Here is a 72,089-nt window from a genome sequence, read left to right as displayed (position 1 = left end):
ATATCTTGTCGGCTCTTTTGAAAAGGGAATCTGTGCGCCCTTTGAATTTCTGTCTCCCATCTCCATTGTTTTAGTTCAGGAAAGGCTTCTGTAAAAAGATCAATCATGTATTGTCTGGGATTAGATCCTTCATTTCCTTCGGGTACACCAAGAACTCGAAGATTGTTCCGGCGTGATCTATTTTCCATATCAACCATTTTCCAATTTATATCTTCTTTTAGCCCCTCCATAGCCTTTATTTTTGAATTTTGCTGAACCATAGAATCCTCTATTTGCGATATCCTGGCCTCTGTCTCGGTGACCCTTGCCACTGTGCCATTAGATATCTTCATTACTTTCCTCAGATTATTTTACAGTTTTTTTACTGCCCCTTGAGTACGGAGGTTCTCTGTTCTTGTCTCCTCCCTATGATGTAGCATGACCTGATACAAAATCTCCAATGTTATTTCAGGTGTTTCATGTCCTTCCTTACTTATGCTGGCTGCGTTAGGTACGTTGTCGTCCTGTCTTAGTCTGTTAGGAGATTCTTCCGGATCTGATTCCGCTGAATCAGATAAATCATTATGTTCCGGATCAGAGAAAGATTTTTCAAAATCTTGCAGAGATTGGCCCCTTCTTTCCAACTCCTGTTCCTCAGTACTTTCTGAGTCTAGGGCTTGAGACAAGTCTGTCATGGAATAAAATTTTCCTGCAGAGTCTATAGATTCCAAATCCTCCCCTAGAATCGATGGCCCAGAGCCCATTTGTTCTGACACCACTTCAAGTTGACTCATTTCTTCATTCGCCAGAGTATTTATATTATTACTGACTAACCCAGTAATGGGTACTTTACCAGGAATTGTATTCAAAGCATCAGGACTTTTTGAAAGGTTAGTTGAGCTACCGATTTTTTTCACAAACATTCCTGGTATTTTTTTTGGAATCGCTCCTTGCCTACAACTCCCAGAATCCACCTTATTCAAGTTTTGTACATCCGTTAATGTTTGTACTTCTGGTATACTTTCACCGCGAGAGGGATCTATTACAGTCATATTTTGAGAGACTCTCTCATATGAGGCTCCAGCAGAAACTGTGCTAGTTGTACTCACTGCGCCAGTTGCTGATAACGCTGTCGATATTGCCTCTCCATTAATCTCCTGTGTTGCCGCTGTAGCCGCCCTTGTCTTTGGCTTCTGCTGCCTTTGAACCACTGTATTGGGGTTTTTTGGCGCCATTATCTTTGTCCGCCCACCGGGGTAACGCTTTTTCCCCTGTAATTGTGGCCGCTGTAGCTGCTGCTGGCGTTCTCTGCTCTTCGGTGCTGTTTGGTAATCGCTCTGAATTCTCACCCGAGAACCTTTAAAATGGGGAAATATTACAGGTGGGAAAGTGGGGTTACTTGTGGATGGAGAAAAAGGCTTTAGCAGCAGAACATTCTGGGACTCAAAATTTGCTCTGTGTGTACACAAGGGTGTGGCATTGATTCTACGGTCACTTTTGAATGGCAGAGGCACAGCTGTCAACTGCATTTATTTATCTAAATTCCACTTTGAACGTTTGTTTTTATCATTTTCCATAAAATAAAAAAACAATTTTTGAGGGTTATAAAGAAGTATGGCAAGGTGGGGTCCAAAGATTAAGGCAAGATAGAAAAGAGTATGACTGGGGTAGAGGTAGTACTTAATTTGAGACGGTGGTTACAGGTGGGGACATTTTGGGGACCAGTACTTATTTTTCCTCAACAGACTTTGATCCAAACAAGGGAAAGAAAAACACAAAAGGAGTAAAACAAAAAGGAGGGAGAGAAACATGGAAAACCATTGACAAAGAGAGTAAGCAAGGAGGGAAAAAAATGTACAGGATTGAGATAAAAAGGCAGGAAGTGTCACATGGTGCATTTAAAAAGCATACGGTGGATTCAAGACTTCACAGCTTGGTGTTCTGCACCCCAACCATCAATAGTACCAAAGACAGGCTTTTGAGCAAAACTTTGGGCCACATCACATCCTCTTTTATACATTTAGTACTGGGTCGAGGACAGGAGTGCAAGTTAGAGCAGGACTTAATATGTTGGTAAGGGGTCAAACTGGTAGAAGAATGAGAGCTTGTGTGATATGTTTGAAGCAGAAAAGGTGGTGAAAAAGTGAGTGCTAGAGATCTAAGGCAAACTTAGAAAATGAATTGACAAATGTGAGAGATACAAAGGGTAAGTAACAAAGTCAATTGGTGCATTGTGAATTGACTTTTCATGAGGAGAAAGGCAGCATTATTGCTAATTGTCATCTTTGATAGGCTCATATCGCTAAGTTTGTACCCTGGTATCTTTTCATATCACCACGATTTTTCACTTTTGGGGCATCCATACTGCCACTGTGTAAATTAATAACACCAAAAACAGAATTCATAAGATGTCTCCCTGAATGCAGAAAATGTGGACCTCCTTGAAAGTCAATTGTGCTGCTGAAAGTCCAGCTGATATGGTGTGGGTAGTGTGCAAGGGTGAGGTGCATGAAAATGGTAGGAGGTGTGGAGATTTTATGTGGGGGGGGGCACAGTGCAAATGCAAAAACACAAAAAACATGCGCTCAACTCTGTGCTGGCCCAGCGCAGCCCTTCATGATATGGCGCCTGGCCATTTCTCCAAGTGGTGAGGGATCCACTTTAGGGAGATGAAGCTGTCATCTAGATGCCCCAGGAGTGGCAGGATGAAAATCGTTTATCGCGCTGAAAGGTTGTTTCTATTTATTGCTTCAAGTAGATGACTGGAATAGTACCATGTTCGTGCCAAAGCTAATGCTAACTTTTAGGAACTGAAAGACGTTCCTTTTTGCCCCTCAACTACACTCAGCAGCACAGACTGAAATTTTTTTCATAGCTAACGCCCCATTAAATCTAAGCTTTCACAGGGCTTTTTTTTCATTTCAAGAAATCTTTATTTCGATCACAGATCATAAAAGATGCATTGCATTTATACAAAATTTAAAAGTATTAAACAACAGTGGTGATCGCATAATTAGAAAATTAAAAAAGTGATAGAATAGGTGCCGAGATTTCAATCTATCTTAAAACGACAAATCTTTTATACAAGCCTTTTTACCCATCGGCTTCGAGTGAACCACATGAAAGTCAGAAATTTAGACAGGGCAAAAACCACAGTAGAGGATAGGTCTGTTTTTAAAACTCTGTAGGCAGTTTGGAAGGATCTAAATCCCAAATTTCTGAGTAAGGGGACTAGCCAGTATTTCCTGCTCCTCTCATAGCCCTTGCAGAAGGAAACTACATGAACATCATTGTCCTTTGGATGTGCACATACCGGACAAGTTTCTGTTGAGGAGCGGCAAGACCAGGACGCGGTGAATGATGCTAAGGGAAGAATTCCATATCTCCATTGGAGAAATCATTTCCTCGTTAAAACGGGAGACATGGCATCTAAAGCACTTTCAAGAAGATATGAGTCTTTAGCTTTTGTGAACAGATGGGTCAAAGATCCCTCTCGTGTACCATCCATGGCTCTGGTGAGCTTCAGATCTTGATAGGCTCTCACAAGTTCCTTTTTTGGAATCTTTGGGCAGGTGTTTATAGGGTCCGACCATAGTTCCGGAATACCAATATCCTCCAGCATTCCCTTAATATAAATCAACCACGGAATTCTCCCGGCATTGTGTAACTGCAGGAATTCCTGTAGCTCAGTTCTATAGTTTATAAGATCTGGGCTACTCCATAAACGCCTCCAGAATGTCAAGGGTTTGAGACCCAACTCCTCCGTTATTGGTCGGATTCCCAAGTCCAATCTAAGGGGAAGAAGTGGAGTGCTCTGTGGGAGGGCTAGAATCTGTCTCAGAAATGTATTTTCAGTTGATTGTAATTTAGAGAATTGAGTGTGTCCCCACAGCTCGCCCCCGTATATGACGCCTGCCCAAGCTTGAGTTTTGTAAATGTGAATAATTGGGGTAAGTGGCCGGTAGGGAGATTTGTTCGCCAGTCGCATAGTGCCACCCGCCAACTGAGCCAGTTTGATGGTCACTTTTGTCTGGTGAGACGCCCACGTTAGATGTTCGTTGAGAGTGATCCCCAAGTATTCAATAGTATGTACTCGTTCTAATTGAACTGTGCCTAGCCTAGGTGGGGCTCGATTATGGGGGTTAGGATTTAGAATCATATATTTGGTTTTTTGTGGGTTAATTTCAAGTCCTCGCTCTGAGCAGAACTGTAAGAATCCGTCCAGGACACGTTGAATGCCCATCGGGGATTTGGACAGCAGCAGGGTGTCGTCTGCAAACATAATTGCAGGCACCCTGCTGCCTGTCAATTTTGGGGCATCGGTGTTGGCAATCCTGTTCAGGTGGGCAACAACCCCATTCACAAAGAGGCAGAACAGGGTCGGTGCAAGCACACAACCCTGTCTTACCCCTCTGCGAACGGGGAACCTTTCGGTTAATTTGCCACCTCTGCCACACCTCACGCGGGCATAGTTGTTATGATGTAATCTCATCAGGATTGCCAAGATGTCTCCAGGAACGTTCAACTCTTCCATGACTCTCCACAACCTCGCTCTGGGTACCAAATCAAAGGCGGCACGTAAGTCTATAAAAACAGTATATAAAGTGCCACCATCAAGTACGGCTGTTCTCCAGTAAAGGAGATTCAACCTAAAAATTTGATCCACTGTCGATACACCCTGTCTAAAACCGGCCTGGTAGGGGGATAAGATGCCCATCTCATCTATCCAGGCCTGTAGCCTATTCAAAATCAGTCTCCCAAAAAGCTTTTGGGATATGTCGATTAGACTGATTGGACGATAGTTGGCTGGGAGCAGAGGGGACCCCTTTTTATAAATTGGGACCACCTCTGCTCCCAGCCAAGTATCCGGAACCTCCATTCCCTCCAGGATGGCGTTAAATATCAATGTGAGATATGGAGCCCATATCCCTGGTTCCTGCTTAAACAGATCCCCGGGCACCCCATCGAGGCCAGGGGCTTTCCCTGCGGCTAGGCCGGTGATGGCCACCCTCACCTCTTTTTCGGTAAAAGGAGCCCCAGTTTGATCAGAAGCCTTTATGCTGCCGGATATGTTGGGAACCCCTTCTTCTTCAGAATACAGCGCCTCGAAATGGCGCTGCCAAATCGTAGGAGCTATGTTAGGTTCAATTGCTGAAGATAATTCCTCAGTACCATTAGAGACTATACGCCAAAATTTGAGCGAGTCTCTATTGGTGAGTGATCTAACAAGGTTTTCCCAATAATCTTGGTCCCATTCCGCCCTCGCGTTCTCTAGGAGCTTTTTATAGGATCTTCTCCTGGCTTGTATTTCTTCCTTACTATGTCTTCCTTTTATAGCAAGTAGCAATTGGGCCTTGGATTCCCTACAGGTGGCATTATACCAATTCATCTTAGCCGGGAGGCCTTTCTTTTTCCCTGTCGATGAGAACAGGTCCAGCTCTAAGGTACTACTTATATCTGCGTGTACCTGTGCAAGCTTTCCTCTGTTGTCAACATCTTGCACCTCCTTCCCTATCTGGAAGGCCCTCTCCAAAAACGGGATAATCCTTGCATATAGCTGTGGTATTCTATCTACACTATTGACCAGCTTCTCCCACTTCACTTTCCTCCGATTGTTTTCGAGTAGTAGCCCCGACTTGTCTTTATCCGTTCCATAGGATGTGGCCTCCCGCCCCGGTATGGAGTAAGTCAATTCCAAGGCGTTATGGTCACTATCCCTTCTTTCAGTGACTTTAAAATCGACTATTTGTGGCCACATAAACAATTTGACCAGGATATAGTCCAGTCGTGATTCACTACCTATTTTATTGTAGGTGTGAGTGCTGGGAATATCCGATTTGCAGCTGCCATTACAGGCCCTTAGGCCTTGGTTTAAGGTAAGGGCAGTTATCTGCAAGGCCAGAGGATTCCATGCCCTGAGAGGGGGAGACACCGTCTCTGGGACAAGCCAACATGAATCTTCCTCAAAAGAGGGGCCATCTCGTAGGCCGGGTAGTGGTTCATACTGTGAATTTAAGTCACCACCCACCAAGCATGCGAGTTCCCATGGAATGCCTTCTAGGAACACAGATAGTTCATCTATGGTACTTGATTCTTTTAACATGGATACCGGCCTTGAATATATATTGATAACTAACAACTTCGAGGAGTTTGGCCACTCTAATAGGACAGCCAATATATCATCTGAGGCGGTCTCTATGCAGGTAGCGTGGCAGCCTAGATCCGTTGCTACCCAGGTCGTAAGTCCTCCCGATGGCCTACCCCTTCCCCCCCACTTAGCGGGCTTAGAAAAGGCTGCATAGCCCTGGAATGTTAATTCCTCGCGTGCCCAAGTCTCCTGGAAAAGTAATATGTTTTTGGAGCTGATGTAAGAGCCCCACTCCGTGGAGTCAATTTTGTTAGCTAGACCTGCCACATTCCATGAGATCATGGTTATAGGGTACAGTTTGGTAGTGGCTGGTCCTATAATTCCGGAGTTGTTAGCATTATGCTCCATGGGCGCCAATTGACTTGTAGGGGAATGGCTCGTGTCGGATGTTATATTAACGGGGATCACAATAGGGTCCTCCATACTTGCTTCAAGAGCCGAATTAAGTTCCACTATATTATTATTATTTACCCTTATCTGTATACTTGGTGATGGAAGTACATTAGTCTCAATCCTAGGAGATAATTGGAGACCGCCCCCAACTTCGTCCTGTTGTCAATCTACCATCTCCAGACTACTGTATCTGTTATGAATAGGTAGATAGGCTGGATAATGTGTTCTGTGGGGCCCTGGAATTTCTCTCCTATATCCCCCACCACCCCCCTCCTCCTTGTGACCGTTTCCCAGCCAGCCTCCTCCCCGTACGGCAAACAATGGTCTATTGATCGCCCCCTATGATGTTGGAAAGCATTTCTCTCCCTATGACAAATTTCCCAATCCTCCAGCAGTTCTTGGTGGTGCCCCCATCTCTGGTCCTCCAAATTATAGAGGCTTGAAGGGTAGAAAAATGATAGGGGAAGTGATAGAATATTGCTGTCAGAATCATCAGAAACCCAGGAGCAAATATATGCAGCTGTGTTCTGCTCTCTAAAGGTGACCAGGATGCAGTCTCCCCTAATAGATTTTCTGGTATAACCCACCCACGTGACCCGCCTGGCCATGGAGATGTCGCTGGATATTCCTCTCGGGAGTGGTCTATTTATAGAGAGCCAGCTAATGACTTTATTCCTAAGTGAAGTTGTTGATTCAAATGTTTGGGGTTTTAATTCCGGAACACCCGCCAGAACTAGAGTGTAAGGGGCTGCTTCTGGGGGAAGGTTAACAGGTTTTTGTTTACGGGTGGGATTTGGCTTCTCTCCAGTGAGTGGTGGATCACCCTTAAAATCATTCAAAGGCAGGGGAGTATCTTTGGGAGGGGGAATTGTTTTAGGTGTGGCCGTTACATTGTGCTTAATTAGAGTTTGGGCATTTTTGGCGTTCGGAGGTTGCAGTATTTTATTTGGAATGGCTTGTAGGGTTTTAAGGATTGTGGGTGGTGGCTTGCTATTTGCAACTATGGGTGGTCCATTACCCTTAATGGGCTTTGGTTCCGAACTTCCTTTTACAGCTTTAGCTCCACTGTTATCGAGCTTCCTTGAATCTGCAAGTTGGACAGTGGATTTCTCGATGATGACTAATCTAGCTTCTATCTTAATCAGTCTAGCTTCGACGGGGCTCAATAAAGACCTAAGGAGTGTGCCTATGTCCTCCAATGTAATATCATCGGAGGAATTATCCACTAGAGCGATGTTAACAGGCGGTGGTAATTGCATTGTGTTGTTTATTCTAGGGGAGGTTGTTATTACCGAATTCTCTAGTCTGGTGGCAGTGATAGCTCCTTTCCCCCCTTTACCTCTCGACTGTTTAGGTTTAGGCGAGTTTGTCCTTTTATCTACTTTATTTTGGGCCCCCCTGTTCTTTTTCTGTATTGCCCCTTCTCTCACACCCCTATCTCTATCTGGGCTTGGCTCTTTATCGTTAGCTACCTCTATATTGTTTACTGATATTGTTTGGGGGATTTGAGTGTTAGGTAGGGCCATTAGACTCAAGTCCTCAAATTCACTCGGGACTTCGATGGTAAGCTCGGGATCAGTTGCTGTGGTACCTGGGAGTGTACACGGTGCTGGATCAGTCCTTTCGCTGGTTTGTGAACTGGGTCTACCTTCTGGAGTTCTGGCTTGGGCCAATGGGCCCATTGAGGATCTCCTTACCCAGTCTATTTCCTGTGAGATTCTTCTCTCGAGCACCTCGATTTCCTCAATCAAAAGGGAACCAGCTTTGGCAAAGTAAGTGTCAATGGGGCCCTTTACTGCTCCAGCCGCCGCTAGGGAGGAAGTTTTGCTTCTAGTTTCCCTAGTACTCATTTCTCTGGTAGTTAGGAATCCTGATTATAACAAAGAAAGGGGTGGGGGCCCGGGCCGGACTCTGCCGTACTCGAACGGCCTCAAATGGCCCGCTCTTTGCCCGGTCTTCGCCCGCGCCTCCGTCCGCGCGCGTTCCGTGTACGCGTCAGGAGGCTGGGCTAAATAGGAGGAGGGGGGCGGGAAGAGGCACCAGGTGCACGGAATGATCTTGCTGCAAGCGCTCCTGGTCCTCGCAGTCCCGCTCCCAGTCGCTGGTCGTAGTTTCCTGGGTCCGAGGGGTGACTGAGCACACGGGCTCCCAAGTCAGATGTAAGGCAAAGTATCAGCAAGCCTCACGGGCAGCAAACAAAGGGATCCTCAAGAGTCCGACTGCGAGCGGCTCCCGAGAAGCGGGGGCCGCGAGTCGTTTTGAGCTCACAGGAGGAGGGGGCGGGAAGAGGCACCAGGTGCGCGGAATGATCTTGCTGCAAACGCTCCTGGTCCTCGCAGTCCCGCTCCCAGTCACTGGTCGTAGTTTCCTGGGTCCGAGGGGTGACTGAGCACACGGGCTCCCAAGTCAGATGTAAGGCAAAGTATCAGCAAGCCTCACGGGCAGCAAACAAAGGGATCCTCAAGAGTCCGACTGCGAGCGGCTCCCGCGAAGCGGGGGCCGCGAGTCGTTTTGAGCTCACAGGAGGAGGGGGCGGGAAGAGGCACCAGGTGCGCGGAATGATCTTGCTGCAAGCGCTCCTGGTCCTCGCAGTCCCGCTCCCAGTCGCTGGTCGTAGTTTTCTGGGTCCGAGGGGTGACTGAGCACACGGTCTCCCAAGTCAGATGTAAGGCAAAGTATCAGCAAGCCTCACGGGCAGCAAACATAGGGATCCTCAAGAGTCCGACTGCGAGCGGCACCCCAGGGCTTTTAAGTGGGCTTAAAAATTTGGGGGTACTCTCTAAAAGGGGCGTGGCCTAAGAAGCATACCTAAGAATCTTTCCAGGAGGTGTTGCCTATTCAATTAAGGGTGTGGTTTGAAACATGCAAAACAAAATGCTGTACTTCCCCTAGACTGCTACCCATTCAGTATGTTGGAACCTCTACATGAACATTCTGCTATTGCATCCAAAAGTATTACACAGTAATAGACATTCCTATCCTTGTTCGCTCAAGGTCTGGGTGAAATTAATATTGCGCCAGCATGAACAGGATGGGGGGTGAGAATTTCATGTTCTGCTTGTTACGTAAAATTACACCATTATGCCATGTTGTGTAATTACATGTCATTTGTGATAAACATTTACAGTTAGTGGTGCAATTTGCTGTAATTCACAGTAAAAATATACTGCAAACGCACATGAACAAAATAACGCATGCGACTGATGTTCGCGTTGCTCCTGTTGAGCTGCATCCTCATGCCAAATAATGACTCAATGATGCCTTGTGTGCCAAAATATAGCGCAAAATGACTGATTTGCATTTTACGTAATTTCACATAATTTTGCAGTCATTTCACGTAATTATGCAAAAGTATATTATGCACATTTATCACAAAAAAAATAACATACACTGTGGTTTCGTTATTTGTCAGGTGCAATAAATAACACCTAGACTCGTAATCAGACCCTCAGACATTTACATTCCAAACATACATGTCCCCTAATGTTTACCAACTGACCACACTCAGAAGGAAATGTCATCTGTGAACTCGAGTTTCGAGGCGTGAGTGCACAAAGGGTAGCGAACAGAAGTGCACAACTCTATCGCGCCATGGAGACATCATGTTTGCCTGTATCCCAGCACTCAAGAGTTCATTATAAACCACACTCGTGTTAATACTTAAGGAAAAGAAGGACAACTATTTACCCCTAAACCATAGACCCATAGCACTAATAAATATAGATTGCAAAATGTATCTAACAGACTTAACCACTTCCTCCCGAAATTGAAATATCCCTTGCAAAAACGGTTTATGAAGTATCAGTTGTCTAGTGATAATACTCGCCTCGCCTGTCCTCTCCTATCTTAGAGAAAGCCAAACTCTTGAATACATTACTACAGCCCTAGCCTTGGACCTAAAGAAGGCCTTTGACAAAGTTGCCTAGATGTTTTTTAACAGCAAATAAATTTGGCTATGGAGGAAGGTGTATCAAAATGTTATATGCAAATGCGACTGCAAAAGTTAAAACGGGATCACTGAAACAATATCGATGGCAAAAATATAGAACTACAAAAATATCGAGTAAAAAATATAGAATGCCAAAATATCGACTTCCTATCTCCAAACAGGTAAGTATAAAAATATCGAATCAAAAATATCGTTGCCAAAAATATAGATAGTCAAAATATCAAACTTTTTAAATAGTTAAAAGGAATTTAAAATTAATGAAATAATAAATATAACTAACTTAAACATACTTAAAATACTTAAATAATATTAAAATTAATAAATAATTAATATAAATATATATATATATATATTAATACATATACATATATATATATATACATATGTATATATAAATATATGTATATATATATATATATATATATATATATATATATATATATATATATATATATATATATATATATATATATATATATATATATAAGCATAGTATTAATAAAAAATATACAATATATATACCATAGGATAGCGAGAGGGTTAAATTTACTATTACCACTCCAGTGAGTGCAACAGTAGAAAAAACATTGGATAGCATAGCAGTAAAAATTACTATTCCCACTCCAGTGAGTGCAACAGTAGGGAAAGTGTTGGATAGCGGGAGGGTAAAAATTACTATTCCCACTCCAGAAAGTGCAACAGTAGGGAAAGCGTTGGATAGCGTAGGGGTAAAAATTACTATTCCCACTCCAGTGAGTGCAACAGTAAGGAAAGCGTTGGATAGCGTAGCGGTAAAAATTACTATTCCCACTCCAGAGAGTGCAACAGTAGGGAAAGCGTTGGATAGCGTAGGGATAAAAATTACTATTCCCACTCCAAAGAGTGCAACAGTAGAGAAAGCGTTGGATAGCGTAGGGTTAAAAATTACTATTCCCACTCCAGTGAGTGCAACAGTAAGGAAAGCGTTGGATAGCGGGAGGGTAACAATTACTATTCCCACTCCAGAAAGTGCAACAGTAGGGAAAGTGTTGGATAGCGTAGGGGTAAAAATCACTATTCCAACTCCAGTAAGTGCAACAGTAGGGAAAACGTTGGATAGCTTAGGCATAAAAATTACTATTCCCACTCCAGTGAGTGCAACAGTAGGGAAAGCATTGGATACCGGGAAGGTAAAAATTACTATTCCCACTCCAAAGAGTGCAACAGTAGGGAAAGCGTTGTATAGCTTAGAGGTAAAAATTACTATTCCAACTCCAGAGAGTGCAACAGTAGGGAAAGCGTTGGATAGCGTAGGGGTATAAATTACTATTCCCACTCCAGAGAATGCAACAGTAGGGTAAGCGTTGGATAGCGTAGGGGTCGAAATTACTATTCCTACTCCAGAGAGTGCAACAGTAGGGAAAACGTTGGATAGCATAGGAGTAAAAATTACTATTCCCACTCCAGAGAGTGCAACAGTAGGGAAAGCGTTGGATAGCGTAGGGGTAAAAATTACTATTCCCACTCCAGTGAGTGCAACAGTAGGGAAAGCGTTGGATAGCGTAGGGGTAAAAATTACTATTCCCACTCCAGAGAGTGCAACAGTAAGGTAAGCGTTGGATAGCGTAGAGGTAAAAATTACTATTCCCACACCAGTGAGTGCAACAGTAGGGAAAGCTATGGATAGCGTAGGGGTAAAAATTACTATTCCCACTCCAGAGAGTGCAACAGTAGGGAAAGCGTTAGATAGCGTATGAGTAAAAATTACTATTCCCACTCCAGAGAGTGCAACAGTAGGGTATGCGTTGGATAGCGTAGGGGAAAAAATTACTATTCCCACTCCAGTGAGTGCAACAGTAGGGAAATCGTTGGATAGCAGGAAGGTAAAAATTACTATTCCCACTCCAAATAGAAAGTAAATACTTCATATATAATTAAAAATAAATTAAATATTGATACCAATTACAAATTCATTAAAATTAATTCCCAATTTAAGATATTATAATAATTATTCAATTAAAAATAATAAAATGTATTTAATTACTAAAAAATAATTACCTATTAATACAAAATATTTACCAATAACAATAAATTATTAAAAATAATTAACAATTAATTCAAAATAAATACCAATTTATATATTACATTTTTTAATTAATTACTATTAAATGACTTCCCACCCTATTCCCCTATAAACCCACAATTACCAATTATATATGAATTAATTACCAATTAAAAAATTAAATAACAATTAATTGTAAATAAGTAGCAATATTTAACATATTTAATTAATTATAATTAAATTACTTCCCACCCTATTCCCCTATAAACCCACAACCCGCTCCGGAAAATAAATGAATAAAATTAACATAATTATCAATTAATCAATTAATAAAATGTAATTACCAATTATAATTTAATTAATTACCAATTAAAAATTAATTAACAATTATTTTAAATAAATACCAATTTAAAAAAATAACATATTTAATTAATTATAATTAAATTACTTCCCACCCTATTCCCCTATAAACCCACAACCCGTTCCAGAAAATAAATGAATAAAATTAACATAATTATCAATTAATAAAAATTAATTGCCATAATATTTTAATGAATTGCCAATTAAGAATTAATTAACAATTAATTGTAAATAAATACCAATACATTAAAATATTTAATTAATTATAATTAAATTACTTCCAACCCTATTCCCCTATAAACCCACAACCCGCTACAGAATTATATTACGCAAAAATTAAATACCATAAATTTACTTACTTACTTACCTAAAATTCGATATTTTTGTTGTCTATATTCTATCCATCTATATTTTTGTTGTCTATATTCTGTCCCTCGATATTTTTGTAGTCTATATTCTGTCTTATCTATATTCTGTCTACTCGATATTTTAAAATCGATATTTATCTACCTCGATATTTTTGTTGTCGACATTATGTCTGTATACCGTTAAAATGGTGTGTGTCATCCCTGTTTCCTATAGTGCACAGCAAAAATACAAGACAGAGTTGTCTGCTATGCTCTTCCCACTTGTAGTTGCTTACAGGTCATATAAAGTGGCTGCATATTCATATTTACAGAAATGGATGAAACCTCAATCTCTGCACTTACAGAAACAATCAATAATTGTTCATCTGCCTCAGGATACATATTAAACAAGAATAAGTAAGATTAATGTATTCAGGCGCGGACAGTACGGGTAAGAGCAGAGGGGCAGTGGGGCGGGGGCGGCAGGGAGAGGAGGAAGTCGACAGAGGATGGGATAGGAAAAATAAAATAAATAAAACCACTTACCTTGCGCTCACCGCATCGCCGACTCAGAGCAGTGCCTCTACTGGGCTAAATAAGGTGGTTAGGCTCTAAAACGGGAGTGTGGGCCATGAAATCTCCACAAGAGGCATGGCCTATACAGCGGTGGCTCCTCCATAGTGGCGTTTGGGCATCGCCCCACTGCTTTCTCGCAGTGAGAGAAGCAGAAACATAAAATGGTAAAAACGACCATTTTATGTTTCTGCTTCTCCCACTGCGAGAAAGCAGAAGTGCCTGGTTGGGGTTGGGAGGGTGGGCGGTCGTGCTTGAAGGCAGGGGAGGAGTGGCTTACCCACTGTTGTGTGTACTGACTGTTTGGTTGGCCCCTGGAGCCGACCAACCAGTCAGTACCCACAACAGTGGGTAAGCCACTCCCCCCCTGCCCTCGAGCATGACCGGTCTCACTTTCCCTTTTTCTATATGTAGGAAAAAATTGCACGGCTGAGGTGCTCTCCCCTGCACCTCCCCAATCAAAACACTGCCATTGCAGTGCAGTGATTGGCAAAGGGGAGGGAGGGAGGCTGCCTTTCCTGATGATGAGGTGAGCTGCAGGAATTGGCACATGACGGCGGGAGTCGGACCTCGGACGGACCCATCCAGAAGCTGAGTACGTTTTATTTTATATTTTTGTTTAATTCAACCCATCCACCCTACCCTCCATCCTCCGGAGCCTTGCAATGACCCCATTTCCATCCCCCCTCCTACCCGCCCGTAATGCCGGCCGCAACTGCCTGGGGATATTTTCTTCAAATAAAACCCAAATCATGAGCTACTTGGATAATGAGGCCTAATAAAACCAACACCCCCTTTCTGGGACCTCCCTTTTAGTTCTTAAAGCCTTCCACTTCCACCCCATCGAACCTTTAGATTGTGTGGATATGAAACACTGTCCTTGAAAGTGTTCTTTTTGGTGGCTATAACCTCAGCTCGTAGACTTGGTGAATTGAAGTCATTATCTATCAAGCCTTCCTATTTACGACTTTTTCCAGAAAGACTGGTTCTTTTAAATTGGGTCTTGGTTTTGTCCATAAAGTTTTCTTCTCTCTCCATCAGAAGCAAAAAATAACATTACCCTCTTTCTTTCCAGCACCCTCCACTCCTGAGGAAAAGGCTTTACAAACACTAGATGTGATTGAAGGCAGTAAGAATCTATTTGTCCAGGTAACATTTATTTCTCAATTTTAGATTTTTTTGTCATTGGTAAATAGCTTCTACTCCAAATCTGAGTAGATGGATTAAGTCACTGATTTCCATGGCGTATTCTTCTCAGCATGTACAGTTGTTGGGTGGAGTTCAGGAAAGATCCACTCGGGGAATGGCACTTTCCTGAGTGGAGGTTCTCTTTTGGATATTTGTTAGGCAGCCATTTGGGCCACACCATATACCCGTGCTTCTCATTATAGGCTGCATGTGGGAAGTGCAGAATCATTAGAGTTTCGGTTTTTAGCTACTGCTAATTCTTTAATGTTGTAGCTCTTGGGTTTATGCAATAAACATTGTTTGCATCAATCCAGAGTTTTTTCGGTTCTTATTGAGGATTCAGGTTGTTATTCATAGCTCTGGTACATTCTCATAGGGTGAGTAGTAGTATTAGAAAAGGTGTTGAGGAGGTAAAGGTGAAATTACGTACAGGTAATCTTCATTACTCCGAAAACCCTTTTTCTCATACCAATATTAACAACCCTCCTTCTCAGTACCCAGTTCACAATCTGAATCTCTTTTTAGCTTGGGGAGGTCTACAAGATGTGTTATGGGCTCTGGCCCTCTTTATTATCAGTATGATGGGAGGTGTTTAGGAGGGGGGTGGAGGAAATGTTTTTTATTTTACGCCTTTTGATTGGCTAGGTCGTGTGGGGCCTGGGTAGGAGTTAGACACCTAGAAGAATTATTGGTATGAGAAAAAGGGCTTGCGGAGTAATGTAGATTACTGGTAAGAAATTAAATCATTCATCAACGGGTGAGTGTTTTCAGTAGTTGCGGCCTCTAGGCCGATCAAGACTACGGGGAACCACAAACTCAGAAATATGTAACAGCAGAATCAGTTTCTCAAGCACACAGCAGGATGCCAATTACACAATGATGCTTGGCAATGCAACGTCTTAGCACAATTCTCAGCAAGAACTTTTACGGGAGACTGTTGAAGACCCCTTCACATATAGGTTGCTTCTGTCTTTGCTCTCTCTCTCTCAGGCGTCTATTTCTTCTGTTTAATCCTCACACCAGGAACACGCTGGGCTTCTCCTGGGCAGTCTCTCCTCCTGCAGGGGCAGTCGTCATACTGCTTCCCTTCCTCAGCAGGCAGGCAGGTTTCTGTGCTCTAGGAAGAACTCTCAGCACCTCCATCAGAAAGTGCATACTTAGGGTGATGCCACCTCAGCTATGGGAGACTGCCTGTCGTCAACAAAAAGGTCCCGCAGGGCTCTTGCCTGAGTCCAACACTATTCAAGGTCTATATAGCACCTTTAGCTCAGACTGTGAGAGCATGCGGTGTGGAGATTGTGTCATATGCAGATGACACACAACTTCTCATTTCCTTTGGTCCTGACCCTAACAAAGTGAAAGCCCAATTAGTGTATTGTATGTAAGATATTGCCAACTGGATGGCTAACAATTGCTTCCATCTCATTAGTGCTACTTGGCAAAGCTCAAGAAGTATGGTCAGAAGACTGGTGATCCTCCGACCTTGGCCCAGCCCCTTCCCCATAGCCAGTGGTGGAAAATCTGGGAGTAAAGATTGATCATACACTGTCCATGAGAGATCAAGTTCAATCAATCAAGCATTTATACATAGCGCACTACTCACCCGGAGGGTCTCAAGGCGCTGGGGAGGGGGGGTCCGCTACTGCTCGAACAGCCAGGTCTTGAGCTGCTTCCTGAAGGCGAGGTGGTCTTGGGTCAGGCGGAGGTGGGTTGGGAGGGAGTTCCAAGTCTTGGCGGCCAGGTAGGAGAAGGACCTTCCTCCTGGTGTGGCTCTTCGGATGCGGGGGACGGCGGCGAGGGCATGGCTGGTCGATCGAAGCTGGCGGGTGGGAGTGTAGAAGTTGAGGCGGCTGTTGAGGTATCTTGGTCCTTGGTTGTGTAGGGCTTTGTGAGCGTGGGTGAGGAGACAGAAGGTGATTCTCTTGTTGACCGGGAGCCAGTGCAGGTCTCTCAGGTGTCCGGAGATGTGGCTGTGCCGGGGGATGTCGAGGATGAGTCTTGCTGAGGCGTTCTGGATCCGCTGGAGTCTCCTCTGGAGCTTGGCGGTGGTTCCGGCGTAGAGGGCGTTGCCGTAGTCCAGACGGCTGGTGACGAGGGCCTGGGTGACCGTCTTCCTGGTCTCGGTGGGGATCCACCGGAAGATCTTGCGTAGCATGCGCAGGATATTGAAGCAAGACGAGGAGACGGCGTTGACTTGTCTGGTCATGGAGAGGGAGGAGTCCAAGATGAAGCCCAGGTTGCGTGCGTGGTCTGTCGGTTTGGGTGCGCTGCCCAGGGCGGGGGGCCACCAGGAGTCGTCCCAGGCGGAGGGAGAGGAGCCCAGGATGAGAACTTCCGTCTTGTCTGTGTTCAGTTTCAGGCGGCTGGTCATCATCCACTCGCTACGTCTTTCATCCCTTCGTGTAGGTTGGCTCTGGCGGTGGCGGGGTCGTTGGTGAGGGAGAGGATCAGCTGAGTGTCGTCGGCATAGGAGATGATGTTGAGGTTGTGTTGGCGTGCGATGGCCGCAAGGGGGCTCATGTAGACATTCAAGAGGGTGTGGCTGAGCGAGGAGCCCTGAGGGACGCCGCAGATGCCTTCGGTGGCTTCTGATCTGAACGGGGGAAGGCAGACTCTCTGTGTCCTTCCGGCGAGGAAGGAGATGATCCACTCCAGTGCCTTCTCCTGGATTCCGACGTTGCTGAGGCGCTGCACTAGGGTGCGGTGGCAGACGGTGTCGAATGCCGCGGAGAGGTCCAAGAGGATGAGAGCCGCTGTTTCTCTGTTGTCGAGCAGGGCTCGGATGTCATCGGTGGCAGCTATGAGGGTGGTCTTGGTGCTGTGGTTGGCCCGGAAGCCAGACTGCGAGAGGTCGAGGGATCCATTCGTCTTGAGGAAGGCGGCCAGCTGCTTGTTGACGTTCTTCCCGATGACTTTGGCCGGAAACGGAAGGAGCGAGATGGGGCGGTAGTTTTTGAGTTCAGGGGGGTCCGCTGACGGTTTCTTAAGTAGAGCGCTGAGTTCGGCGTGCTTCCAGCTCTCAGGGAAGGTAGCGGTGTCGAAGGAGGTGTTGATGATGTCCCGCAGGTGGGGTGCGATGACAGTGTCGGCCTTGTTGAAGACGTGGTGGGGGCAGGGGTCGGTTGGAGATCCAGAGTGGATGGTGTTCATCGTGCGGATGGTGTCTTCGGTGCTGATCGGGGTCCAGGCGCGTAGGTGTCAGGTGTCAGCAGCGCCACGAATAATTAGCCACTAACCTTAAGTACGGCCAGCAGGAACGATGCCGTGAAGAGTAGTTCCCAACATCCCCTAAACACTAAACTCTCCACAATGTAACTACGCACTGTGGGTAGTAAAGTATTCAAGGGAAAAGGGGAATGGGACAAAATAACAAAAGAATCCTGTTCTGTCACAGGAATAGGTGACCGTCTTCTCTACACCCTCTGGGACCTCTGCATATATGGAAAAAAAACAAGAACAGAATGAGAAGTACAGCGCACTCACACTCACACCAGTACTCAGAAGAAGAAGACCCCTTTCCTACTTACAGGAATGTAGTCCCTGGTCTTCCTCCAGAGGACAATGATAGAAGATAATCTCCGAATATCACTGGGCACGTAAATCCCTGCAGTGAGGAAGGGTCCGGGAGAAGCACCGTTATGAAGACTCTAGCTTGCTGTGAGAGGAGAGCGCCTTGATGCGCAGTCCCCGACTCTCACGTAGTTCACCTCACTCCAGAGGCGACTCGCAACTGGAAAAGGTACCGTGTTCAGATCCCCTTCACTATCCAGAAGACAAAGTAAAGCGCAAAACAAGGAAAGAGTTTGATTCGGTTTCTGCACCGAAACAGAAAGCACAATGGGCGTAGAGATGCGTTGCAGGAATTTCAGAGTTCCGACTGCAGGGAGGAATTCTGACACGCTCCCCAGCCGCGCTCAAATGTTAGCCTCTCCTGTTCAGCTCCTGTGAACAGAAACGCAGGCTCAACTGTTAGCGTCTCCTGTTCAGCTCCTGTGAACACAGACGCAGGCTCAAATGTTAGCGTCTCCTGTTCAGCTCCTGTGAACAGAGACGCAAGCTCAAAAAAGGTTCCTCGGTAAATACCGCAAATTAAATGTGAAGTGCCAAAGGGTTCAGGACATCCGGTCGTGCTTCACACAAAAGCGTTCCAATCCCGGCAGAAATGTAATCTTTGGCCAGACTCAGGACAACGAAGAAACGGCAACCAAGTCCATAGCTCGCAGGCAGTTTGTCAAGCCCCGTTTTCACTGGAGGCGGGGCTTAAGTAGGAGTATGCTCCTTCCTGTCATACTGCGAGAGGCCCCTAAGCCTTGTGGGATATGTAGTCCCTAATGCAAGCATACGTGACAGGCGAAACTGGGAAAGGTGAGGGCTAAGGGCGTTATGCATACTTGTAATCATCACAGTAGGGTGGTGGTGGGGAGCGTAGGTGCGGTCGTGGGGAGCGTTGGTTGAGTGCTGAAGCTGTTGTGAATGTCGGCGATCTTGTTGTGGAAGTAGGAGGCGAGGGAGTTGCAGAGGGCTTGAGATGGGGTGATGTTGTTGTTTCCGGCGTTGGGGTTGGAGAGCTCTTTCACGATGTTGAAGAGTTCCTTGCTGTTGTGTGCGTTGTTGTCCAGTCGTTCCTTGAATGCAGTTTTCTTGGTGGCGTGGATCAGTTGGTGGTGTTTTCGGGTGGCGAGCTTGAGGGTGGTCATGTTGTCTGGTGTAGGGTCTTTGCGCCAGGTTCTCTCGAGGGCTCGGCAGTGCTTCTTGGAGCTCTTGAGTTCGTCGGTGAACCAGGGTGCTTTCTTGCTGCTGGGTCTGCTAGGTGGGGTCCTCAGTGGGGCGAGGTAGTCTGCGCAGCTGCTGTTCCACTTCGTGAGGTTGTCGGCGGCCTGGCTGGGGTTCGCTGAGCTGGTGGGGGGGTGCTGGCTCAGGGATGCGGCGAGCTGGTCGGCTGTGATCTTGTTCCAGCTTCTGCGTGCACCCTGTTGCTAGTGGTGGTGGACCATTGTTCTTTTGAAGCTGAAGTGGATGCAGCTGTGGTCCGTCCAGTGGAGTCCGTTGGCGTGGCTGAAGACGATGTCCTTGCTGGATGAGAAGACGGGGTCGAGTGTGTGTCCGGCGTAGTGGGTGGGGGTGGTCACCAGCTGCTTGAGACCGAGGTTGGCGAGGTTGTCCAGCAGGGTGGTGGTGTTGCGGTCGTTGTTGTTCTCCAGGTGGAAGTTGAGGTCCCCGAGTATTTGCAAATGACTTCTTGCTGGCCAAAGTGCAAGTTGTGAAGAATACAGCTGCATGGTTAAGTTGCAACCTCCCTGCAGGGACTCCCTCTGCCCTCCACTGAAGAAATTGCATTGGCTGCCTATCAGAAAACCGATAGTCTTCAAGCTGTGCTTCTTGATGCACAAGACCCTTTACAAATCCCTACATGTCCTTTATTCAAGACTCAGACATTACTAGTCTCAAAGACAGTGAAGGTCTTCCAATAAAGCTTTTTGGCAGATCCCTCGCATTCTCTTTGCCAAATTCGGTGGCAGGTCTTTTTCATTCTTGGGCCCTTATCATTGGAACAAATTGCCCCTTGGCCTTGATATTCGGACCTGCACAGATTTCTAGAACTTTAAGAAGATGCTAAAAGCATGGATTTTCTAAATGCAACTACCCTTGCCTGTAACGCAAGCACCAAGATACTCCTTTGGGAGTGAGTTGTACGCTATACCAAAAACAATCAAATACAAATGAAAAAGAAGCAGACATCAGCTATGCTCCTCAGACACAGCCTTTGTGCAAAGTGATGGCTCTCACAGCAAGTAATAATGGCACTTGCTTGATGTAGGAGTATTCACAACAAGGGCTCAATAAAGTGTGGCTCTTATCAGCCTTTCTGAAGTAGTAATCATGGACAGGCAAAAGGTCGGCCTATGCCTAGAAACATCCTCGCCTTCAATAGAAACTGCAGTCACACCCCTCAGCTCTTCACATTGAGCAACAGACTTGCTGTCCCACCCCTTATCCCTACTACCTACCAACTGGCTGTGCTCAGTAAGAACTAAATCAGCAGGCCTTTGCTAACACTGCCTTAATTGAATTACTGAGGGAAGTCCTGTCTCCATCTTCCCTCACATCAGTGTCTGGGTCTTCCCACGTCAGTCACAGGAACGCAGTTAGTACACTTCCATTGTCTTGGCAAGCAGTACCCACCCTCCATCTTGTGCCATACTACACAAGAGTAACAACATACAAAAATGTCCCTATAGGAATTGTTCAATCAAAATTCAATAAATTAAATAATTTGCCACCGAAGTGATCAGTTATTAAGGAAAAGCAAGGATAAACAGATATAAACTGTTTTTTATAATTCTCCCAACTATTCTTTTGCACGCACAAATGTAGAATATGGCAACAAGAATACTACTACGTTGACAGAGATGATTCTGAGTAGTATGGCAACTTTTGCTATACACATGGAAAAATGAATACCATGTACAGGAAAATACTGTTCACAATACAATCATTTAGAAATCAAATGATGATACAACAATGAGCAAAACGTTGTCAAGCGTCGACGTTACGGTCCTTAGTTGGTTTAAACAATCCATCGGACCATCTTCAGGACCATGCGTTGCACATATTAATCTAAAAATAAATACATATATGAATATAAATACTACACAAGAGGTCATACAAAATGGATCCACAGGCCCTAGCTGTCAGATTGTTACCACACACAGATTCCTACCACCATACGTGTGCTACACGCTCACTAAACATACACAAACTAGACACGCACATGGAATGTCAGCGCAATATCTAGGGATCACAGAACAGCAGAACTTTATATGAGATGGGCCAGTAAACCATCCGTTACATAACAAAAGAAAAATGTCTGGTCACACAAATGATTCACAAAACTCAGAATGCTGCAACTACCACTTTAAGTGACTTACCCAGGGCATTTACAGTAGTCCTGTGCTTAATGTGCTTTGTACCCCTGCATGTCACAGAACAGGATCTAGACCTCTCATTACCAGGGACAGGCCTAGGCTGCAGCGCACATGCAAGATTACCATGATGCTAGGGCCAAACAAAAAGTCAGGATACCAGTTTCACAGGCAGATGAGCACTCAGGGAATTGATACATGTCTTTTACTCTTCAAAGGATACTGCCATCCCAACACAGCCTCCACTACCTGAAACTCAGCCTCTCGACTGAAATCTTCTCACAGAAAGTTACCCTTAACCATTATGACTATGCCTTCTACAGTCATGTTTAATTCACAATCCCACAAATTAAGAATTTAAACATTTTCAAAATTATTTACAACAAAATTATTGCTGTTAGTTATTTATCTTAAACAGCTAACGCTCGCTGACAAAGCAAATAGTCCTGAGTGGTTTTAGGTGAGATGCTGAGTTTGAAGTGGTTTGTTAACAGTCAATGTCTTTCAGGCAGTTGTGTGGTTTCAAGCTTGTTTGGTTTGTCTTGTTTAAGGATTATCTGTGTATCATATGCATAGTCATGACATGTGAGTTGGAAGGATTTGATGAGTTCTGGGAGAGGTCTGAGGTAAACCTTAAAAAATAGTGGTCAGATGATTGAGCTTTGGGTGTCTCTTACTTTTTGCTGCCTGTGTCCGGAGATCAGTGGGTACTTAAGCAGCCCTCTTCCTTTGGCCAGGATTTTGCAGTTGATGTTAATCACTGAGATGAGATTATTCTCCTTCGTATCTTGTGGATCTTTGTTTTCGATGTGGATGCGGGTGATTATAGCATGTATAAAAGTGCAGAGAGGCTGGCAGCATCTTTGAAGACATTCGAATTAAGAATCTTGGAGTTAGTGACTCAGGGCGAGCTTGAAGGAATTTTGGAAGAAGGTCATCAGGGTTTTATTTCTCTTGAGGCATTGTAAGCTATTGAGTATTTCTTTTTCAGCAATATTTGCTTCCAGGTTTGAGAGGTCTAATCAATTTCCATTTGGATACAAACCTTTCTGGAAGGGGAGAAGAGTTTGTTTAGAAATTAGATGTTCCTTGGTGGATTGTTTCTCATAGTGTAGAATGCTTTGTGTAAGTCTTTCAATATCTTGAGTTTATCAGAGTCTTTAAACTGGTGTAACTTATGCTTGTTCTTAATTACAATTATTCTAGATTTTTCTGTTTTGGCTTTAAAGTAGTTAGCAAGGACAGTGGTGTAAAGAAACTTTAAGGGGCCCCCTGCAAGGTACATAGAGTGGCCTGAGTACTGTGCTGAGGGGGCCCCTGCAGCTCGAGGGCCCCCCCACAAAGCAGGGACTGCGAGGACCTGTGTTACGCCACTAATCCTGGGAGGAGGTGGGCGTAATCCAATCTCAAGGAGGTTCCAGTGTGAATGGTACTCCAAGAGCTAGTCCTTAAACCACCTCAACAATACACACATTTGTCTGGCTCAAAGTACTTGCAACTCTGTATAAATGTCCCAATGCATAGGGATCAATTGAAAATAATGAGGGAGATGGGAGATAGTTTTCCGTCTCCATCTCGCTGCCCGACTGCAAAAAGCTCACTTCGTGTCAATCAGGAATTCCTTTAACTTCTAATTTTAGTCTCATTGGGGACAGCTAGTTTTATGTTAAACTAATTCCCCTGGAAACTCACACTTTGCCACCAAACTTTTCACCCCATCAGAGCAAGCAAAGCCCATTTTTATGAGACACCTTTCATGAAACGTGACAAATGGTGATTTGAAAGCGTTTTTCACTTTATGACACTTTGTATCTAGGTACAACACATAGATCTATGTATATTGTGTGGAAAAGTCAGATGTCCTTGTAATAACATTACTCATAACTATATAGCGCACATTAGGTATTACTGATCCCGGAGTGCGGGTTAACAAGAAATGTACCAGAGTTTTGACTTTACACAAAATTGTGTTAAAATATCATCTCTAAGCCCATTTATGATTTCAGAACTCAACAAACATCTGCCATTTGTATCTGAAAAAGTGGTAATTCCAACTTCACCTGTCAACTAACTGTTTTTACATTCCTCCCTCCCCCTTCCTTTTATGTTCATCGTATCCTTCCCCCAACCAAATACACCACCAATTGCCATGGGAGCTCATTCCTGGAGTGCTGCAGGTTCCCTGCTATTTATTGCCTTAAGAGCCGGGCTAACTTCACACCCCTGAACCCATTACCCAGGGCAGTCGCTGTTTTCATTTAAATGCAGCCATTAGTGTTGGAGGGGCACACAAAGGGAAGCAGATCCTGTTCTGAACAAAAACATGGAAAGAAAATGGGCTTTGACGAAGGTGGTGGACTGTCTTGAGCTGCCATAGCCAAAATGAGACTAGATTACTGACTGGAGGCCCCAGCTCATTTCACATACCTGACGGAGAGGTGGGGGTGGGGGGCTAAAGTAGTTTCACCCGAATGGTCGCTGCGCACCTGATTGACAGTGCGGTGTCTTTCTAAAGACCCTGTCCTGTTAATCACAGCGTAAAACAAACACGCCCATTCAAATCCCTGCAGTTTGAGAACATTCAAATAGGCACTGCTGGAATCTTGATCAGCAGCAACTCGGCAAAAGGCTATTTCAGGGGTTGGTTAATTACAAACCCCTTGGAAGCAGAGCGCCCTCTGCCCTGCACTGGAGGAGAAACCTAACCTGAGCCTGCCCTGCAGACAATCAGGGTACCGGTACTCTCCCTGGCTACTGAGAAGTACTGGTATTAAAGGCAACAAAATTTGTAAGTGCCGGTAATCAGTACCGGTGAGTACCGGCCCATTTAAAGCACTGGTGAAAAAATCAGTGCATAGATTTCAAACGTATTCCTTTGCAGGTTACAAGCAGTAGTTTGCAGTTAATGCATATCACACTCAGCTAGTTTACTGTGGTTGTAATTTGTGGCCTGCGGGTTACAAAGGATCCCTACATTAAACTTATTAATAGGGGTGGGTGTAACTCGCATAATTCTGTTTCACGAAATCACACGGAATTACCTAAGAATTCTGCGACATTATGCTTGAATTACACAAGAAGACTAATTCTGGGTTTAGCGCTACTTCTTAGACAAAAATACACCCTCACATCCATAATGAACGCGAGTATGCATTTTTCACTAATAAATACAGCTAAATGCAACACCAGAAAACGAAAGTGCTGTTGGGATAGGATTTTCCCCTAAAATACTACCAGCATTTAGTGCTATTTTTTTAGAGCATAGTGTATTTTGTGCTAATAAAAACAGTGTGAATGCAGCAGAACATGAATTGCGAGCGGCCGGTCACTAAAAGTGCTCTCCTGCTAGGATTTTTACCTCAGATTACTGCCTCATTGCTTCGAAGGCCAGTCCGACCCTGACTTCCCCTACACCCGGCAGCATGGTGCACTGTACAGCTGTCAGTGTTCCAGCTCGGTGACTCGTTAGAGTGGTCCTGAGCCCGGCCATGGAGGCGCCTTTAGATCCAATGTGCCTCCCTCGCTGAGCGCGGCCTGGGTGCCCGCCAGCAACTGAGGCCTTCAGAGACAGGTGTGGGGACCGCTTGCCAAAGGGGAAAAGAGATAGGCCTAGTCATTCAGCTCCGAAACACCGACAAAAACGTATCATACACATTTATGAATCACATGATGAACGTCGTTACTTTCCTATGAACAAAAAGCTGGGCTATCATATTCTCTCGAGCAGAGGAAAGACATCCTCATTTTTAGGCGATCCTGAGAGAGGAGTCACTGCTGAGGAGAATGGGCTCAGAGGGGGCTTGGGGGGGGGGGCAGCCGACCCCTGGGAGGTCCCCACCCCCGGGCTGTTTGGGAGGGGCGGGTGGGGGCCATTTTGAAGCAGGCTGGCTTTTGGGCTGGTTTTGGGCTATTTTTTAGTTGTGGAGGAGCCCAGCCTATAAGTGTCTTGGGCTCCTCCCCCCGGCCACCATTTTAGGCTTAGGTGACCTGGTGGCCGGGTGTTATCTTAGTCAGTTTTTGTGAGGCAGTTATTGTGGTTTATAGGTAGGTTTAATTCATTAGGCTTGGTTTTAGGATGGCAGCAGAAGATTACCGAGTGTTGGAAGCGATCCGCCTCCTTAGTGAGGCGGGCCGTTTGGACTTGGTCATTGGTGACCGGCCGCAGCGCCCTCAGCGTCTGGCGTCTGCGGGTGTGTCGGCGGTGGTAGCAGCGTGCGTTTCACCGAAACGCCGTCGCCAAGAAGCGGTGAGTGACCGGGGCCGCTCTAGGACTAGACGAGTGGCCCCGGGTGTGAAGGCTCGGCGGGGGAGTGTTTCTGGGCTGCCTGAGGCGGGGTGTGTGTCAGAGTTTGGTGTGGGCGGGCCGGCAGGGGCTGTGGGTTTGCAGGCGGCGCCGGTGTTCTTACCGGTGTCAGGAGTACATGAGAGAGCTGTCTCGGCTCCTCTTCTGCGAGGTCGGCGTGCCTCTAGAGGGCGTGGGGATTTTAGGCGCTCCGCTTCGGCCTCCGCGGTGACGGTTGGTGACGTCATTAGCGGTGGAGGGGCGGAGGCCTTACTGGAATATGACGCCTTGGAAATTAGGCCGGTTCAGGATGGGCCGGTGATTCCTGGGCCTGCCGTGGTATCTCCTTCACGGGACAGGCATCCCCAGGCGGTTGGTTCAGCGCCTGTTGCTGGGCATGGAGAGTTTTTAGTCACTCCTTCAGGGCCACGTGGTATTTCTTTGCCTGTGAAGGCGGAGGTTACGTTTTTGCATGAAGGGGAGGGAGACACTGCTGCTGACTTGGTTCCTGTTAGCCCTTTATTGTTTTCTCCCCCTTTATCTGCTAGGGGGGAGGTGGTCTCGGTGTGCAGTGGTTCTGTTGGGGAGGGAGAGTGGGCGCAGATAGGGGGGCATGATGGGTCTTATCTTTTACAGACAGGTATGGGGGATGAGGCGTTGGCCTTTTCTCAGGTTCCTTCTTTTTCTGGAGCGGCGGACAAGGGGTTGGTGGGGTCTTCTTCAGTGGTGGGGCATTTGGGTGGGGCTCACCCGGGGGTTAGGGTTCGGTCTTGGGGGGTCTGGATATTTTTCCCTCTTGGGCTGAAGGGCTGAGTGAGGCCACGCAGTTTCAAACAGGTGAGGGTCAGGGGGATGCGGTTTCGAGGCCTGGTGTGGTGCATTTTCCAGGTTTACAGGTTGGCAGGCGGAATAGGGTGTCAGGTGTTTTGGCGGGGGTACATCAGGAGGGTGTAGGTCTGGGTTCTCAGGCGCAGGGTCCGGCGTCGGCTATAATTCAAGCAATAATAGATTGCAGTAGTGATGAGGAAGTTTGTGCCCCTTCCCCCCCTCCTCCTCGTTTGAGTGCTGTTCTTAAAGGAAAAGTGCCTGTTGATTCGGTTGATTTTCAGGAGGGCGGTCAGAGTTTTGGTAGGGCGGCAGTAGAAGTGTCTTCAGCTTCTGGTTATCTATGTAGTAAGGGACCCGGCACATCAGTCCGGCCTTTTTCTTTTCAGGATAGGGAGCGGTCTGGAGCAGCGGACTTGGTAGGGCGGAAGGCAGCCCATTTGCGCCAAGGTGAAAAGAGGGTGGAGCCTTGCGCGGCACGTCCCGTACCAACGAGGGAGCCCATCGTGGTCAGTGAAAGCAGGTTCAGTGCGACCTCAGTGGCCCCAACGAGGGAAGTCAGCGCAGTCGGTGTAAGTAGGTCAAGCGCGACCTCGCTGTCTCCACCGAGGGATTACAGCGCAGTTTCCAGGAGCAGGTCCGGCGCGACTTCTCTTGTTCCGCAAGGTCTTCAATTTTTGCCAGTGGAGAAGGGTGTTGTGAGTGGTAATAGGGGTGGGGTGTACCGGCGAGTACAGTCGGCTTCCCCGCCTCGCTCACAGTTAAGGGTTGGTAAGGCCCGTGATCGTTCACAGACCCTGGAACGGGTCCGGAAGGAGGTGGTGTTGCCTGCCCCTCCCCAGTTGGATGAATCGTTAATTCTGGACTATGATGAGGATAGCCCTGAGGAGGGTGAAGTGCGTGATGCTGTGTCTGGGGGGGGCATTCTCATGTTTCTCTTAGTTCTTCACAGGCACCGGTGGTGCATGCTAGAGCGGCGTTGTCCAGGCCTCGAGAGCTCGGCCCCTCAGTGAGGGCTCCTCGGACGGCAGATGACGTTTCACATGTGGCGTGGAGAGCGGAGCCGAGTCAGCCTCCTTTGTTATGTCCAGGTGAGAATATGGTGCCTCGGGCTCAAATGGTGTCTGTTGGGATTGGGGAGGATTTAGTTTCTAAAGGGTCTGAGGGTAGGTTATACAAGGGTCGATATGTTATGGACCAGAGTGTGGGTACTGAAGGGGTTGATTCAGTTGTGCCTGCTAAGGTTGACAGTGGGACTTCTACGGTCGGAGTGGAAACGGGAAAGGTTTTACATAGTAAAGAGCTGAAAATTAAAAAGTTGCCCTATATGGGCATAACTAAGCCATTAGGGGCCCATTTAATGTTGAGCACTAAGGAGAAAATATGGAATGGTGAGTATGTGGAACTCTTAAAGTTATTACATAGGGAGGTGCGTGCTAAAGAGGGTTCCAAAGAGGAGGAGTACGAATTGGCTAAGCGCCCCAAAGTCCCATTGACCATCGAAAATTGGACAGCAGCCTTTTTGATATATGCCAGTGTATACTGTGAGAAGTTCCCTGAGCGCTGCGTTTCACTGTTTAAGTACATGGATGTGATTCGTAAGGCGCAACTTACAAGGACTGACTTTGCATGGGCGCAATATGATGAAGAATTTAGGGCGCGTATGGCTTGGGATCCTGAGGCAAAATGGGGGGAATTGGACACAGACCTTTGGCAACACACTATGGGTGCTTCAACTAGTGGTAAAACAATCTTTACAGCCAGCGGTTTGCCTTTACTCTATCGCCCCTTTCAGGCGCGACCCACCCGGGGAGGGGTGGGGCCAGTTACATCAGCACAGCCTAGTGTGGGGACCTGCTGGGATTTCAATCGAGGGACATGCAATAGAGAGTTTTGTAAGTTCCGGCATGAATGTTCTCAGTGTGGGAAGAAGAGCCACCCTTTGTCAAGATGTTGGGGGCTTAGGCCTCCAGGTGGGCAACAGTGGTCACAGCAGGGTTCAGGACGCCACGCCACAGCCACCTCAAGCTCCCAGGGGAGGGAAATCTTCATCAGGTTTTGGGTCCAAAGGCTCATACACCGGTTAATGTGATGCATTTGTCAGAAGCTTTACAAGGTTATGAGTCAGCTGAGTTGCGAGAGTTCTTGGTGTCAGGTTTTAGAGACGGTTTTCATCTAGGTTATGTGGGGTCTCGTTTGAGGCGGTGGTCGAAGAATCTTAAATCAGCAGGTGAGCATAAGGCTGTAGTCCAGGAGAAATTGAATAAGGAAGTGTGTGAAGGTAGAATGGCGGGTCCGTTTGATGATTGGCCTGTGGAAAATTTAATAATTTCACCCATTGGAGTGGTCCCCAAAAAAGATCCGGGGCAGTTTAGGCTCATCCAACATTTGTCATGGTCAGAGGGTGGGTCAGTGAACGACTTTATTGATGATGAAGCGGCTTCTGTTTCCTATTCTTCTGTTGATGTGGCCCTGTCGTTGGTAGTAGCTGCGGGCCCTTCTGCGTTAATGGCAAAATGCGATATTAAATCCGCATTCAGATTGCTTCCAGTCCACCCTGGAGATTGGAATCTTCTGGGTATCCATTTCCTTGGGAAGTGGTACGTGGACAAAGCACTGCCAATGGGCTGCTCCATGTCATGTGCGTTGTTTGAAAAGTTCAGTACGTTTTTGCAATGGTTCTTTACACAGGAATCTGGTCACACTTTGGTCACACACTATCTGGACGATTTCTTCTTTGTGGGTGCTGCTGATTCTTTGGACTGCCACAATGCTTTGGTTACGTTTCAAAAACTTATGGTTCATTTGGGTGTGCCATTGGCTCCGGAGAAGACCATGGGTCCTTGCGCGACCATGTCTTTTTTGGGGATAGAAATTGACTCTCAGTCCATGCAAGCTCGTTTACCCCTTGACAAGAAAATGAACATGTTGGAGTTGGTGGAGAAGATGTTACCTAAAGAAAAGGTCATGGTGCGGGAGGTTCAGGTCTTGCTGGGTCACCTTAATTTTGCATGTAGGGTGGTCAGGGCGGGCAGGACTTTCTGTAGGCGTCTGGGCAGGGCTCTGTCTGGTCGTTACTTACCACATCACCGGGTTCGTCTGTCTGCGGGAGTCAAGGAGGATTTGCGTATGTGGGTCACCTTTTTGCATTCCTTCAATGGTGTTCCGCTATACAGGGAGGTTGATTGGATCTGGGATGTGCAAATTTTTTCTGATGCGGCTGGTAGCGAGGGTTTTGGCTTGTACTGGCAAGGAAAATGGTGTGCGCAACAGTGGCCTGAGACTTGGAAGAATGGTGGACGGAGCATTGCCTTTTTGGAACTGTTTCCAGTTGTTGTGGCAGTTACGTTGTGGGGTCAGGAGTTGGCTCACAAGAAGGTTCTTTTCAGGATTGATAATCTGGCTGTGGTGCAGGTAATCAATAGACAATCTGCGAAGGATGTGCAAGTTCTGAAATTGCTCAGGGTCTTTGTGTTAGGATGCCTTAGATTTGACATTTGCTTTAGGGCCCTGCACATTCCTGGTGTGGACAATGACATTGCGGATGCTTTGTCTCGTTCACAGTGGGAGAGATTCCGTGGGCTAGCTTTGGAGGCAGACGAGACGCCGACTCCCATGCCGGAGCATCTGTGGACGGTAGGCAACACAGGGTCTTTCAGCTGGTGGTAGGTTCATTGGCACCTTCTACTAGAACAGCTTATGAGTTGGCGTGGAAAGAGTTTTTGTCTTCTGGAGCTCGTAAGAGAGAACAACAGTGGCAGAGGTCAGAGGATGTAGTTCAGTTTATTTTGTGTTTAATGGATAAGGGTTTGACCAGAGTTACTATTGCTGGGAAGTTAGCGGGTGTTTCATTTATGGGTAAGTTGTTCTGGGGTTACTCGCCGTCTGCGGGGGAGTTGAGTAGGAGAATGTTGGAAGGGTGGGCTCGGGAGCGGGGAGGTGTTCAGGCGGTGAGGTCTCCTTTGTCGTGGCAGAAGTTGGCAAGTATAGTGTCGATCTTGCCGGTGGTTTGCAGGGATAGGTCGGAAGCTTGCCTTTTTGCCACTTTGATGGTGTGGATGTTTTTTGGAGCTTTTAGGGTGTCCGAGTTGTTGGGTAACAGGTTTAACAAAGGAGTTTTGTGGGGGGATGTTCGTTTGTCGAGTAGAGGAGTTCATATATGGCTTTCTCATTCCAAGACGGATCAGAGGCAAAAAGGCAAGGGTATTTGGTTGGAAGCTGTTTCCTCATTGGAGACTTGCCCATTGCGTTGGGCGCGGCGCTGGTGGGAGTTTTCGGGTGGGGTTTTGGAACATAACGTTTTTCAACACTTGGATGGTTCTGTGGTAACTACATATCAATTGCGCATGGTGTTGCGGAAAGCGCTGCGTCAGCTTGGCTTTGATGAGTCACTTTATAGCACACATTCTTTTAGAATTGGAGCTGCGACAGAGGCTTTTAATAGGGGTTGGTCGAGGGAGGACATAATGCGTTTGGGGCGCTGGACTTCAAACTGTTTTCAGCGCTATGTAAGAAGTGGAGTTAGGGAGGCGCCTGCGTCTTCTTCTGTTTTGCCTATCTGATACTTCTTTTTCTTGCAGGTTCTGTGGCTGGTCCTCGTTCCGCCTTCCTGACTATTTGGATTGTGGGACATTCCTTCGTTAAAAGAGCTCAACTTCAAGCTCGTTTGAGTTATTTTGGCGCTATGCTTGGCTTCAATGACCGTTTATTCAATGTGGTTTGGAAGGGTAGGGGGGGTATGTTATGGAAGGATCTTATCCCGGCCCTTAACTCCTGGTTGGTGGGCGGGGTTTGTCCGGATGTTTTGGTTTTACATCTTGGGGAGAATGATTTGTGTTCGGTTAAAGGTGTTGTTCTTCTTAGAACCATGAAGAAGGATCTTTCTTTGTTGCATCAGCAGTGGGCGGGGTGTCATGTCCTTTGGACGGAATTGATTCCTAGGAGGTGTTGGAGGAATGCACTTAAACCTAAAGCTGTTGACAAGTCTCGCAGGAAGGTTAATTTGGAAGTGTCTAGGTTTTGTAGAGATTTGGGGTTTGGACGGGTTGTTCATAGTGACATACGTTATGATACTGTAGCCTTTTTTCACAGTGACGGGGTTCATCTGTCCCGGTTGGGGATGGACTTATATCTCTTGGAACTGCGGGAGGTGCTGTCCCGCTGTTTGAAGGTCCAAAGTTTCTTGGGTTAGGCGGTTTTTCTTCCTTTAGCCTGTTCCTGCTTTGGCTGCAACCCCCCCCCCCCCCCCCCCAATTCTCAGGCGTGGTTTGGGGGGCAGAAAGGTGGGGTCGGGGTTTCTCCCCCACTGCTTTCTGGGTGGCGGAATATTTTGATTTGCCAGTTTTGGGCATGATGGGAGTTGATAGTTTGGAATTTGGATTTTGTCAGGGGAAGTTGTTCAGGTGGAATTCGGGTTTAGAGGCATAGGCTGGGGGATCTGGACTGGCTTTGGCTGTAAGTAGGGTTTTTGAGATATGGTTTTGGGGCCTGTTGAAGTTATAATGTTTTAATGGGGCTGTTGTATGGTTTTAATATGTGATGGGGTATGTACGGGTGGGGGCGGGTTTGACGAAGGGTGAGGGGCGGGGGCGGGTGTTTTGGGGGTTGGAAAAACAATACAATCATTTGGTAAAGGTTTAGATTGTTAGGCATTTGCCGAGGTTATGTTATGTAAATATGCACCTGTTTCATTAAAGCGGCCTTTTTCACACTCTACTTGGTTTCTTGGTCTGCTCACTCCCCCACCCCTCCCTCCCAATGTGTACTGTGGCGCGTGCCTACGCAGATCAAAAAGAACGAACAAAGAAGGCAACGTCACGTGACGTCATCGCTGTTGTCGCGGTCACTCAGTGACTAAAGGTTAATAGAAGGAGGCGGAGGGGGAAATGAGGGGGGTGGGGGGAGCTGTATCCTAAAACTCCGGAACGTATTAATCTATATTAACATAGCCCACGAAAGATCAACATTTATTCTCATTTTATTAGGACTATTGAGTATATACTATATGCAGAGGGAGACATTGCCGATAAGCTGTGATTTGTACATTGCCAAGTGGAGGGGACGGACCTCAACCCTTCCCTCTACAGAATCAGCCCAAGTCGGCCGGATACTAAATGCTTTAAACTCACCTAATACTTCTTGTCTGGAGGCCTGGGTTGCACGACAGTCGCCCCCTGTCGATTTGACTTATTTATCCATTGTTCGAGTATTATTCCACACATTTTAACATTATTAGTTCAAACTAAAGTTTGAAATAACTAAGCAACGTGCTAATTCCCCACCACACGTGAAAACAAAGTACACAAGTTTCAAAATCACAATGAATTTACAAAAACACTATACCAAAGTAGACCTAAGTAATAACAAGCATTAGAAATGCAATCGGGCTCGGATTTTTTTGAGTTTGAGCTAATGGCATTGTAAATGGTAATGTATTTTTGCTAAGTGTTATGGAGTGTGTTAATGTGGTGGTGGTGGTAGTGGTAGTACTAGTGGTGGAGGTACTGGTAGTACTGGCGGTGGTGGTAGTACTGTTGGTGGTGGTAGTGGTAGTACTGGTGGCTGTAGTAGTGGTAGTACTGGTGGCTGTAGTAGTGGTAGTACTGGTAGTACTGATGGTGGTAGTACTGGTAGTACTGGTGGTGGTGGTGGTACTGGTAGTGGTAGTACTGGTGGTGGTGGTACTGGTAGTACTGGTGGTGGTGGTACTGGTAGTAGTGGTAGTACTGGAGGTGGTGGTACTGGTAGTGGTAGTACTGTTGGTGGTAGTACAGGTGGTGATAGTACAGGTGGTGATAGTACTGGTAGTGGTGGTACTGGTGGTGGTAGTACTGGTAGCGGGAGTACTGGTGGTGGTGGTACTGGTAGCAGTAGCATTGGTGGTGGTGGTACTGCTGCCCGTAATACTGGTAGTGGTAGTACTGGTGGTGGTGGTACTGGTGGTGGTAGTACCGGTGGTTGTGGTAGTACTGGTACTGGTAGTACTGGTGGTGGTGGTAGTACTGTTGGTGGTGATAGTGGTAGTACTGGTGGCTGTAGTAGTGGTAGTACTGGTGGCTGTAGTAGTGGTAGTACTGGTGGTGGTAGTACTGGTAGTACTGATGGTGGTAGTACTGGTAGTACTGGTGGTGGTGGTACTGGTAGTGGTAGTACTGGTGGTGGTGGTGGTACTGGTAGTACTGGTGGTGGTGGTACTGGTAGTGGTAGTAGTGGTAGTACTGGAGGTGGTGGTAGTGGTAGTACTGTTGGTGGTAGTACTGGTGGTGGTAGTACTGGTAGTGGTGGTACTGGTGGTGGTGGTACTGGTAGCGGGAGTAATGGTGGTGGTGGTACTGGTAGCAGTAGCATTGGTGGTGGTGGTACTGCTGCCCGTAATACTGGTAGTGGTAGTACTGGTGGTGGTGGTACTGGTGGTGGTAGTACTGGTGGTGGTAGTGGTACTGGTTGTGGTAGTACTGGTACTGGTAGTACTGGTGGTGGTGGTAGTACTGTTGGTGGTGGTAGTGGTAGTACTGGTGGCTGTAGTAGTGGTAGTACTGGTGGCAGTAGTAGTGGTAGTACTGGTGGTGGTAGTACTGGTAGTACTGATGGTGGTAGTACTGGTAGTACTGGTGGTGGTGGTGGTACTGGTAGTGGTAGTACTGGTGGTGGTGGTACTGGTAGTACTGGTGGTGGTGGTACTGTTAGTGGTAGTACTGTTGGTGGTAGTACTGGTGGCGGTAGTACTGGTAGTGGTGGTACTGGTGGTGGTGGTACTGGTAGCAGGAGTACTGGTGGTGGTGGTACTGGTAGCAGTAGCATTGGTGGTGGTGGTACTGCTGCCCGTAATACTGGTAGTGGTAGTACTGGTGGTGGTGGTACTGGTGGATTCCAGGAAAAAATATTCTCAAAATGGCCTACTCAATGCACCTCGACCCCTATCACAGCACCTTTTGAATTGTAGCTCGCCCCTTCCCCACAGCTCCTCTGTAGCCCCTCAATCATGAATATAAAATCCAAAGGCATTGAAGTATACAGGCGCCAAGATAGACCTGCCGATGGCCGTCATTCCTGATAAGACTAAGAGTGCAAATATCCACAAACCACAATGAACTGCGAACCTTCGTGCTTTTTAGGGGGTATTTGCCCCCCAAATAATGTTTGCTGCCCATGCCCTGCCATTGAAGTGTTAACTGTCAGACACAAATTTGCGTTTATTCCATCTCCCCACCCCCCGACCCCCCCTCCCCTCTCCCCCGCCAGCGTCTTCTCTCCCTAAACTGCAGCAAAGATGTCCGACTTCCTCCCCACCACGAGGCCGCTAACACCCCGCTGGTAACCCTATCCCTTGTGTCCGTGAACACTGAGTGATTAGCAAGTTTGTTTTTAAAGCCCAGAATTCCTTCAGATGCTGCCCGAAGGGGCGGAAGGGCCTCCCCGCGGAACGTAAACAAACCATTTAAAATGATGACGATCGTAGCCCCCTGGGACCATGCAGCCTCATGGCCTTAGCCTGGGTGGTCTCACACTAGTATGGAGGAGTTTAGGAACAACGGTCTCCCTTTCTCGGCTGGAATAGAGCTCACGTCATTTTAACATGTTGGGATTCCACCGTGTGAAGGCTGAACGTGCGCAATATTCAAGACATGGGCTGCATAGGGGGCCGGAGAATCAGGCCCACTGCGGGTTCATACTTAATTATGGCAACAGGGTCAAAGTGGATATTTCGAGGGCAGCATTACATTTGGAGAGAGCAGGTCTTTAAGTGGGTCCAGGCGGAGCTCAGCACCAGCAGTTCTAAACAAGGTGATGGCAAATAAAACACGCCGCAATCTACATAGGTGTTTTGAAGGGAGGAGAAAACTGCTACGGAAATCACTCCTCGCAGAGAAGAGGCAAATGTTCGTGCAACAACAGAAATATCTTTTCAGAAATCTTGAAAGACTGCGCACTTTTATTTTAGAAGACACGCGGATTGGCGAGGCAAGGGTGCTTGTATGCGAGGTATCTTAAAAAATACTGTGACTGCCCTTGAAGCTACAGGAAACTTCTTTCCATTATCTCCGCCGTGAACGTGGCACTCTGACAGCTCCTAATTAAAATGAATGGACTGCCGTGCGCGAAAGGTAAATGTTAAACGCGCGCATGATACATGCAATGCAATGGTGAACGCGCTCGCACCATCTGGATTGCATTACACGGGCACTCTGACAGCTCCTAATTAAGATTAATAAGTCTGCCGTGCGCGAAACCGCCGAAAATATGCCAAATCGGGCACGCGTAAATTACATATAGCCTATCACGTCAACGCTACTAAATACACAGCACAGCGAAGACGAATCACTAGGCAGATGCCATAAAAAAGTAAGGAATGTGCCAGCCGGACCCCTTTCTGAATTCTTTTTTTTTTTAACGCATAAGAGCTCGGAAGCTTCGCCCCCCACTTCGTGGTGGCGTAGGCCCGAGCCCTAAAAACATTGGGTCCACATTTTTAGAAACGACAACATAGATACGCTGCCTGTTGGTTGGTTCTTTTGCAATTGTCCTGCAAAGTCAGAAATCCTAGTTCCTTGAGGTCTTCTTCAAGTTCATTATTTTTTTTCAGGGGATGTACCATCCGAATAGGACAATTTTGTAAGAAATTGCAACCTAATAGTATGGGGGTGACACTTTCGATGAAAAATCAAAGGGTGCCTTCTTCAGGATAAGAGGGAGCTCAGAAACAATGGGAGCGCTGATTGTGACTCGTATAAGACAAGTCATCAAAAGACACTGATTTGTTTGTATAATTTAATTTCTGCTACTTTTGCTAAGGGAGCACTAGTGAGCCCCACTGACAAACCAAATTGCATGCTCCATTTCTATAAGTATTACAATTTCACGGGAATTCCCTCACTCTCCCACAACAATCCCCTTAGCTCTGTTTTCATTTTTCTTAACGGTTATTAAACTTTCATAGTTAATTGCAATTTGTTATGGTCGATCAAGTCAACAGTGGGCATGCTGTGAACCCTTCTGTTTGGGTTCCTTTCTAGCAGACCACAATACTCTGTTAAGGAATCCTTCGATCTTCTCCCACACCACCCCCAAATATCCCTGTGCCCCTCTTTACACAGCCTGTCTAGATTTTATCTGATCGTTTGCTTTTTCTTAGCACCTCTTTGTTGATGATATTTAAATTGCTATCTTATCTTCCTAGCCCTCGCATCTCCAGAAAACATTTCATATTGTCTCAATACGGCACACTATACGCCAGCCACGCGCAGCCTAATGTTCAACACTGAAAAACACAGAAATATTCAACATCCTCTCATCTCTGTAGCCAGGACAATCCCTTTGACTGTCTCATTCTCCCCTGTCCACATACTGCCTCCCCTTGACCGGGAACCCGGGTGTCCACTTCTAATAACCACCTTCAACGGTTGGGATCCACGATTGGCCAGTGATCTTCAGATTCCAATCGACATAAGCTGTCTAAGCTGAAATGGCCTTAGACACTGAAAGTGGCAGGAAGTGGTTCTCTGGGTCTTCTTACAAGTGCACAATCAGGATGGGTGGATGCACTATGCACATTGGGAATGCGACCCCACTAATTTGATGGGTGCACTTGGAGAGTGAGTGTTTATGCTCTGCACCTGTTGTGGGAAGGTCCATGCACTGTTTACAATGTGCATAGAGCACAGTTGTAACAGTGCCACTTGTACATTTCTCACAAGACAGGTGCTCCTGTCTGGCGTGTCCTGTAGATCTAGAAGTAGGCAGCAGTCTCTATGAAGTGAACAGCCATGGGTGGCGCCCTCTGTAAGCTACACATGAGGCATGCACAACGGCTATGCCCTGCATGTGCTAGACGTACACTATGCCCTGTTGTCTGCACATACAGACCATGGGTTGTTTGTAGTGTCCTTGGCCATTACCATGTATGTCAAGGTCAAAGACCATGGTCTAAAGTTGCAGAGCACAGGTTCCCCATGAGTAGTTGAGGTTCAGGACACAGGTTGGAGGTGTATGGCAGACTCGCCTGGGTGAGGCCCCTGTTTTGAATTACACACCTGTCCCCTCAAAAACATTAACTAACATTCTTCACATAGGGCAGAATCAGACGGCCAGAACATGCTTGACCCCAGGCGACTTGATCATGTCAAGTCAGCGCCGGCATCTCTCCGTTTGCTATGGTTTACATCTGTGACTTATACACAAGGCCAGTTGGTAGAACGGCTCTTTCGGTATTTGATCCCTCACTACATCTTGACCGGTGTAAGTGCTGGCCTACTTCAAAGGCATCAAAGGCGAAATATACAAAATGAGGCAGCCAAACCTTTGCTAGTTGAGAACCAAGGCTCTGGGACAAGCTGAAGCCACAGATGCTCCCTACTATGTTGGTTTATAGGAGACGCCTGAAAACAGCTGTTCAGACTGACCTTCGACAGAGCACCTGCTATGACAAGAGTCGACACTTAGGAATGGTACAGTCATGTCCTGCGGGATTCTACCACCGCAGCAGTTCTGTATATTTAGCATGTACTCCACTGATCAAACGGGCACAGTGGAGCTGCCAGAGGTGACCTGTTGCATTGTACAACACTCTGAAAGAAATAAATGCTTTAAACATGGTTTATCTGTTTGCACTTTGGGAGGAGATCTAGTTCTATGGCAAATCTTCTCACAGCAGGGGAGGGGGTCTGGTCCTGTAGGCAGATTATCTGCTCACAGCAAGTGTAGGAATCACCGAACCACTGCCCGCTCTCCGCAAGGTCACTTGAAAGGACTCACATAAGGAAGCTGTCTAGAGGGCCCCTTCCAGTTTGTAAATCAGTTACCACCTCATTTTGAGGTGTTAGTAACTGGTCAATAGTTTGTGACCACAATTGTGTTACGTACAATTGGATCTCGCTAATTAGGAAGGGGTACCATATTCACAACGCCTACCAATTATGATTCAGTATGGAACGTGAACCCTATTTTGTGAGTCAGGTAGATATTTCCAACTCACAAAATGGGCTAATCCCAAAGAAAAAAGGCATCTTGCTGTCACAAACCCTGTGATTTGGCTTTGCACATCTGGCCTCTGGTTTCCGTAGCTCATCTGCTCACAGTCTGGCAGGAGATCTGGTCTTGAAGCTAATCTCCACACAGTATAAGAAGAGATATCTTCCGGTAACTAATTTGCTCAGTTATTTAATTTTTATTTTCACATTTCTATAGCAAAGCCATGTCTGCAAGGTTTTAGTGTGCTTTACAAGAAAAAACAGAATTACAAATGCACAAAAGATTTTTAACATTTGTAAGGTGTAATATTAATATCCAAGGTCAAATGAGGTAAGGTAGAGGGGAAGCATGAAATAGAAATATATGCACATTACTTCAAATTAGTTTGATTTCGAAATGAATGTTTGTTTCATCTGTTCCCAAAAGGAGGGGAGTTCCTGTTGAATCTTGAGCTGGGACAGGAAGAAATTCCTAGTCTGGATACAGCACCGGAAGAAGACTGCTTCAGTGACAGAGTTGTTATAAAGTTTGGAATTTCCTATTGAAGATCAATTATGCATTGTATTCCTTTTAGACCTCCAGATACGGTTCCGATATGGTGGGGTGCCAAGATGCAGGGCATTGTACGTCAGGCATCAGATTATGAATTCATTCGGTTCTGATTTGAAAGCCACTGTAGGTTCTTGAGCACCTGTCTGGTATGATCGAATTCTCTCTGGTAAGATATGAAATGTGTGTTAGACTTGAAGACAGCTTTGCTGGAGTCAAATAAGTGTAGGGAACGCCAGGTCAGATGGTCTTGCCTATGCCTAATTGAACAATGCCTAGTGCATCTGTTGCACTTTTTAACAAAGTTAATGGTAAGAGGTGTATGTTTTTCTTCAGTGAATGAAGAAAAAGATGTGATGATCTTGCTAAATTACTGATGTGAGGTGAGAAAGGTAGAGGATTGCCAATGGTGAAGCACAAGGGTTTAACAGAGGGGTAGAGAGGTGGCTGGGGATCATTACATTTGATGTCATTCGACAGAGCTGCTTGAAACGTATTTTTGGGCTTGGGGGGTGGAGAAAAAATGGTGTTGTTTGTGCATGAAGCTGGAGAACGTTTTTTTGGCACTGATGGCTGAATTTTCATGCGATATAGTTTGAGGGTTGTAATATAATTGAAATGGGATGTCCTTTTTAGGTTTCGACCTGGCGAGAGCACGCAGTGCTCCGCCCAGGCCGATATCTTTTCAGTTACAGTATGGATGTTCGTCCCGCCTCTGTTTCCCATTGGCTAGCTCCATAAATGGACGCTAGCCATGGGCAAACAGAGGCGTCCGTCATCCTGCGAGGCGACTCGTGGGCGTTCCTGGGATGTTTTTCTCATCCTGCCTCTTCTGACAACGTCATGCGGCTGTGGGCGTGTGGTTTTATTTTTTTTTGGGCCGCCTTTCATTTTGTCATTTGCCCCGACCTCTGGTGAGTGCTTGCTGCTGTCCTGCCTTCCTCCGTGTCCCCCCTCCCGCCGTCCCCCCTCCCGCTCTCCGTGTGCCCGTCCTCCCTCCCGCTCTCCGTGTGCCTGTCCCCCCTCCCGCTCTCCGTGTGCCCGTCCCCCCTCCCGCTCTCCGTGTTCCGTCCCTTTGCAAGGCTGTTTCTGTATAGCCTATTTGGAGGAGGGTACTACATACACATGTAGGTATAGATAGTTAATAGGGGTCTGAGTAGGAAGGATGCGACCAAGCGTTTTCAAATCGGTATTATAACATACGCACATCATATTTTATTAACGCTGGTTAAGGAGCTGGCCCTCCGAACTCTGCAACCTGTTTAGCTTCGTTTGACCTGGCATCAGCTACACTCGACTCAGCACACAGACTTACTAGCCCCTCTTTCACCCAAACCTTTGAAGTTTGAAGCCAAATTCCCCAAATAACCTGATTTTAAGGCTTGAGCAATTCGTTTAGTTCACTAATCACTGTACAGCACCTCAAGTTCGAGGTGCTTAAGTGGCTTACATTTCACACTGTCAAAGAAACAAACTTACAGTAAAAGTAACCGTGACGTTTCACGCAAATAAACGTTTGTGCAAAAGGCGCATGAACCTAAGTACACATCCACATTAGTGGAGAACGAACATTAACCTACCAGTCTCTCTCTTACTGACAACGAATCGGTGTGTGAGCTTGTTGGATGCTATATGATCTGGGATTCCATACAGTCACTGGTTCTAAATTCAAAACCAGCTACAAGCATGAAGATTACGTCAAACGTACATTACTTATGTATGGGTTGTCAGCGTAATTGAGTTTCGTACATGGCCATCAGTTAAATTTACACACTCCGCATTCACATTGTAGATTACTGTTTACATTTAGCAAATTCTCGGAGCTAGAGCCTCTCACAGGCTATCCAAAAGAAGGCACGTATATACACAGTTAAACGATCTTCAGTTTACATTCAATCAAGGTGAACCAGGACTACATAAGTGAGTGCATTGTTGTTTTAAGTGAAAACTGCCAGTCGAACAGTCCGGTTTAAGGTCCCCTGCTTTTTGTAGTAAATTCACAGAAACAGTCTGAACAGTCATTAAAAAAACTCCCTTCACGGGGTGTGGCACTATGAAGTGCCCCTTTGCCCTTTCGTCTCCTGGGAAGTTATTACCTCACGTTGCTACCTAGAAACATTCGAAAGCTCTAATTTTCTAATCTGTTTTCTAAACCGTGCTTTTCTAAAGCTCCTTTCGTCTAGTGTTGTTTCCCCTTCCTGAAAATTATTGCAGTCATATGTTTCAAGCATCGTCATGCCCTCATTATAAACCCCTATTATACGTTCAAGAGCACACCAAGGAGAAAGCAGTGTTGTATTGGATCGATAAGAAGCCGGATACACTTCAATAAGTATCATTCCTTTTAAGGTTGTAGTGGCTTTCAGGATGTGCACCCACCAAGCATGGAGTAGTCCAGGGAGTAGGAAGCTCGGGCAACCAAGACTGATTACTGAAGCATCTTCAGTCATCGCGCATCTGAAACGGACTGCTTAACAACATTTCATTGTGGGAACTTTTAAGCATACTTGAGTGATAAAATAAAACGGAACAATAACCATATTTTCAACGTGCTATTTTACATTTTTGTTAAAGCAGTTCCTGTGACTGCATGCATTCCTCTGCTTTGCATTTCCCTGGACTAGTACTGTAGTGTAGCCTTGGAAAGCAGTTCGTTCATGCTAGGGAATGTTTTTGTGTGCTGTGCCTCTTCTCTGTGCGAACACTGTAGCCATGAACTTATTTAATATTTGAAGGTATTGCTTTTTTTTCTTCAATGTGCAAATACACTTTGTTCAGTATACAAATGCAATCTTTACTAAACATTGCTCATCCTTCAGGATGACACATTAGCCAAGGACTGCATCTGTTCTCACGTTGGTTTCTGCCCTTTACCAGCAAGCTGCTGTCTGAAGACATTATGTGGTTATCCCCGGGGCCACTGTGATGCTTGACTGCGACCTGGACGTTTTCTCATCAGTGCCGGGTAGAACGTTAGCCCCCCTCCCCCCTCCCCCCTCTTACATTATCCTAATGTTGATTAAAATGGTTAGTTTTGGTTATAATGTATTCTCATTAGCCAACCACTGTGGTACGTTTGAAATGCTGAAATATACTGCCAATAAGCATGAATGACGTGATTACTACACCTTATAATCCCCATTGTGTTATGTAGCATTTTCTATAGACTGATTTACACACTTTTGGTTCATTGTCTGTATAACATCTGATGTAAAGTGCTCCGACTCCCTCCACTGGTATGACTAGCGCTATAAAAAAATATATATATATAAGTATATGCTACTTACTCTTAGGCCAGGAGTTGGTAACTGCACTGTTGTCCTAGGTGTGCATAGCTTCATATTTTTCTCTGTCCCTGCTCAGTGTGCAGTGTGGCGCCAGGGGCGATTAGCTCTCCTTCCACACCCTACAGTGTTCCCCCTGGGCTGTGTATACGTATTTTGCTGTTTAGTGCATGTGTTGGGTGGTTGCACAACAGTGTAGAGATTAAATTATTGGCATTGTAAAAGACAATGCCATTTATTTATCTGTTTTCAAAACCAACACATAAATACAAATTTTGTCATTTACAATGCCAATAGCTCAAACTTTTCAAAAGGCGAAACCATTGCATTGTAAATGCTTGTTTATTATTGTATGCCATTAGCATAGTGATGTATTTTGACTCAAGTACCTATTCATATTTTGGAGAATTAGAGTGTAAAATATAGATTCTATGATGGCCCTTGTAAAACACCACGTTTCGGTGGTGCCACAGATGTAGTGTGGTTTCCAATATTCACCAGCTGGACTGGAGGACTAATGAAGGGCTTGACAGTGAAAGCCCATTCTTGAGTCTAGCGGATTCGACAATTTGTTCTGATCAACAGTGCCAAATGAGGCCACTGAAAAGCAGCTCTCTGTGCCAACAGTATCTGTGAAGCCTGAATGGTAGAGGGCTGGGGATGATTAGCAGAGATGCATTTGGTGAGTTGTTCTGACACACGCCTCTCAATCGCATACGGGATTCAGGGTGTGCCTTTTTCAAAATCGGGGTGATCTGGTGTCTGTTTTTTTTGTTGTTTTGAATCCTCATACGCCTAACGATATTCTCGAAATTCATTCAACTGTTACCGTCCACTGATAGCAAATGTGTCCAGGAATGCTTATAAACTCCGAGGATCTTATTGGAAGCACTTTTTGTAGATACCCAGCTGACATAATAATCAATTCAGTTCATCTAACTAGCCACCATGGAACTGATCTTAGGAAACATTAATCCACAAAAAGGCATAATCATTGGACCTTGTTCTTAAAGCTTATCCAACCAGGAAATGCCCGGAGTCCGGAAATGTTTTTTACTCTTCCAATTTATGCTATCTAGTTTCAGAGTATATTTAATTGAATTAATCCAGTCTAAATAGGTTGGTGCGGAATCTTTTATCCATAATTTACAGATTTCTCTTCAAGCTAAAATAACTAAATAAAACAACAACTTGTTAACATCTCGAGAGAGTGATTCAAAATTCAAAGAAATACAAAAAAATATAAGTGAAGTACTGACCTGTATATTTAACTTGAACATACTTTCCATACCTTCAGATACCGCACACCAGTAATTATGCAAGACCAGACATGTTAAAAACATATGGAGATCATCTGCTTTTTCCATCTTACATTTTGGACAACAAGGAATAATGTCCTTCGAAAATTTAGCAAGCTTAGCAGGGGACCAATAGACTCTGTGAAGAGAGAAAAAATTGTTGCGTTTTAAATTGGCGGGGGAGACTGTAGTGTGTAGTATGTCAAAAGATACTTGCCATAGCTTCTCCAAATTGACGTCCAAAACATGATCTCCCCACAGATAAACTGGCAGAGTAAAGTCGCCGTCTTCTGCTTCTAAAATGGCCCAGTAAAGGATTGCTGTCTTTATCTTCATGTTCTTCCCTTGGAGCAAATCTTCTAAGATACTGGTTGTTCCCGATCTGGCGTCTGTTTTTAGAGAATGAAAGTAAATACTTTGTGAATGAGATCCATTGCCAAAGCGGCAAAAGTTTATTTTGATGATCTGTTTAAGATAGTATCTTAAAATAGTTTAGGAGTTTAAACTGCTTTATTACTTTTGATAGTTGTTAAGATCTTGTAGTCTACATAGTATTCCACACGATCAATGATTTGTTTGTGAGTAGTTATTTTGTGAGTGACTGGCATAATTTTGTTTTAGATAGTTCTAATATTCTCAGTGAACAAAATGTGAGTATTTTTTGCATATATTTACTTGATCAAGCTGGACAGGTGGACACGTGTTTTCGTGGATGTGAAGGGATTTGGGTCTTTAGTTAATCTCTTTACTGCCTTGTAGCAGATCCGGCATAGGGGCTAATTTGCTCACAGCATGAGAAGAATCCTGGTTCCATTGCTGACCTGCTTCAAGGGGATCTGGTCCTGTAGCTAAATTGCTCACAACATGGCATGAGGTCAGGTCTAGTAGTTAATCTGCTCACAGTATAGGGTGGAGCATGCACCGTAGCTAAACTGCTGATTCTTGAACTCCGAGACTTGGCTCCTAATTTCTGGTTCGACAGATCGCTTTATCTCTCTGTACATCAAACTGTACATTTTTGTAATGCTTATGTATAATTCAGAATTTGTGTTACGAATAACTGCTTAATGAATCAATGCTTCAGGTTTTCCAGTGATCGGCACCAGCACTTAATTGTCAACACCAGCACTTATGTCGGGCTGCCACGTGGTGGCACTGTTTGCCTAATTTAGTGACAAGCACCACAACAGCTGTTTATTAATTCAATTTAGATGAAAAATTACTAATACCTGCCGCCCAGGCCATTCTGGGAGCTGATAATAGTCTGAGTGCAAATTTGCAGGAATGTGAGGGTTAGTAGTTCTGTTGGTACTGTCATTGGCAGCGATGGTTGAGGCAAACCGCCGTGCCAACCTGAGACGAGCCCCAGCACTTTTTTTGTTTTTTTACAAATTAAGCACGGTTAATGATCTAACTAACTTTCTTGAGTCACACACAATTCGAGTGTGTGTGCTGCAGTCTGAGATGCTCCCGTGTTAATACTACTGTCCTCCCTCCTTAAAGTGCTGTGTCACCCCTAGCAGCTAGGCCTGCGCTCTACCAAACAGCCAAAATAAACATTAAGCCTGTGAAAGACAGAGCCAGGTGTGGGGGCGCGAGGCCCACGAAGAATGCCCGCCCAACAGCTAAGGGCACGGCAACTGCATTCGGCTGGGTGACAGGTGTTCTCGTGACCACGGACCGACCATACCAGATGCCTACTTTATAAACGTTACACTGAAACTCTGAGCATAAAGTTGTTGAGTAAATCACTTGCTACGGTACGATAGCTGGACCCACCATTCCTTTCTCGTTATAGTTAACTTTCTGTATCTATTTTTAAGCAGTGTTTTCGTAGGAGACTAGCAGCAACTGCGAACCTGAGCATCTTTAACGCAAGTAAACTACTATCGCTGAAAGTTTGCTTGAGTGCTGTTCCAAAATCTCTTAGAACTGTAGCGCGTCATCCCTTATGTAACCTATGCCAAAAGAAAGTAACAGGGTGGGAACAAGGCTAATATCTGTAGGCTTTCTTGCGAAATCAGATGTCCTGAAGTAGCCTGCTCTGGCTGTGTGTGAAATCCTAACTCCAGATGAAACTAAGTGCAAACAAGGAGCAAGCGAAACACCACGTGATAACTTTTTTTGCTGTTTTTGTGATATCAAACACACATCTTACAACTTACTCTTTCTTGGACAGGCATGGTGAGTTTCTGACAGCGCATTCAGAGAAAAAAAAACAGTTAATGAGAAATGCAGTACCATAGCGCCATCTTTCGGACAACGAAGTGAAACAAGAATCGGAAAGATTTGATCACTGCGGCAACCTGGCCGATTTATTGGAATGTATTCTTACTTCACACAGTGTTGTTTATCATCTCGACACACCATTTGTATTTTAATCTTCGTACCAGGGATTAATACTTCATACGTATAAAAGTTGAATACCAAGAAAGCGATAGTGACACATCAGATAAAATATAAATTACTCGTGATCCCTCGTTTCAGTACTTGCTAAGATTACTACTGTTTCTATGGATTGTTTAAAAACACACGGAGCTACGGAGAACCTCTAAAATGTACGTTAACAGAGGAGGAATGCAGGGTATACAAGATAGTGCACTTACATAAATCGTTTTTTTTAAATTTAACCCAGCCTCAAACAGGCTCCCTCCTCGCACACAAGCCAACAGCAGAAGAGTTGAAGCCAACAATTCCAGTGAGGCCAAGTGTCCCTTATAATCAAGCTCAGTTTCAGAGGGCCACCACTAGCCCACTGAGACTCAACCACCTCCCGATTCTGAAGGCACAAGAGCTCCCCTTTCCCATGTAGCATCAAGGGGACTGCCACAACGCTAGTGTGACGTCAGCAGGACCGCCACAACGCTAGTGTGACGTCAACAGGACCACCACAACGCTAGTGTGACGTCAAAAGGACCGCCACAACGCTAGCGTGACGTCAACAGGACCGCCACAATGCTAGTGTGACGTCAAAAGGACTGTTACCACGCTAGTGTGACGTCCACCGCCTCTACAAGAGACACCGGCCTTTCATATTATTAAGATGTTTATTGTGTTGGTATAAATAAACGTAAGCAGTTATTTCGGAAGTACAAAAATACATCTTTAGTCGCAATCTAGTACAAGTTTAATGGGCTAAATTGTTGATCAAAACGTTAATTACAGTACAATTATGTTTTCTCTTTTTCGAGTTCATTAAACAATATACGGGGTTCCCATCTGTTTCAAACTACATATCCGGAACAGGATATATTGCTGGTGACGTATCGCTAGGTAAACAGGACATGAGGAAGACATGCTCAGTGCTGTTAATATCGAGAAAAAGGAAACGACAGTTCGTTTTACATGTATTGTTTCCCTCAGTTTCCCAGATACGGCCGAAAGTGGTATTGGCCAAGGAAGAATAACATATAAGTACGCATATGATCAGATGGGTTGGCACTGTAGAATAGGCCCGCGACAGCCTCCAATCAGGGCCGGACTGGGACCCGAAATCGGCCCTGGCAAAGTGCTCAGCCGGCCCCCCCTCGACCCTGGGGGTGCAACCGCACTCTTTGCCAGGGCCGGTTTTCGGCCGATTTTGTTACAGGGCCGTTTTTGCAGCTATGCTGCAAAAAACGTTCCTGTAACAAAAACGTCCCCCTGGGGCCCAAAACCGGCCCCCACCCATGCGGCCGACTGGGGGATTGCCCGGTGCCTGCAACGGCCAGTCCGGGCCTGCCTCCAATGTGTATGCAAAGGATGGATCTTGTACTCTTTTTAGGTCTCGCCTCTCAATGCGCATGCACATTGAGCAGAGCGAGACTATAGGGGCTTAAATAAGCTTTACCTAGACTGGTGATTGACTGGCGATTTGATGCTGTGCCCGTGCGCTTTTAGGTCAATGCGCAAGCGCATTGACCTAAAATGCGCATGCACATCATCAAATCGCCATCTGTTCCTCAGCAGCACTCCTCCCACACCTTTGTAGTGAAGCTTAGCTTCACTTCAAAGGCCCCTGCTGCTTCACACCCTCATCGCCGCTCTCCCCGCTCCGCCCCCTCCCCTGCCCGCCGTGTCGCATTTCTCCTCCCCCCTCCCCTTCTCTGCCTTCCCTCCGTCTTGTTTTCCTAGCACCCTCCCACCCCCCACTCCCACCCCCCTGTCCCCTACCAGCCTCCACTGAATGTTCCGATTTTTCTGTGAAAGTAACTGGGCTCGTGAGAAGTTACGCTTTTCTCCTTCCAGTCCTAATGTGCATTGAGTGCGGCTCCGGCAGCTTCCAGTTCTGCAGCACTTCGTCTATTGCTTTTGGAAAGCTGCATTTCTGTAATTTTGGCTCTCCCCGCTCCGCCCCCTCCCCTGCCCGCCGTGTCGCTTTTCTCCTCCCCCTCCCCTTCTCTTCCTTCCCTCCGTCTTGTTTTCCTAGCACCCTCCCACCCCCCACCCCCCTGTCCCCTACCAGCCTCCACTGAATGCTCCGATTTTTTATACCAGTCTCAGTTTTCATAACATACGTGGTGGTGGGGAAGAGGGAATGGCAAGCTGGCTTATATTTTTACATATTCTAAAATTTCCAAGTAACGGAAAATGTGTAGTATTGAAGCCCAACTTCACTCAGTTTTGCTCCTTTTTTGTATGTAAACAACTGAGAATTAAGCACAGATGTTGTGATTTTTTTTTTTTTAAATATATACGGATCGAGTCCTAAATACATTTTACACACCGAGCACGTGTCTTTTCACTACTGTTTCCCCCTTTAGCGTGCTTCTGATTTCAAGAGAAACTGGAGTTCTTTTACTTCTGCTTGTCACACCACTTAATGTAGTAGTACTCTGTGCTGCAGGTAAACCGCAGATGTGGCCTAACGACCAGAGCTGCCATCTAAGTCACGTAAATACAAAACATGTTGCATTACAAATGCTATAGGTGTCACATTCGCGAAAGTTATAACTATTAGCATTGTAAATGACAAAGCTATCAATTTAGCTATTTTAAAAACCAACACATAAATAAAAATTTTCATTTACAAGACCAATAGCTACAACTTTTCTAATGCGAGACCTATTGCATTTCCAATGCTTGTTTTGTTATGTTTCCTTTCAGAGACGCTTAAAACAGAGCCTAATGGAGATTTTACCTATGAAGGAAAAAATATAAAGTAACGCCTGTAGTGACCCTAAACGCCATCGTATGTCATTGCATCAGAGACGATGCCGGCCTTACAGCTTGAATTGAGAAAGCTTGAGGCCGGCCCGTAAGAATGGAAAGATATATGTCCCATGCCACTCACGTTTTTTCGGCCCGCGCATGTGCAACTTCTATTTATGCATTTTATAGCAAATCTACTCTGTTTATTAATGATGAGGCATTTAACTTGAATAACACTGTAAGTGGCGCCAAAGCGCTGAGTTTGTAGACTCGGGCCCCGCAAAAACTTCTCACATGCCTAACCTTCGGTGGATTAAAGGTTTCTTTGGAGTCACCTGTTACATAGACACTTCGGGAGCCATGCAGAGAAAAGTACAGCGGTTATTTCGTGAAGTACAAGGTAATAAATAAGGAGCCCACACGCAGCTGTCCTAATACATCAGGCACCCAAGGAAGACTAAGCAACCAATGCGAGACACCAGTCATAAATATCATTTGGGAATAGTCAGGGGTCGCAGCTGTGACCTCTAGCTGGCTCTGTGCTACTACTGGCAATTCCTTTGTGACCCCTGGCCTCAGAAGAGGCAAAGGTTTTGCCGTCGCTGAGGCCAGGGCTCGACAGGAAATGCCAGGAGTAGCAGGGAGCAAGCTAGAGGTCACAGCAGGGACACTGACTACTCCCAAATGGCATCCATGACAGCAGCACGGCCATAAAGCACTGACTCAAAAGGAAACATAGCAACTGGAATGTATTTACCTTTGAAAAGTTAGCTCCCTTCGCAAAGCAGGAGCTCACTCATTCATATCAAGTTCTTAACGGTACTGCTCACTCAATACATTACTCGTGTCTTATGGTATAACACCTTCCCTTTTTGAAAAAACAAAGCAAAATTCTTTTTTGAAAAAAAGACAATACAAATATCTAAATTTAGCATAACAGCACACACTAAATCTATTATTTTGTTTGTAAGTGTAGGAAGCTGACTCTTTATGTGGTATATCAAAAATCTGATATATCGTGTAAAGAGTCCACAGTATCCCTTATGAGTGGACAGGGGCTTGCTATGCAATCCCAAAGTGCTCTGTTGGGGGAACATAGCTGCCAAGGTTTCAGATTGCTTATTTGTGACATTTTCATAATGTCAGTGTAATTATGAGTGACATTCAACGACTATGAGTGACACTTTCTTGCGAGTAAAATCAAGAACTGAAGATGAGGGAAACATAAATATCAGACATTACACCCATTTGGGCAACAAGAAATTCTAAGAACATCTTATAACTGCTGCAGAGTACCGGCAATGGAGGGACACTAACCGAGTGCCCTCATATAGGGGCGCTGCCGTGAGGCAATGCGTCCCTGCAGCCAGGCTCCAGGTTCAGGGGTTTTGGGGGAAGAAGGAGGTGTGAGAAGGCTACATACATGGTGATGCTGCTTGGAACCTGTGTGTCACTGCAGCTAGGCCCCAGATTCAGGGGTGTTGAGGGAAGTAGAGGGGTGTGAGAAAGCTTCATACTTCCACGGCTTGGTTTCACTCGTTCCTCCTCTGCACCTTCTCCCACCACGCCTATGCAGCAGATGGCCGCCTCTGTTATGAGATTCATTGATGTTGTTGATCAGTGGGTAGTAGGACAGCTAAGCTTAGAGCTGTGAGCAGTGTGTAGCACTGACCGCAGAGCAGCCTGAGGCTGACTGCCCTTGGAGTGAGTGTAGTGCATATTTCAAGAGCATGAGAGTTTGTTACAGAATGAAAAGAGCAAGGTTTTGAACCAGAAAGTAGAATACCATGCACATGCCATTTCAAAAGGCAGCAATTATTCACCTTGTTTGGTTACAGCTGCTGCTACTGCAGCACAATGAAAGGACTAAGAGGGCCTTGAAATCTTTTGTAGGTTTTTGAGAATTGTATTTACTATTATGTGGCTCATGCAGCAAGTATGGTTTGTTTGAAAAATATGCTTAAAAAGTGAATTTTGACTGGAATTCGAAATGTCAAGATGCATTTCAATGGGTCAGAGGCCAAATGGCTGCTACAAAAACTGTCAAGCAACTCTGTTGGAACCTTTTTTATTCTAACAAGGGGGAAATAAACCTTTGCATATGCACAGTTTGTTTGGATTACGACAGCATACTGTGAGCAGAAGCACTTACACTGCAAGCATCATCCCCCATACTCTCACTCTTGTAACCCCCTTTAACACTGTACTTCCATATGTACAATAATTTAGTCCCCACCCCAATCCTCTTGACTTTGCATCCTAACTCACAGCTTTCTAAACTGTGTGGCGTGATCCGTTACTGTGTTGCGCTCCATGCGTAGGTGTGGCGCGCGATGCGATGATGTCAGGGGCCGATATTAGGGGAATGCGACTCGAGCCTCTCTCAGTGTTAGCGACGTGCAAGGCAGAGCAGGAGCGGAGCCTAGTGGTCAGGAGCTCGATTCAGCTGCGGTCTCAGCGGCGGAGTGACGCGGGCATGGATACAGTGAGAGGCCAGTGGAAGTATTGACCTCCTCCACAGCCCCCCCCTCCGGGAGTGCTATGACGATGCTCACGACTCTGCCCTGAGTGCGCAGCCTTGTTGTGACACAGTGGCATTGGATCCGCCTCTACCCCACCATCCCAGGCACTCACTCGGTAAGTAATTAGTAAAACGCTGATGGCATACATTTAATATGGCTCCAATCTTGGAGGCGTAGTTTGTATCCCTTCCCTGATGCTAGGTTACTTAACTAGTATGGCGCCAATCTCGGAGGTGTAGTTACTACACCTCCGAGATTGGGGCCATACTAGTTAAGTAACTTAGCACCAGGGAAGGGTTACAAACTACGCCTCTAAGGTTGGAGCCATATTAATTGTATGGTCTAATTCAAATGTTGATAAGAGCTAATGTGCTGTTCATGTGACATCGAGTGGGCAAGTTCTTTGGTTTTGTACTTTGTTGTGTACATAATGTTGCTAAAGGAGAGTGTTGTATGTATTTTGTTGGTGTAGGGTACATTTATACCTGGACCTTCATTTCCTACCGAAGAGAAGAGGCCTTGCTCAGCCAGTTCTATGGATTTGGTGCAGTGTTGGCTGCTGTGGCATAGCAAGGTTGCCCAAGGTTCTAATACTAGCAAAGAATATGGGACCCTATCCCCGCCTTGGGAGATAAAAGATAGCTACATTAAGGTTGGACTGGGCCCTTTGGTATTTCGTTGTTGTTCAATGGTTATAATGCGCAATGTGGATTTCCTGTGATTCCTGTCACTATTAATTCCTTGGTTCTGTACATTAAGTGGATTATCTTCTGCGCTACGAACTTCAACTGTACTGTTTCACTGTGCCTTGGTTATTGCACTGAGCATAATATAAACATGTTTAGATAAAAATAGAAAGGACTGGGCCCCTTGCACCCCTGATAACCACAGTGGCATCGGAGCCGCCTCTACCCCACCATCACTCGGTAAGTAAGTAGTGAGGTTTAGAAAAGTTTTGGGAAATTTTAAAACGCTGATGGCATACAATTAATATGGCTCCAATCTTAGAGGTGTAGTTTGTATCCCTTCCCTGATGCTAGGTTACTTAACTAGTATGGCGTCAATTTCGGAGGTGTAGTAACTACACCTCCGAGATTGACGCCATACTAGTTAAGTAACTTAGCACCAGGGAAGGGGTACAAACTACGCCTCTAAGATTGGAGCCATATTAATTTTAAGGCCAACAGCGTAAATGCAGAGAGAAAATCGGTTTATCCACACTATGTGTGGGAGGGTATGCTCAGACGTGAGTCCCTTGCTCATTGCACCATCAGGATTCAAGCAAGCCGGGCCGAAGAAGGCTGTGATGCCAGAAAACCGGTCCCCGGAAGCTTGTTTCCTTACCAGTATAAGAATTGGCTTGGTAGTTTGGTTTGCCCTGTTCCCATCATGCACTGGGACAGGAACAGACTAATTTGCATATAGCCAGGTTCTGAGCTGGGATGGTGCATTGAACTAAAAAACGGTGATGGATTAAAACCATGATCTCTTGACTTGGTAAGAGTATTCTGCATCATTCAGAAACTCTGTCCATCACCACCCCCCTTTTCCAAAATCGGTTTATCCACACTATGTGTGGGAGGGTATGCTCAGACGTGAGTCCCTTGCTCATTGCACCATCAGGATTCAAGCAAGCCGGGCCGAAGAAGGCTGTGATCCCAGAAACCGGTCCCCGGAAGCTTGTTTCCTTACCAGTATAAGAATTGGCTTGGTAGTTTGGTTTGCCCTGTTCCCATCATGCACTGGGACAGGAACAGACTAATTTGCATATAGCCAGGTTCTGAGCTGGGATGGTGCATTGAGCTAAAAAATGGTGATGGATTAAAACCATGATCTCTTGACTTGGTAAGAGTATTCTGCATCATTCAGAAACTCTGTCCATCACCACCCCCCTTTTCCAAAATCGGCTGCTGTGGCATAGCAAGGTTGCCCAAGGTTCTAATACTAGCAAAGAATATGGGACCCTATCCCCGCCTTGGGAGATAAAAGATAGCTACATTAAGGTTGGACTGGGCCCTTTGGTATTTCGTTGTTGTTCAATGGTTATAATGCGCAATGTGGATTTCCTGTGATTCCTGTCACTATTAATTCCTTGGTTCTGTACTGTAAGTGGATTATCTTCTGCGATACGAACTTCAACTGTACTGTTTCACTGTGCCTTGGTTATTGCACCGAGCATAATATAAACATGTTTAGATAAAAATAGAAAGGACTGGGCCCCTTGCACCCCTGATAACCACAGTGGCATCGGAGCCGCCTCTACCCCACCATCACTCGGTAAGTAAGTAGTGAGGTTTAGAAAAGTTTTTGGAAATTTTAAAACGCTGATGGCATACAATTAATATGGCTCCAATCTTAGAGGTGTAGTTTGTATCCCTTCCCTGATGCTAGGTTACTTAACTAGTATGGCGTCAATTTCGGACGTGTAGTAACTACACCTCCGAGATTGACGCCATACTAGTTAAGTAACTTAGCACCAGGGAAGGGGTACAAACTACACCTCTAAGATTGGAGCCATATTAATTTTAAGGCCAACAGCGTAAATGCAGAGGGTAGTGTTCCAGAGCAGTCTGAGGCTTACTCAAGGGAGGTGGCGTGGGCTAGTAATCGCCATTTGCAGGTGCGCAGAAACAATACTCAACACCAACTGAAGGCCATTGTTATTAATGCCCAGCTATGATTGCTAATGCTTGCATGATGTGACCAATATTGCGCATATTATCTGAGTGTTAGCGTGGGAGAGAGCGAGAGGGAGAATTTGCATGTGAACGAGATAGGGAAAGAGTGTGTGTGTGTTTGTGTGTGAGGAAGAGAGTGAGGGTGTGTGTGTGAGAGTCTAGGTGTATGTGTGTGCATCTATCTGTAAGTGTGTCTGAGAGGGAGTGAGTGTGTGTGTGTGTGTGTGTGTGTGCACGTGTGAAAGAGAGAGAGTGAGAGTGCGAATATATGTGTGTATGTGAGGAGAGGGGATATGCTTGTGTATGTGTGTGTGGGGGGGGTGAGAGAGAGAACTACATAGAGAGAATCGAGCTCGAAAGAGTGAGAGCCACTGACAGACAGAGATGCACATCTGCAGTCGCCTCTAAAGTCTTGCCCCATTCTAGTTCAGATAGCATGCCTAGACACTTCTCTTGTCGGTGCAAAACATGAACTCGTGGATCAGTGGTAGCATGGTAGCGTGATAGCTATGCACTTCTTGCTCCATGAAAGAAAAATGTGTGACACAGCACTGGCGCGGGACCAATATATTAAGAATGGACCGGACTGAACTGTCTGTATAGCTAAACTGGAATAACTTGGTAACTTTGTAATGAGATTCCACAAAACAGGTTCATCCCTTGTTAAAAGAGGCATATTATACTAAATGAGACCCTACATACCCCACTCTAATTGGCATTCAAACTGAGATAAAATTAATTGACACAATGAGCACCTAGCTGTAACTATACCTCCAAGATTGGTGCCATACTAGTTAACTAACCTAGCACTATAGGATAGAAACGACACCTCCGAGATTGGCGGCATATTAATTTGATGCCAACAGCGTTAATGTACTGGCCTCTGTATGTGTTTTTGTTTCTATAGTATCAGCTGCTATTTGCAATTTAAAGGGCTTGTTTAACTTCGAATTAAGGAGGATAAAGATGTGAGGAGAGGTGTCACCCTTTGTCTGTCTGTGCATGATGTACATAATGTGCAAGATGTGCTTGAGTCGATAAACTGGCAGACATCAAAGGCCTGTGTGGGAATACTCCTCCACTCGTGCCCCACTTGGTTCGCACAGCAGAGCCTTGACACCCATTTTTGTCTGTGCTATGCCCAAGGTCAGTTTTTATGTCCACCCCTGCCAAAGGCCTTTCGTGCTTACAGTTGCACTGGCCGCAGCTTGATCCTTTCTTGTGCTTGTTTTTAGTGAGCATATTGAATACCTTTGAGGCAAGTTTGCCCTATAAAAATAAAGCAGCGCATGTCCAGGCCTGTCTGCACAGACACAGCCAGCATCTACTTATCTAGGTGCACAATGTTCCTGTGTGCCACCAGTGCTCACATGAGGGGCTAAAGAAAAACCTCTTAACTACCCAACCGGTCCAGTCAATTATGGGTTACATGCACCTTTATTTTCAGAAGGACCAATGAAGTGCTATTTGAAATAGTCAACAATTTGTTGGACTGCACAGAATGAAGTCTGTAGTGCGACAAACATATACAAAGTGCCTTCAAAGCTAATCCCAAACCCTCAGGCTCATCGCCAAATAACTGTTCCACAAAAATATTGTAAATGATCAATCCTGAGGTAATTGGAAATCTAACCTGGTCTATTCAGAAGATACTTTTTCATTAATGTGGATCACGTAGTCACAGAAGCAAGCTACCTTAGTTTGGCTTCTCTAATTTTAATCCAGACATTCATTTGTAAAGCTGGAGACTTGAAACACCATGTTCAAATAACCTGTGTTATACTCTTACCATCCTATGAGCGCTCAGTTACTTGTGCACTAAAGTGAGCCTTACTGTATGCTGGATTGAGATGTTTGTGAATATAACTGTAAAACTAGAGTTGTTCAGTTAGCCATTATGATAGTGTTGCACTCTGGTTGTTTGTACATTCCAAAAGTCATGTTTCAAGCACACTTTTTTTCTGTTAAGGAAATGCTTTGTTAATATTTCTGGCTTTCAAAACTGGTTGCGATTCCAGCTCTGTGTTTACTGCTTACTCTTCTATTGTACATTCATTGTCATATAGCTGGGGCTGAACTGAGGTGGCGAAGTAAGCTAAAGAATGATGATGGATTCAACCTAGATCTGTGCCTGAGGGGAGAGTGTCTGTAAATTTTCAGAGCTCATTCCACCATCTCCTTGTGTTTGCTTTATTGTGTTATAGGCCAAGCTTAAGTCCTATGATATTATTGACTAGATTAGAACTAGATTCTTGATAGATGGCAGCTATTATTTTCAACACAGCTTGGGCAACAGTTTGATTTCCCAAACATTTTAGAGGTTTCAGAAACGTGGTCCTCCAACTTAATTAGAATTTACCATGGGCAAAATTGGCATGGTGCTTCCACCATCAATGGCATGTTTTCCGCGTGCTGCACTGCTACCTTATTTAGGTTGCCTGTCTCTGATCCAGTCAAAAAGGCTTCAGTGTCATAGCAGAGCAATATGTGGTTGTTTATGTGATTATCTCTTGATTGCTTCCAGTTCAAATAAGTAGATTAAAAATGAGACATTGATTTGTTTTTTTAGGAAAGTAAGCAATCTAGTTTGCAGGGAAGACCATGGCGTGGAAATTTAAGGGCCTTCTGATAAAGGATGGAATATAATTGTGGGTTCTGGACAGCTCACTTGGCATCCTGAGTCTGCCAGAGCCAACATCAATGCAGTTATTACTTCTGTCCCACCTTGTGCTCAGAGCTCTGATTTCACATGAGTATCTACTACTCAAATCCTGAAATGTTACTGGAAAGAATGAAGACTGTAAGCAAGGTGTAAGATTGTTAAACTTCATATCTCATGTTCTTCCTATCTCTAGATTTTCACATTTCTTCATTTTCCTGGAAGGCAAACAGAAACTCAAAATGGATAAGTTTATAATTCGGAAGCGAAAAGCTGGTGACAATGACATTTGCGAAGAACAAACTGTTGCAGCTATTGAGCAAAGTACGCAAGAATCAACTGAACTGTCTGTCTCAGTACATAAGAAGTGTAAAGGGAAAATCGCCAATCCCCGTTTATATAATAAAGCTTATGTGGAACTGGGGTTCACATTTTCTGGTAATTAAAACCATCCTTGTCCCCAGTGTTTAGTTTGTGGGGAAATACTTGCAAATTAAAGTATGATACCAAATAAATAAAAATGCCATTTTATCACAATACACAGCCATTTGTCAGAAAAACCAGTAGAATACTTTATTGAGCTTGCAAAATCTAAAAGGAAGCAGTCTGTATCATTCACAAAGAGAATGAAGACCTCAGAGAAAGCTCAAAAGGCAATTAACTTGGTTGCTCAAATAATTGCCAAAAACAACGAACCACACACTGTTGCAGAAACCACCATAAGGCAATCTGGCTGTGCTATTGTTCGAACAATGTTTGGGCCAAAATTTGAGATTGAAGTTAATAAAATCCCTTTGGCAGATAACACAATTGGAAGACGGATTCAAGATATGTCTGCTAACATTAAGCTGCAAATGAAGGATATTTTTCAAGACGACAATATGATCTTTACATTGCAACTAGATGAATCAACAGATATCAGTGGGTTAGCTCAATTACTGTTTTTTATACGTTTCATTCATACTGACAAAATTATTGAGCAATTCCTGTGTTGCCTAGAACTTCCATTGAGAACTAGAGGTGAGGATATATTTCAAACTTTAGATTGCTTCATGAAGGAAAATAATTTGCGTTGGTTAAATTGGGTCAGGATATGCACAGATGGTGCACTGTCAATGGTTGGCTCAACAAAAGGTTTTATAGCTTTAGCAAAGAAAGAAAATGAAACTATCATATTTACGCATTGCTTTTTACATCGCGAGGCACTAGTCGCGTAAACCATTCGGAAGGAATTAAGGGAAGTTATGGACAAAGTGATTCAAATGGTGAATTACATTAAAAGCCGACCTCTTAAATCAAGAATATTTGCTCATATTTAATTCAAAACAAACGTTGGTGCACAAAATTGGCATATCTTGCTGACATATTTGAACATTTGAATAAAATTAACACCAGTATGCAAGAAAAAGGAGAAAATATCTTAACAGCAGTAGCTAACATTTGTGGTTTGAGAGACAAAATAAAAATTTGGGAAAGGAAAGTGTGAGAAGGCAGTTTTGAAATCTTTTCCAAAACAGATGAGTGCCAGACGAAATGTGATATCAGCCCGCTAATTGTTGACCATTTAACATTGCTCGGAGAGAAAGTTTCTCATTACTTTCCAAATGTTGCAATCCAAGACTAGGATTGGATCAGAAATCCATTTCTTTCAACTGCACCTGAGAACTTCTCTCTTACTGAAGAAGAAGAATTAGCTGAAATAAAAAATGATCGAAGTATGTTCATGATGCACGCAGAGGGTGATTTAGACAGCTTTTGGGTTCGTGTTACAAAAATGCATCCAAACCTCGGTAAAAAAACGCAAAAAATTCTCTTGCAGTTTTCTACTACATACATTTGTGAAGTATCCTTTTCAACATTGACAACTTTAAAGACACTGAAACGTGGATGCTTGAAAATGCTTGATGATGAAAGGCGAGTGTCTTGATCAAATATTCAACCACATATTGACCAGCTGTGTTCATCCTATCAGCCTCATATATCTCATTGAAAAAGTAAGACAAGTGCTGTTGTTTTTATTCACATTTTGTAATTCTTGTTCTATGAGAGACAAAATAGCAATTTGGAAAAGCAAAGTGGACGAAGGAAATTTTGAAATGTTTTCCAAAACTGCTGAGTGCCAGCTGAAATGTGATATCAGCCCGCTGATTGTTGACCATTTAACATTGCTTGGAGACAACCTTCATCATAACTTTCCAAATGCTGAAATCCAAGACTATGATTGCATCAGTGTCTTTATCTAATATTCCACCAAATATTGACCAGCTGTGTTCATCTTATCCACCTCATTCATCTCAATAAAATAGTAAGTTCTGTTGTTTTTATTCAATGTTTTTCATTCTTGCACATATTTACATATTGTTACTCATAAAGGACATCATGTTTTGGAAAGGTATGTGTGCTATATTACAAATCATATATTTCTAAAAAAAAACAATGAACAGTTTTCGTGAGATATGTTGTGTCCCCATACATTTTAATATTTACAATTTCTTTGACATATATGTATTTGTCCTTGTCTCTTATATGCAGTTAATTTTAGCTCAAAGTGCTGAATGGAAAACATATGACTCGTCTTATTTTCTTTTGCCTTTTGGCGCGCTGCGCAGAGGAAAGCGGTCCCACCTGAGTTCAATGCGCAGAGACCAGTTGATAAGTTGCATGATTTTTTTATCACTCACAATTCCGCCTTCCTGAATGGATTTTTGTATAACTCATATTCAGCAAGGCAGCAGGTGGACTTTGTGCGTGGTTGAAAGGGTTGGCAGTGCGTGCACCTGCCCTTTTTGTGCCGTAAATCACTGGGGCATGTGTCAATGTGTGAATGATTATATTCTTGTTTCATGCACAAACCTAACGTTGCTTACACTCAGTTTTGCCAGTCACTGTCTTTGTTAGCACAGATTAACAATTGCTTGATTAACCTTCCACGAATCTCCCTTAGGTGGTTCAGGCTCGCTCGCAACGCTTACTCTCATTACCATGTCCCTAAAAAAAATAAAAAAAAAGGTGTGTCACCAATATGAAAAGTTTGGAAAGCTGTGCCCTAACCCCTTTGAATCTCTAAACATGATCTCACCTCCTCAAACTCTGACTTCAGAGCACTGTGAGCAGACTGAGCTGTAACAGGCTTATAATGTTGACGACCTAAAATAAATATACATTAGGAAATTATTAAATACGTGAGTGACAGACACCAAGTCTGACAGAGCGTTGCGAGCCTCAGTATGGGTAGGGCCAGCCGCGATGACTCTCAGGTGGGCGGCAGTGTCGGTGGTCCGGTCATGACTTGCGCGGCATTCATGAGGCTGTATTTCAGGCACCAAACTCTTTCCACCAACCGCGGTCAGGTCAGCCGGCCAGGTCGGGTGAGGTTCGGACTCACTCATGCAGCATCACCTAATGAGGCCTGGCTGTAGGAACCAAATTGGTCCCACGTGCCACAACACAAGCAGTACAGACTGCCTGTGGCTGCCAAACTTAAAAAATTACTCAAACTGCTGCCATCTCGCGCTACAGATGGACTGCCTATCAGTGTCTTTTGTAGGCAGCCATTGGGCATACCATTGCAGAATCTCCGTGATGCCATGTCATGTGAATGCCCACGGTGTCGGGTGAATGGAGCCAGAGCGAGAGGAGCTGGGCCAACCCCCATGACCGTGAGAACCACGAGAACCACGGACGTGCACTGCTTTGCACAGTGCTAATTATAAGAGGCTTTGCGCTAAGGAGGCATTATGTGTGACTTGGCATTTCAGTGCGGTGATGCGGAACACCACAATGAAATGCATTAGTCTAATGCCTGATGCATGGTAATTGGCAGGGCTGGGGGTAGTGTGGTCGAGCAGCCTTAAGCTTAACACATAGGAGTGAAAGACATCTAAAAATACACACAATGGTCAATAAATGACACACACAACTCATAAAGGCGATCCCCATCAATTTATAAAAATATGTTTAGGCATGAGAAGAAAATCGTTCAGGTAAGTACGTTTTTAAATAAGAATATATTTCAGTTCAAAAAGTTGGCAGTTGCAATTTCTGAGTTCTGCAATGTTAACCTATGGGACGAAAATCATATGTGGTTTACTGGTTCTTGTCAGCGATTTACAGGACCCTTCTTCAGAAGTTAAAGGGAGTGGTGAGTAAGGTCCTAGGCAGCACCTGCAGGACATCACCCGCGGCACTAGGCCGGCCAGATGCAGAGGTGCAAGACAGCATTGGGTGCCCAATGTTATCCAATAAAGAATGGTCACGGTAGAAAGAGGCTGCAACAAGGGACTGTGTGACCAGTCCGGTGACACCTGCGAGTGGCATCGGTTCTTGTGATGTTGTGGGACGTTGTGACACCCTTGGTTCTCTTCTCCTCGGGTCGGGGGTCCGGGTGCAGATGGTCTTTAGGGTGTTGGGTTTCTCCATCTCGCAACATTCGAAGTTGAGCAGGCCTGTCAATAGAGGCCACTTGCAACGTCGGGGAGTTCACAAGGGGTCACTCCGCAGTGGACTCAGTACCTAGAGGCCTTGGGGAACACACTGACACTATTGGCCCACTTCGACATGGTCTGGGGGGCTCGGGTGCAATAGTGCTTGGCGGCGGCGGCGGGTTTGGCGGGGCCAGAGTCCCCTTACTTTTGCTGAATGCAGGGACAGATCCGCTATCCCTCAGGAGGACTTGGTTCCTGGGTGAAGGTTGGCAAGTCTCCCAGGCTTTGGGGACTCATCAGCTACAGAACATGTTAGCTTTTGGTGAAATAAGCGAAGTCAGCAGGTAGGCAGGCAAGGTTGGTGCCAAGTCAGTTGTTGAGTCTTCTGTTCTTGCCGTGCGACTCTTCTCCTATGTCTTATTTCTTCAGGTCATCAGGGTCTGATTCTCTGGTCCCAGGGACTCCTGTAAATACTGAATTTAGGGGCATTAGGGGAGTGTAGGGTAGTAGCCAATGGGCTACTGACCCTTGAGGTCACAATACCCCCCTATATGACCACCTACTGTTAGAAGTGGGCATAACCCTGCCCCAGAATTCCTAAGTATGCCATCACAAATATGGCTACTTCTGAAAAATTGTGTCCACCTCTGTTTAGCCCATCTTAGGGGTGGAACTAGCCTCGGGGTGGCACGCCTGCCTGACTAGCTAATATTTTCACCTGTTCAGGTGCCAAAGTGGGCTCTGGACAAGGGGGGGTCTGCTTCCTCTCCTGTGAGAGGGAGCCAGATTCACATTTCAAAGGTGTCAGTTCTTTGAAGCTTGTTGGCCTAGGAAGGCTAATCAGAAGGCCATCCTGTGGTAGGAGGTGTTACACCCTTTTCCCAAACAGGCTTTTGTTCTGGGCCTCCGGAAAGCAGAGGCTCTCACCCTAGGAGGTCAGAACAGTGCCTCTGGTGGCAGACTGGCAGAAACCAACCAGGGAGCACACCAGAGGCTCGTGGGATTTCAGGGGGCACATCTAGGTTGCCCTCTAGGCGCATGTGTCAATATGAGATGTTTGGTACCAAACATCCCTATCTTCAGTAAAGCCATCGTGTAGCTGGGGAACTTGTTTTCATCAGTGTCCATTACATGTCTTAAAATGGCTTAGCTTCCATCATCACTTGTACTAGGAGTAATAGGACTGACCAGTACAGGGGCATATCTGCTCATGAAGGTATTCCCACACTTGTAATATTCATCATTCTGCCTTAGAGCTGTCAGTCTAGCTGAAGGGGTGACTTACACATTTTACATGTAATGTTAGGGATGTGTGACATGTTGTGTTTTCACTTTTGTCTGCACCAAGACATGCAGCCTGCAATGTTAGCCTTGTCAGTGCTTGGTAAGGGGCCCCTTAGGGTGGCACAATTCGAGCTGCTGCCCTTAGGGACCCTCTTTAGTACCTCAGGGCCTAGGTACGACGGTAACATTTACTTGCGACTTACAGAGGGTGCTAAAGGTTTTGCCAATTGGGGAAAACAATTGAACATTTTTAGGCAAAGAACACTGGTACTGGGGACCTGGTTACACCTCAGTCCAATCTGCATCACATACTGTAGCGGGGTTTCTGTTCTCCCACAGAACTGTGCACAGAGGATTGGAACCTCAGCGAATTAGGGTGACCCAAAACTCACCTTAGTACCCAACAAACCCCTTACCGAGCTAGCTACAGTGTCTCATTGGTCATAACAAACTCCCAATGTTTAGACAAACCAGAACATGAGCTTACAATACCTCAGGTTACGTGGAACACATGAGCACTCTTTCGTTATACAATCATTTCAAACCAGAACGTGGAGTAAATGAGGACACGTGCACATTTGAAATATTTATTTACTAATGCCGTCTTCTCAGGCGCAGTATCTTAGATAATACAATGAAACATATTATCAGAAGCAAAGTTATCAGCATAGTTACTAGTCCATAGAAAGCAAATGGTGACAGCATGTTAACATGCTGTAATGAATAAGAGTTAACAACACTTATTTCTCACCCTCCCTAACACACATATTATATTAATAGCTAAGAAGGTCTCTTTGGGCTTGAATTAGGGCGGGCCCATACCTCAGGATCCTAGAATGAAGAGATCACATCAGCATACACCAGCTCTCTCTGCATGCGAACAGCATCAAGTGTGTTTGTGTGCTTCGAGCAAAGCAATATAAAACCCGCCTAAAGCCTAAAGTTGGCAGAAGCTGCACTTATGTTATGTCTATAAAGGCGCGAAGATCAGACCTCATAACAATTCAGTATCGTGTTGTTCCTGAAGCTTCAGCACTCTCTGTACAGACATAGTTTATTAAGCAAAGCTGATATCAGAGTAATAATATATTATTCTCATGTAAACCACAACGAACTACTAGGTTGAAAGCTAAATCAACAATTAAGTGTCTTGTGCAGAAGCAGCAAAAGGAAAAATGGCGTTTAAACATGTAATGTGCCTATGCTAACTTAACGCATTATAAAGATATACAGTAGCTATATGACACCCCCCCATGATCCGAGGACGGATAAGATAAGATAAGATAAGGGCAACTTCATGAAAGCAGAGTTCAAGAACTATGAACAACCTTATAATATAAAAAACTGCAGTAATCAAATCAAAATAGAAAAAATTCCACAACACTCAAGCCAATAGGACTGGGAGGTGAAAAAAATGCAAAAAAGTGGCGCATCATCATAAACCAATAAGGGTCTTCAAGGCAAGACCGAATATGCAAAATATGCAGCAGCATCCTCCAACAGGAAATCACCGTCTTCATCCGAAAACAGTTTAGCCATTCAATTCAAAAGAGGAAAAGAACAAACATGTTCACCCAATACTGGAGCCTCTATTACCATCAGAGGACAACTCGGTGGGTTTTCAAGATAGCTCAGTGCCAAGAAATCTTGCGCTGCTGTAAGAATGTTCCAAGGACCCATTAGTCCATGCATCGCTGCTAAGGCCATAATCCTGTCGCCAGTACAAACCAACTCGTGAGTAACGATGGGACTCATCAGCTGATTAAAGTCGACTTCAGGAGAAACCGGTCCGCAGAGACACAAATCAATGGCCCAATCGAAGTCACAGCTTAGGCAGTGAAATACAGGCTGGACACAGGTGAAGTAGGAAAATCGAAACGATAATCCATATGCCGTGCTTAAAATCGCAAGCGGCAGCGTGCTATAATATTCAAGCATCCGGTTGCGAAACAGCGCCAGTAGGGGCTGGGCTGCTCCTTCCACATGTGGGGCATCCATATTTCAGGAAGCAAACAATCACTAGAACGGCTGCCGCTAGTGCCAGGATAACCGGGAATCCACCAAACAAACTCGAAAAAATGGAATGGAAGAAAGCAGGGATGACTCCAAAGATTTTTTCAAATGAAGTTACAAGACCACTGCTAACAGATTTAAAAAAATGCGCCAGGCCAATTGTGGAGGACGCGTTAAAGATAGAATGTACCATCTCGCTGAAATGCAACGGTAAATCAGTATTTAAAAGGGCCTGAACCTCAGTTCGGGTGTTAGCTATGTGAAGAACGAAAGTCTCCCTAGCCGAACTCAAGGCCACTTCTTTCTGGGACAATAGAGCCCTTATTCTGCTCATGCCGCTGAATTCTGCTTTCAAGGTTGGGATGCGTGGCCAAATGGAAACCTCCCTATTTTCATGTGTGGGTGGGTACAGGACATTTCTGCAGCAAACGACACGCTCAGTTACGGTTACCACATAAGCTACACCTTTAATTAACCCGCAACAATCTTCATTATTTAAAAGTAAATAACTTCCATTTCCCAACAAGGTAAAAGTCGGGGTGATTGCAGGCACTGGAGTCCCTTTTAAAACACAGGCTAAGTTAGGCCGGTCTTGGTTACAAGAACCGTGCAATTGTATATGCCTACACATTAGCGAATGGTCCGGTGTTTCTGTACACTCCTCCCCATTCAGATAAACCTCCTGTCCGTCTTTCAAACATCTATAAGTGAAAGGAAGGGACCAGACTTCATGGAGAAATGCACTACCTAAGGGTTCATATCGACCTATGGCAACATATCTCATACAATTTGTAAATTTATACAAAGCAAAAGGCAAAGTTATTAAACCGTGGATAAGCCACGTTGCATCGTTGGCCTCTGCCACCGAAAAAGGCAAGGACTCCAATTTCTCAATATGTAACATAGAAAATGAAGCATCCCGCATGGAAAGCAAGCGCTGCTTGTCAGTCAAATTAAAGGGGGCAAAGAGAGAAGAAACATTCATGTAGGTCCATGGCACCTTGCCAGCCTTCAACGTTTGAAGGGTCCATGCAAATTGCATGATAGAACGTAATTGATTCTGACCATGGTACAACACAGACACTTCATCATGCACAATATCCACTACAGAAGACACAATATTATCTAAAGTGTAAATGCGGGAAGAAAGCATGTTAATACTATTATCTACCACAGCAAGCACTTTTTCTAGATTGGCTTGATCTATAGCTCTAAGGCGTGTCGCAGCCTCAATCTGTGATGTCTTCCAGATTTCATTGTAAACAGCATATATCCATCTTTTTGATCTACCACTAGCCGGGCCCTTTATGAAATCATTCAAATCTACATCCTCATTCAGCTTTGCAAGATGTAATTTAACTGCAGACAATGTTGAATGTTTCAGCCAATTCTGACACAACTTGCCCACAGAGTAAGTCGTGACAGAATGCTCTGTTTCAAAACGTGGATCAGGTCTGACCTGTGTAAAGCCATCAGATAAACCCAGAAAACGGTGCTGGCATGAATCCGCACTTCTGTGCCACACTAGCCAACCTTTTGGATCCATACTGGATATGTTCAATGATGAATTCAGCAATAGGGTTTGCAAGTCCCTAATCGAAAACTGAGTATAATTACTCCAGCCAGTATATTCTTCTAACTCTGGGATGGTCGGAGAACTTAATTTTTTAGAAGTAGCCAATCCAAAGCACGTCGTTTGTGAAATAGAAGAATTCAAAAACAATAATTGATTTGGGATGAGACAAGCACGGTGCAAAGCCTCAGTGCCTTGTACCTGCCAGTTTTTAGAACCCCAAACCGATTTTAAGTCAATAGTTTCCTTCCATAATTCATAGCCGCCAATAACCAGCTGATCAAGAAAGAACTTCGAATACAACAATTTGGTATCGATAAGTCTAACCTTGGACATAGGCTTCTGTGTCATTTTGAAATAAAAGGACTCGGGATTAGACTGATTGAAGTCAGTAAAATAAGTGTACTTTTTAAAAAAAGTATTTGAACTGCCTTGTTTTGTGGAAAATGACCAAAATTAGGTATATATAAGCGGCGTTCATTCATGTTCACCACAGCCACTGTTGAAAGTAAAGTGAGAATCGTGAAACAGTGGCCACACCATCTTGTCCCTTTTAGGCCCCATCATGCGCGTAAGTGGCAGCCATTTTGTGTGTCGTGGCCTCTCTGCCCACTGCCAATAGCCTGCGCGCCTCTCCCCCTCACTCCCCGGCCTCGTAAGCATTCCCCCGCGCCCCGACAGCCCCCGGTCTCTCCTGCTTGGGCCATAAGCGCACCTCTAACGCAACCCTGTCTCCGAGCCACATCCCGTGCTGAACCCCCTCACTCTTTCATCTCATTCAAAGAACAGGCCCTTTTGATAACCTCTTCCTCCCTGCCCGATTGTCCGGTCTGATCCCAGGCCATCACCTAGCCCAACAGACGCAGTTTATTGCCCCCTACAGTAGGACCTCGCCTCGCATCAAAGGAGCGGGGATTAATCAATGCTTTCGCACCCCGAAGATCCGACTGATCACACACATCCCCGTTCCCAGCGGAATGTCCAGCTGCGCGATAACCACCACATGCTGAGATCGGGGTGAGAACTCTACTGTAGATGTGTGTGGGAACGGGCCTGGCCCGGGGATTCCGAGGATGTCTTTTCTGTCCTTCAAAGAAACATTACTGATGTCATAAATGTAATAAAGCCATAAACTTGTGTATAAGAGGCCAGGCCTCAGAGATGCGGTTAGAGCACCTCGAGAAGATATCCTGTTGTCTGATTTGACGTGTTCTGCTCCGTCGAAATAAACTCCTGTTTCCTGCCTTCTGTCTCCAGCGCCTGCCTCTTTGTTTGGTAATCTCGAATGGTATGAGAGGCGGCTAGCGCCGGGCAAATACTGAAGGGTTCTTGGTCGAATTCAGCCCTACCTTTTTACAGTTTAGGAGCTGGGCAATGCTCCCATTGTGTAAAATTTACAGTATTCCTTCTGGACGCTGTTTTATGTAAGAAGTGATTGCCAAAATGTTGAAAGCAAAACAAATCACCATAATTAGCAGATTCTAAGTACAAATCCTCAGCATCAAAGGCAGCATAGTATTTCAAATCAGAAAACAAAGACTCTACGGCCTGAACATCCCAATCATCAGAACATATGTTTTGTTTCACAACATCCCCCATGTTAACCCTAAGCACATTGGGGACATTAACAACCTCGGTAGGGCCATGAATTTGAAACCTAACGGCATCCTACACTATCCCATCAAGGACAGGCCAAGCAGTGATGTTAACAAATGTCAAGTCTCTTTTCAATCTGTGAGCAGAATGCGATGAGGAAAGGGGGGCCAAAGTTCCATTTAGATGTCGAATGCATGTTCTTTCTTCGACATAGTGTCCATTCATAAGACGGAAAAAATAAAACACAAACCCAATCGACATAAAAAGGTACATTGAAAAAAGCACCAGCCAAATATATGTCCAAGGCGGAATCAAAAAATGTTTTTTAAACAAGCTGGCATAAACTGCAAAACGCGAGGGTTTCTTCGAGACATTGGAAACAGTGTCAAATGAAAATCTGGATTCTGTGGCCAAACGGGCTTGCAGGTCAGGCATGGACAAGTAAGTGGGGTAAGTATAGTCTATTTCAGCAAGGTCTGTACCGGGTAAAGTACTTAATAAAGGACTGGAAATAGCAGGCAACTCGATTGCAACTTCAGTTTCATGATTAGAAGTAGTGGGCAAAACAGAATTTCTCACAATGGAAGGACAGGAAACAGCCGGTGTCATGCTAAGAAGAATCGGCCACTCTGTGTATCTTGACATTGTCAATTGAGATAAACCTGTTTTCCTTACGACCAGGAAGTGGTGGTAAAATGACTGTTCTTGTGCCCTTCACTCCAAGTACTGGAACCGGAGCTCGATAGGAAGGACCAAATTCTTTCTTGTTGTCGATCTTCTCTCGAACCAGTTCTCCAACTTGGGGTAGCCAGCCGACTACCGGGATCTGCAACGCAACATCCAACGTGGAGGGCAAATGTTCCTTCGCAAGACTGTCTCTGGTCTTTTGTAGATCCTGTAATACATTACAATGTTCATCTACGTCAAAGGTAGTGGCGCGAGCCACGCAGTCTAGACCGTCAAGGTCAGGGACGAACATCTTGATGCCAAAGAGCATTTCGTATGGGGTCCGCCCACCCAGAGACCTTCTAGGGAGATTATTAAGAGCACGCTGCACGCCATAGCGGTGGGCTAGCCAGTTTCTGCCAGTGCCTATAACTCGAGCTGTCAAAGATTGCTTTAAATCACGGTTCATTCGCTCCACTACACTATTACCCTCAGGTCTGTAGGGAGACGAAAACTTGACTTGGACCCCCATCGAATTCATGGCATCCTTATACGCCTTAGAGGCAAAAGCCGGACCCTGATCCGAATGGAAGGTACCACAGGCAAAAATCCCTACAAAGATGCGCAAATCTCTAATGACAGTCCGTGAATCAGCGCTGCGATGGGGCCAGACCCACACAAAGCGTGTGCATGAATCAACTGCAACTAAGATGTACTTATACGCAGTATCAGATGAAAAAGGACCGCAGTGATCTAAGTAAACACAACCTAGCGGTTTATTAGAAATGTACAACTGTGTCTGTGGCGGACGCGCAGCAGTCGAAGGTTTAATCTGCTGACAAATGTCACAAAGAAGGACATAATCACGCGTCTGTTTGTACAGTCCCCGCCACCAGAAACGTTGTTGTAATTGAGTTACAGTGGCTGAGACGCCCGCATGCGCAGACGCCACACCTTCATGAGCCGCCGTAATCAAGTCAGCCCTGCGATCCGAGTTGGGAATCAAACGTTCCCCAACATCAGGAATTTTCACAAAAGGAACCTTTTCGGGACTTAAGTGGTATGTGTACTTCGAAGGGAACCCCGTAGGATGTTTACCTCCATTCTCAGTGGCAGCAACAGCCGCCAAGATGTCACTATCAATCTTACTTTTGGACTGTGTAACTGCTGCAACTAAGAATGTAGACACTGCTGATTTCGCTGCTTCATCAGCAAGCGAATTACCGACAGCGTGGACTCCAACACGCTGGTGGCTAAGAGTATGAATTACAAAAACGAGCGGCAACGTAGCCTTAAGCTCCGCCACTCGAACCCAGATCATCTTATGTTTTATTGTGCTACCCTTGGAATCACGAAAGTCATTCTGAATCCAAAAGAACAAGTTTTCATTGTAAGACTGGACACAGTAGAAAGAATCACTGACAATAAGAGTAGTAACACTAGGATCTGCGTACTCCAACGCTAGTAAGAGAGCACGAAGCTCTGCCAATTGTGCGGTGCAATCGCCCACTGGCAGTGTGTGCACTTCCCTGGAAATGAACTCATCGTTCAACATAGCACCGACCACAATGGCGCCATCGGAAACGTAGGCATGTTTAGAGCCATGCGCAACCTGCGCCGAACCATCAGTGTAAATGATACAATGGAAGTCCTCCAAAGGTCGCATAGCTAGAGGAGCAGGATGAACAAACTCATACTGCAAGTACTCTTGCGACTGCAATGAGGCGTCAAAAATAAACGTGACATCCGTGGACGTCAAGGACGCAGCCCACTGAATCCACCGAGGGTGCAAAGCTTTTGAATTTGGTACACTGGCTTTCGTGACTGCCTCCAAATGAGGACAGGGTGTAACAACCAACATGCGTTTCCCCTGTGACAGAGCTCGTTCCTTAAGAATAGCCATCTGCACAGCTGTTAAAACCTTTTCCACAGTGGGAAACCGCATCTCAGCCGAAGTGTACAAGTGTGACTTGTAAGCAATAGGTACTGTGTCTCCTTCATTAAAAGTGAGGTACGTGAAACCCACTGTCCCCGGTATTATTCTTATCACCAGGTTGGTATGGTTATCACGAGTCAGTAAGAACTTAGAAGCGAGCAGATCAGCCTGCAAGGTCTGCAAGATGGCTGAATGCTCCGGCAGCCAGCATGATTTGGAAAAAGTTGGTTGTATCAAAGCATACAAAGGCTTGATGCGCTGGGCATATTCCGGAATGTATGTCCTCCCGAAATTTAAAAAGCCCAGTAAAGACTGTAATTTTTTCAGTGTAGTAGGAGCGCGCAACTGTGCGCATTTCTCCAAGAAGTGAGGTGCCAAACCTCGACCTTCATTGTTGAGCTCATAGCCCAGAAATAACACTGTGTGCTCAGCAATGTGCGATTTTGCAAAGTTAAATTTGTAACCCATGTCTGCAAAGTTACAAATAATAGAATTTACACGACACAGATGCTCCCAAATTTCGTCGTCTGTGAGATATATGTCATCCACATACGAACAAGCATCCGGGTCGAGTGCCTCCAAAATAGAGACTATGCGTGCGGTAAATATACCAGGACTATTCTTAAAGCCCATTGGGAGACGCCGGAATTGTGTTTGGACCCCAGCGCATGTAAAACTGGTCCATTGGGAGCTAAAGCTGTCCAATCTGTGGGCATAGAAACCGTTGGATATGTCAAGCGTTGTTTTAAAACGCTTACGCACGAGACCATCCACTAGGGCAGAGCCGTGAGTATTCTGTACTGCACAGTTACGGCAATGCGAGTTCAAATGCCGGTAATCCAATACCAAACAATATGATCCATCTGGCTTGGTCACAGTAAAAAGAGGATTATTAATCGGTGACACACACGTTTCAATAACTCCCTGATATTCCAATTGTTCAAGGATTTCCGTGACTGAAGCCTTGGCTTCACGCCAAATGGGATATTGAGGTTGAGGCTGCGGCTGAGACCGCAACGGAATTTCGTGGCATGGGGACAATTTATCCCAACCACATTGGTTACGGTACAGAGCCGGTGCGAGAGCCCGAGCCCACTCTTCTGCAAAATGCTGCGCATGCTCTTCCGAGACAGTGTTCGCGAAACTGGGGAGGATTACCTCCTCCCCTCGCGGCGCCGCGAGCACAAAAGGTGGGGGCCAGTCAGCCTCCGAAAGCAAAATATCATATGTAGAAGAAAGATTTTCCCAAAATACCCCTTTGACGGTACGCTGTATGTCACCTTCGATTAACAGGACAATTTCATAAAGTCTTTCAGGGGGAGCAAGTCTCGTATCGGCTGTTTCTATTACAACGTAGACATCAGTCGCTGTCACCCTCAGTAGTAGACGCAGCGCCTCTCTCACTATGGTAATCTCCGCCGCGCTGTCCAGCAAGGTCAGAGCCCACGTCAGATTCCGAAGCCGCGTTCTCACTATCTGTGGCATATCGATGCACTGTTAAG

Source organism: Lissotriton helveticus, chromosome 3_1 (assembly GCF_964261635.1).
Source record: "Lissotriton helveticus chromosome 3_1, aLisHel1.1, whole genome shotgun sequence".
Lineage (NCBI taxonomy): Eukaryota > Metazoa > Chordata > Amphibia > Caudata > Salamandridae > Lissotriton > Lissotriton helveticus.
Note: the sequence above shows the minus strand (reverse complement) of the source record.